Here is a 60,948-nt window from a genome sequence, read left to right as displayed (position 1 = left end):
CCATGATTCAGAAAAAGCTCATTTCCATCACCCATAATCGAATTTTATTAGTGTTAACGGAAAATGGCTGTATAACATATAGGAAATAATAATTTACTGGCTTTTGGTCATTTATGTGCGACTAGTCCAGTTGTCCTGTTGCACACATCCCTAATAATGACCTCGGTAAGGCTTTCTCCTGGCAACCGTTCTAAACAACCCATATGTGTCTTTATCTAACTTTAACCTTTAACATGAGGCAGGTCTGGGTGGCTTTTTCCTTTAATAAATGAAATCATTTAAAAACTGAATTCTTATTTGCTCCGGTTATCTTTGTCTAATATTAAAATTTGAAACACTTAAATGTGACAAATATGCAAAAAACAAACAAACAAAGTAACTAAGAAACCAGGAAGTGGGGAATAAAACGTTTTAATGGCAGTGTAGCTGATTTTGAGTTTGTGGCAGTTCCTCTGAGCATTGCAGCGTCTGAGTTTGAGCTGAATTAGCTGGGATGATACTTTTAGGAAGATTGTGTAACACATTCACAGAGAGGGCAAGTAATGAAGTACAAATACTTTGTTACTGTACTTAGGTAGAATTTTCTGAATTGGTTGAGTTTTTATTCATTTCTAAACTTTTTTTACTTCACTCACTACATTTTTAAACAAACATCTTTCCTTTCTACTCCCCACATTTTCAAAACAAGCTTCTTACTTTAGGTTTAACACATTAGAAGGCCGTTTTTATTTGCCATCACTGGAAGCCTTCAAACATCAAACTGATTTATGACACCATTCTGAGGATTAAAGTGGATCCGGAACCTCGTTTTTGGTGCAGATTTCTAGAATTTCTAGCCAGCGCTACAGATAGGAGAGAGCATAAATGGAGTAAGTGCCAGGTCATTTCAAATGTAACCTTTCTATCTGCTAACAGCAAACACACAAACTGTTTGTGTGCAGTTTGTCACACAATGTGTTACTGCTGTGTTTCACAGGGAAAGAGGAGAAAGAGAGCTAACTTCACTCAGAGATGGAGTCAAGAGAGGGGAAAGACAGGACGGAAGAAGAGAGGTTCGATTTGGTAAGGTAAGGACTGCTCAGTGACATTTGATAAAGTGGAAATTTAAAGCTTACGTGTAATGTCCTGATGTTTTAAATCAGATAACAGATCTGTATATGATGTGAAGTTGTTTTCATATTGTGAACTGTCCTGCAGAAAACAAACTGAGGCCTTACTCAGCAGTCGCATGAAAACGCTCGGCGGTTTCGTGAAGGAGTAACAGGTTAGCTTGGTGTACTGCGTACATTTTCAGTAAAGAACTGTGGTGGGCTGGTGCTCAGTGGCTGTGGTGCTCATGGTTAGAGTTATATTTGAATCTGAATTTAAGCTAATGATATTTATCACATATAAATGATATTCATGTATTTAATTTCACCTTTACACTAACTGTATACCATTAACCTGTTTGACATTTATTTCATGCTTTAAAGGGCTAATGCATGGCCGGTAAATCCCCCTCACAGTGTTTTGTTGCGTGCTTGGCCCTGCATGAATTTCTGCTGACTGAATGACAGAATACCACAGAAATTTAAAACAGAGAAAACAGGCTAACTGGCTCACAGAAAGCAAGTGAAAATAAATAAAACAGAAGTACTGAAAAGAACATCCAGGCAAACAGGTAGAAACAGAATACAAATCTTCCCCTTTGATCTCATGCAAAAGCATCATTTCAATACCAAGAACTAAGATAGCCGGCGGAACAGTTTGTAGGGGTGCAATGTTCTCATTTCCAGTCCCTTTTTAAAAAAATCTATTTTCTATAACATATTAACAAAGCAGAAAAATAAAGTTTTCAGTTGTGTGTGTCTGTGTTTTTATTTCAATATCAACAGAACTTCAACATATGTTGTACTCAGTCTTTTGTCAAGTAAATTTTGGGAATGCATAACAAATGTTTTTTGAAATATTTACATAGATATTAACAAAAAGTAGACTGTAACAACATGCTACTCAGAAGAATATGTTCCATACACAATATAGTAAAAAAACAATGAAGAAAAACACAGATAACCAACAAAACTCAAAGAATATACATTTCCCATAAGTCTAGAAAAAAATACTTTATACTCTGTACTTAAAATGTATTTTAACATTGGCTTAATTACAGCATCTCGAATGTGCAATTTATATTGATACTGCCTTTTAGTACAAATGCAATACCTTTTTGAAATAACCTGTGCCGGCGGCTTTTTTCTACAGTTGTTAATATTTAAACAGCAACCTGCATTCATCAGCAAAAGCAACAGCATAGTTAGGCTCAGAAGTTGTACACTATAAACATGATTAAAAAAGAAATAGCTACATGACTGATGAATAAAACCTTCCTCTTCACATAGATCTGTACGCTTGATACCGTGGGCTCACCCTCAGAGCTCAAGCGATAGCCGAAAGTGCTGTGCTCTCTGGGCCAGCTGCGTTGCAAACTCTTGAGCTTCGCGAAGAGCTTGCTTATCAGGAAAGTGCAGTGCCGCCTTCTTGGTGGCCACAGCTAGCTGCTTCAGGAGAGCGCACAGGTGGTTGCTCTTACACAGCAGACTTTGGTTAGACCCTTTACGATGGGCTTCCCTGTACAAAGTGTCTACCAGTCTCTGGCCCACCATAATCACCAGCTTACTTTGTGAGATGAATTTCTCTGGTGGCTGGCCATCCTGAAGGCTTCCCACAAATCCACCAATGGCCTTTTGGAGAGCACCAAAGTAAAGTCTACAGTGCTCTGACATGGAAGATAATTGCTTTTCTTCGGTGCCAGAGTCGGAGGAGTGTTGCTTGGCCTGGGCAGGGGAGAAACAGAATAAAGGTAAACATGCCTTCTAGACTGGTTTGTCTGCTTCAGACTAAAAATCCTTTTATAAATTAAAAGGTCTGTTGTACAGGACTGTGTCAGCTAATGAGGAGACATACCTTCGTCGTCTCTGTTCTTGGTGTGACATTCTCTTTAGGTTCCTTCTGCACTTCCTGCTGTTTGTTTTCCGCTTTCTTGGTCTGAGGAAAATTCAAAGCCAATATATTAATAAGTATGCAGCATGGGTTTCTTGTGGCTAAAAAGTCATCTTTGTATTATGACAGAGGAGCAGAAGTTGATACCTGCAGCTCCACATAAACGTTGTCATCCTCAGCTAAGTCCCCTTCTTGTTTGGTTTTGTCAGGACATTTTTTTTCTGGAGGGTCCGTGGTGTTTACAGACTCTTGATCTCTCTGAGGAGTTCGGAACAGAAGCTTGCCATTGGCGTTGATGATCGATACTAGGCGCTTTACATCATCTGGAATAGTTCTTGCCACCATAACAAAGCGCTCCAATTGGTCAGGTGTCTGGACCTTCCCCGGTTCCTGACTGAGCTTATTTAGAGGCCATTTGGCCTCATTCAGATTACTCACTGTTTGTTGTAAAATCACACCTGAATCCTCTATGATGGAAAGCTGTTTAAAGAGCCTGGTCTGCAGGTTGGCATCAGTCAAACGACGGGCATTTCCTTTAACATCTAGGGCAAAGTTTAGGAAGCCTGTCAGAGAACAAACAATCAACTCTGCTGCTTCCTTGATCTCCTTGAGATGTTTCTCCAGATGTTCCTTACACCTCCAATGACTGCTGACAAAATGCATGAGTTTGGGCACAGCTTCACAAACAGATTCCTGCAAGTCCAGCAGTTTGCGGCACGCCTCATCCTGACCGAGTGTTACTTCTCGCAGAAGCTCGGGGGAAGAGGAGCTCAGGGCCAGAGAGTCACAGGAGCTGTTGGAAGAGCTGGAGGCCGTGCTGATTCTTTGATTATCTGCTGCAGACAGATGCTTGTTTCGACCTTGCTCATCTTCACGCAATGCAGTTTGCCCGCTTTCTTGAATGCCGTGAAAGGTTGTACAGACCAGAAAGTTCCTCATCCGCTGCAGACGCACTCTTTGGAGTTCAAAATCATTGCTTGAGTTACCCCTGCACTCTATGGGGTTTTGATCATTGGGCTGATCGGTGACACCTTGGATGAGGTGTTCCTCCTTGGCTGGAACCACATATACAGACTCTTCTGTTGGCTTCGGGGTTGGAAGTTTGTTGTAATCTTTTGGTAATACTTTTCTTTTAATCTGGATATCGGGAGATTTTGGTTTGGGTATATCATAAAGCAATATAGGTGGACTTTCTTTTCGATGTGCTGGAAGAGTGTCATACATCGGCCTGGAAATTGATTTGCTGGACAAGGTATCAGAGATGCCACGGGATGGACTTTGTTTCTCAGGTCCCACTGGCACATCATAGATCAACTCAGGTTTGCGAGAACTGGGAAGGGTGTTGTATCCATCTATCGTTTTATTTCGGGATTCTGTGGCTGATGGAATGGGGATGTCATAATTTGGCTCCTGAGAAGGGGGTGGTGGGACCGGATACACCTGTGAACAAGAACAAAGTTGTTCAACACTTAAAGTACAAGTCCTACATCTGTTTTGCGGGAAACCTGACAGTTGAGTTAGTGCCCTGGGACTTTTGTTTCCCAAACCCGATCCAATGAAGCATCTTTTGGATGTTCAGGAACAAACTTGACTCATAAAGGCCCAAATTAGCACTTCATCGACCCCAAAAATTTGCTGGTAACATCCCAGTGCCATAAGTCAGATCTATGTCCTTACCCTGATAATCAGCAGTACTTTGTTAGACAAAGGAGTAACAGGCAGGTTAATTTTGATGTTTTGACTGATTTTCTGTATTTAAAAATAATAACAGACCACATTTATAAAAGGCACCAATCCTTGCTTCATTAACCTCTTAACATCTACCGTGCTAGTTTTGTTTTGGCCAAATGCCAAAGGAAAAAAAAATGTTACAAAATATTAGATTTCAAAAGAAATCTTCATACATTTTTACATCTCAGGCTTCATGTTCCAAACAGGTGAAAACTTTATAGAAAGAATGGACATTAACCAAATCTAAACCATATTAACCTTTGAAAGATATTACGAAATGAATGACTTGGTAGAGAAATTTATGGAAGAGGATTAGGGCCACTGGAAAAAAGTGGGCAGGTCTTTTTTTTCCCTTTTCTAGAATTCTGAGAAAAAAGTCAGAATTCTGACTTTAATCTTGGAATTCTGACCTTTTTCTTTTCAGAATTCTGGAAAAGAAAAAAAAGATGTGCTCACTTTTTTTCTCAGTGGCCCTAACAATCAAAACTGCTCCCAGCATTCATAGATGTTTACATCTGCGCTGTAACTGCAATAATTTAATCAACCGATTCACACTACAACCTGGGTTTGCCTCTTATCTGTAGTTACTTTTATTTAATTTAATAACTGTTTATAGTAACCATTGTCCTTGATGTAAATATGCATGAAATAAATTGTGTATGATTCTGTTCTGTGTCCTGTGTACTGTTTGTTTGTATATGTGTCTTTCTGGCTGCTGTTACAACCAAATTTCCCCTTGTGGGACAATTAAAGGCTTATTCTATTCTATCCTCTTCTGTAGAAATGAATCCTCTAAAACATCTGAAACTTACATAAGAGTCTTCTGGTTTGCTACACATTAAAGTCTCCAGAGAGTTAAGGCCCTTCTCCAGAACTTGCATTCGTGGCATCGGTGTAGGAGGCGTTGTCTTCTGCGAATAGCACATTAGAAAGAAAATGAAGCTGTCGGACTAAAGCCCAATCAAATAGTATCATCTAAAGTTATCTTGACTTTGAGACATTCTTACAGTGTAAAAGGAAGCTTTTTTTGGTTGGTTCGGCACATCGTACATCTTCCCATTTGGACTGGATGCTGTACTGAAGGATGAAGGCTGCAGACAAAACAGTCAGGCTGTAATATTGGAGTTGACTGGCAGCATTTGCTCTGCTTTGATCAAAGCCACTTTTCCCCACTGACACATGCGTTAACACGTTTATGGGGACAGTGTTTGCTCTGAAGCCTGTTGTAAGTGCTATTATTCATACACCTTGCCAATTAATGCAGCTCTGTAATGAAAACCATGCTGTTCAGTGACAATTAGGTAGCTACTGTAGAGAGAAACAGGACTTCCCTGGAGCAGGAGAGGAAATGGTGAACATGCGGGAATATATCCCCCTCCTTCTGCTGCAAAGGCAGCCGCACAGACACTTCTGTTTTTCTGGGGTCCCTGTCAGCATGTGCTGCTGTTTGCAGTTAAAAGTGTCTGAAGTCTGTGTCTGTTTGGCTTTTACAGGCCCATAAAGACCCCAGTGCTGCATGCCTGTCCCCATGGAGAGGCCCCTGGTCTCCATCTGCAAGCTCTTTTGTCAGCAGGGGTTTCATTTCTACAACATTTCTACCTCTCTAATCATGAGCATTAACACTTCCTAAGAAGCATGAATGACTTTGACCTCGGACAAACAGACTGGCTATCAGCTACAACGAGCTCCTTTCCAAAAACTGCAAAATAATAATTTTCTAAATATAGAAAAAAAACGACTTGTACCTTGTGTGCTTCGGGTCCTGGTGCTTCTGGACCTTTTGAAGCCAATAAGTGAGCAGAGGGGACCTTGTAGATCATGTCCATGCGTTCATAAGCAGGACTGCTGGTGGTTCTGGGTGTCTGGTAGATATTTTGCACACTGTCATCAGTTTTACCATGAGTTGACCTGGGCACTTCATGCACTGCTGGTGTCACCATCTGCGGTAAGAGCTTTAGTCTGTTTGCAGGTGCCAGGCCATGTCGTCCATACAGAGAGCACATCCACCACCCACTGGTTCCAGCCACGTTTGGATTTATCACTGTGAGGATGTCGCCCTTTCTAAAGGCCAGTTCATCTGGACACTCTGCTGTGTTGTCATACAGAGCCTTTGCTAATTGGTTCTAAACAACAACAAAAAAAGAGAGACAAATAAAAAAGGGTTAGAAGATTGCATGTGGTACTACCACACAGGAAATAGGCTGTGGTCACGTATAATGGTATTTCCTCTTGCAAAATGTGAGTCGAACTCAGTCGTCAGACTCACAGGGGAAAAAATCATAACCCGATTGAGGGTCTAATTCTTCAATGGCAACAATGCCAAGCCCAGCTGCAAACCCTACGCTAGCCATAGTCCTGTGTTTTAGGAATGAGCAAAAAATACTGTTAACAGCTTCTGATATGCATCACTCATACGTGCGTTTTGTTTCCCGATTATCAATAGTTGGAAAAGAAACTAAGATGACTTATTATGATGGAAGTGGTGAAAGTCAGGATTATTACCTGTAATAACTTAGACTCCAGAGATAAATTAACTTGTTAACTTCTTTCAGTGACATATTTCTTTGCTTTCACTTCCAGATTGCACTTCCTATCGAGAGGAAAATAGAAAAGCTTCCCCTGTGGGCGATACATTTTGCTAAACTTGTTTTGAATCCCAGTTGCAATTTCTAAAAGAAGAGTGGCCGCTGGGTCTTGTGAATGTTTTGTAGCTAAACCACTGCCAAGCATTGGTAAGCATTGTTAGCCATCGTTAGTTCTCGATTCCATAAAAGTACCCAGCTCTTCTATGTGTGACATGTGTATATATAACATGTGGTGTGTGAGAGTTTCTTGCAGCTTAAGCCTTGTTTTCTGTGGTAGCCGTGTTGTGGGGAGACATTCAGTATGAGAACACAGATGTCACACACACACACACACACACACACACACACACACACACACACACACACACACACACACACACACACACCTAAACCAAAAACAATGGGCAGTGTTGAATGCATAGCAAATAGTGGTATGGTGTGCAGCCACCAACTCAAAAGAGGAAAGAGTTCAGGCACTAACGTAGCTCATAACTCTGTTTTCAATTCTTGTGAATATCGTGCATATCAAAGGTTTTTTCATCTATAAATTTAATTCACTTCGACAGTTTTGAAAGGAGCATGGAGAGCCAAACCACTAATTTATTTGCCTGTAAGCAAAGACGTGGACATTGCTACTGACATTATTGGGTTGTGTCTTAAATCATGTTTTTAAGACTCGAAGATTTTAAGTTGAAAGATTTTTTTAAAAAGGCATGTGAAAAGGAGTGTTTTTGGTTAACGACATGTCTCTCACAAGTCATTAACTAATTATCAAACCATAGATAAAGCTTTTTAAAATGTTATCATGCAGAATTTGTGATTTAGCCCATAAACTCAGGAAAGCGTTGATGCAGTTAAGTGTACTGGCCGTATATACAGCAGTGCTTAAAATATTTTAACCATCATATCTGTCACAACGGGACTGAACGGACTCACGCGCAGGCTCTGAGTAGGGAACAATAAAGGTTTTTTATTTACAGAAGCACCAGGTGATCTATTTACACAGTGGGGAAAAGACGGGTTCCAGGAATCCACACACGAACAGGGGGGGGAAAGACACTTGCAGTCCACACACGCTCCAAAGTCCTCACTCCATCCACGCTCCACGCTCCTCTTCACACTCCACAAGAAACACAAAAGCTCGCTCCAATCCTCACACACTTGATCGCTCAGGTAACACAGGGGCAGGTCCAGGGAAATCTATTCACAGAGAAGCAAAAGGTTACTGTAAGAAGATCGCTAGGGAAACACGAGAACGAACTGAGCTGGGGTTAACACTAACGAGAGTCGGCAACGGTCCAGCGACGAGAAACACAGGGCTGCCGTCTTATAAAGGAGCTGGATCACTCGTAATGAGCCACAGGTGCGTGGGCCAAGGGCAGGAGCCCGCAGGTAAGCTCCGCCCAGGCAGAGGGAGGAGGGAAAGAGGGGAAAGGAGAGAGCAGGAAAAGAATAAAGGAATACAAAACATATGTAGCCGTACTGAGCCGACCGGGTAGGCACAGGGACCCTGACAATATCAGTCTCTAGTTAACACTGACTTGAGTGCTAAACAAAAATAGAGAACAACTTTTTTCTGGTGGTCATGCAGGTTGTGCATAAACTTCTGGGTTTCCATGGTAAACTGGTGAGACAGGATGCTGCTGGATCAGCCTTTACTTTGAGATCAGCTGTGATATGAGCTTTGTGTGGAAACACAGCTAGCATTAGCAAGAAGATAAGCTTCAGTGATGTGTAAGAGATGACTTTTCTCTCACTTAACAGCTCGGTCAGCATATGTGATGCAGAGAAGATCAGTTGTTAACTTCTTTAGCATTTCAACAAGGAAAGCTGTCGGTCTAGTGTAATAAACAGGCACGGCTCAGCAGCACCTTCAGATTAGCTGACTGAATGAAACACGTTTAAGCAGCCCACACTTTACCTTCATTTTTCAATAATATTCACTGTAGACATCGACAGTTAAGCATGTCACAAACTGCTCGAGCCTTTTAATTCAGCTGATTTTTTTTTTTATATTTTAATTTACTGTTTTTAAACAGTAAATCAGGCCTGTGTTTCTGTTTATTTTCAGAGACACATGATGCCCACAGGTCAGCCATTACAAACTGATGATTTATTGAATATAATGCTGGACACTAAACAGAATCTAAAGTATTTAAAATGAGCTTATGATCTGAAACATACGCAGCAGTAATATTCATCCTTTTAACACTGATTAGGAACATTTTTCATACCTTCTGTAAAAATCACAAAATACCACTGCCACTGCTGTAACCTCCTTTTAATGCTGTTTAAACATCAGAGTCTATGGGAATCGACTCGCTTTTTGAGAGTCAGATGACCGCTAGAGGAAGCGCAGTTTTGGGGTCTTTCTGGTGGTGTAATTTCTCAGCATCAGACATTTCCCACTAGCTTGTGACTGAAAAGCTTCTGAAAAGCTTCGATGATTACAGATTATGCTATTAAATTGTTTGCTCACACCTACTCCTGTTCTTTAAAGCTAATACGTATGATGACGGATAGCTGGGTTACTCAAACACAGTTGCACAGACGTTGGGATAAACAAATACCGACATGACCTCCCGCTGATAACTCTGTGTGCGGGGAGAGGTTGGGGCAGGGGTACTCTGCTGGCTCTGCCCTCTCTCTGAGGGTGAATCTTCTGAAACAAAGAGCCCATTCAACATCAGAGACCAACACGCTCAGCACCTGTTGGGATGCGGGCCTGTGTTGCACACTGACCACAGCAGACCACGGCCTCCTGTCAACACACACGCGCAGACACATGCAGCAAGCCTCAGCAAACTCCTTAATCCTCGGGGTCATGCTACAGACGTGCAAGTGAAATACACAGGGTCCGATGACAGTCAGGCACCGTGGCACTGCGATCTACTTTCTCCTTATAATAATCATGCACATTATCCTGAGAGGACAACTGCTGAGCTTCATTATAAACTATCCAAACTCTATATTTAACACCCATAACCCATGAATGCACGTAAAAAGACTGACCTAATTGTCGGTGGCCAAATTTCATATATAGCCCTTATTTGAATGACACGCCGTCTGACATTTATAGGTCGCTCGTCCTCGGGTGGCACATGCACTCGTCCGTCCTTGCCTTGTGGCCGTGGTTCTGTGTCTGTGTGTTGATCCCCGAATATAGTGACAAAGTCAGATTCAGCTGTGACTCTTTTGGATTCCTGCACGCGCCTGCTTGTGCAGATCATGCCCGTGGACAGCTGGGCTTCAGCACTTCAGCTGGACAGCTGCCTCTGCCTCTCCCATCTCTTCTCTGTCCTGTTCACAAATTAACATCAGCTCACCAACGCAAGGACTGGCTACTAAAAGTCAGGTGTAGAAGCCAACGAGTTGTAGCGGTTGTACATCGTGCGCTCTAAAGATAAAATGTCTTGTTCCAAACCTCACCTCACGGAGCGACCTGGATTAAAAACAAATCTGACACGTTTCACATGATGTGTTTATTTCTATTATATTAGTTGCATAGATTAATGTGTTGTTAAAAAGGTGAAAGTGAATTGGTAACACTGATGTCATTGTACCTCTTTTAAAAGGTCAACAACAGCAATACCAATGCACAAAAATACCGCATTTATTTTAGTCATTGTCATGCCAGGAAGCATCATGACTAAATGTGAAACAGTGCCACTGTCTCAAAATGGTATCATGTTAGATTTATTTAAGCAAACAGCCTGGTGTCCAGGATTGAAGTAGTTCAAGGAAAGGAAACTTCTTGATGTTACGCCACAGATATATGACACAAATGTTACATGCTCACATCTCTGTGATGGGCCTTAGGATGGACACAGAGCTCGGACAACAACCGGTGTCAGCGGTCAGGGAGGGGACGTTGATCTTAGCTTACGCTATGGACTCTTCTTCAACGATGCCGTTCAAAAGCCCAAAACAGGTGTAGCCTTGCTAATGTAACAAAGACAACTGCAAGTATGGAACAAAAGAGAGAAACTCATAAACCACAAGTCCTCACAAACAGATCAGTTATAGAATTTCACAGTCATTTATTTATAATCGACCAGCTTCTACATGTATACACACACGTATTAAAATATGAGCACATATAAACTGCATAGGTGGTAACAATTCAGTCGTTTCTAACAACGAAAGCACAGACTGCTCGGTCATCATAACGTCATCATTCAGACTCTGCACTCTGCAAAGTCGGTGACGACACTGCTAAAGGTCTTGGCGTACACGGCTCTGTTCTTTCCTTCCCCTTTTTAGCTCCCTTCTTTTTCTGTTTGGCTTGCTAACCATAATTTGTACTACCATTGCACCATTGAAGTACTCTGTAAGACACATGCGGAAAACAACTCGTTGCATAGCTGATGCTACCGGGTTGATTAATCACAAATGACAGACAGCTAGGTCAAAAAGTACAGGTCATATATCTGAACCCAAACCTGTCTTTAATCAGCCGAGTATAAAACAACTGGGTAAAAATTTGGTTCATAGTGAAAATTTGTACTGCACAATAAAGTTAGGCTTAGGTTCACAAAGTAGAACCATGAGTTACACAAATAATGAAGCTCTTATGATGTGTCCAACTTGAACTTAAAGCTGTGCCATGTGGAGGGAGGGGCTTATTTTTGTAGTCATGTTGATTGGGCCTTTGAGTCTTTGGCTGCCAAGCACATGGTGACTGTGGGAAGGACAAACTCTTTTTTAACAGGAAGTGGTCTTTTGCTAAACTAAGTCAAAGAAGGCGGGTCATCTGCAGCAGTGAGGGGATTTCAGAAAGACCGGCCTGTCTCAGAGCTCTCCAATGCCCCATTACTGGACTTCTCGAAACTCACCTCTCTAACAAGGCCAATGTTTTCATGTGATCCATTTACTTTTTGTAAAAGTTTCCTACATATGAAGATACAAATCTTCATTACTATTAGAAACTGTTAGTGAGGTCACGGTGGTCAAAATGCAGTCCGTCACAGGCTGTGAGAGAGTTCACATAGAAACTCGTTGCTTCTTGTGTTTATTCACAATTCTACTGCCAAAGTATTTTGTAACCAGTGACGCACATTCAGCGGGTATTTTGTAACTGTACTACAAACTGGGAAGATAACTGGAACTCTTCTTCCTGTATAGCCAAAGAGCATCGTGCAAGTCGTATTTATGTGGTAGTGTGTACCTTTAGAGCCAGTGGAACATGAACAAGCTTAGGATCAGTTCCTAGTGTGGGAACATCCCCCTTTTGGTTGACCAAGACACGAACTCGGGGTCAGGTCAAAGCCTCATCCATTATACCTTCAATGCACATCTGTCACACAGGACCAGAGATGCACTAGGATTTAAGAAACAAAAATTCTTTTCCCAGGCAGAGTGGTGGGAGTGCAGTGCCGGAGATGAGACATAGCTGAGATCAACTCCTGTCTTTAATGTGTGACGGAAGTCAGCTTGTAAATATGACATATTAGAATTTCCCACAGAAACAAAGACAGTGTTGGTGGGGGCGGTGTGTGTGTTTGTGTGTGTTTGTGTGTGTGTGCGCAGATGGAGACAGAAGGAGGAAAAAGCAAAGTGTAATATCCCCATAAATTATCATTTGACACGTGTGGAATCTGTCTCTGGTCAATCACTTTTTCAATCTTAGATGATCTTCAGATGTGCTTCGTGGAAAATCACTTTTGTCAACCTTCCCCCAACCCAAACAAACCCAAGAGGAGGTCAACACAGACTCTGTGGCAGTGACACCGACTCGCTGCAGCTGCCCTGGTATTTCCTGTACAGGAACTGGTGAGAACTATGTCAAAAACTCAACTAATGAAAACTTCCAAGCAGCTTTTGGTGGACGGATCTATGACTGAACTAAAGAAAAGAGACATTTAAAGTTTCAATACTCTTTTTCTACTGATGGAATAACTATTGGACTCTTTTGTTAAACCTGATCTCAGGATTAAAACTAGTAAGAAACAAAATATTTCCTTTTACAAATTAAAAGCGGATACATAAGAAACAAACGACACCATTTGGAAATTCGATGCTGCTGATGTGGTTTTTCTGCTACACTTCACTTGACAAGCGCAGCGTCTGTGGCTGAAGATTGAAGCCAACTCCAGAGTGCCAAAAACTGCAGTTTCTCTATTGTCTGTATGAGGCTAACTGTTTGTACAGCATAAACCATTAAATGACTCTAAACAAGAATTGGGTGATGAAAGTGTGAATTTATTTTGGACTCCCTTCAAGCGTGATCAGGTGTGAGTCTTCAATAAAGCGGTGACGCATCCGAACAACTTGTATCTGTTTATTTACAGGGAGTGCAGAATTATTAGGCAAGTTGTATTTTTGAGGAATAATTTTATTATTGAACAACAACCATGTTCTCAATGAACCCAAAAAACTCATTAATATCAAAGCTGAATGTTTTTGGAAGTAGTTTTTAGTTAGTTTTTAGTTTTAGCTATTTTAGGGGGATATCTGTGTGTGCAGGTGACTATTACTGTGCATAATTATTAGGCAACTTAACAAAAAACAAATATATACCCATTTCAATTATTTTTTACCAGTGAAACCAATATAACATCTCCACATTCACAAATAAACATTTCTGACATTCAAAAACAAAACAAAAACAAATCAGCGACCAATATAGCCACCTTTCTTTGCAAGGACACTCAAAAACCTGCCATCCATGGATTCTGTCAGTGTTTTGATCTGTTCACCATCAACATTGCGTGCAGCAGCAACCACAGCCTCCCAGACACTGTTCAGAGAGGTGTACCGTTTTCCCTCCTTGTAAATCTCACATTTGATGATGGACCACAGGTTCTCAATGGGGTTCAGATCAGGTGAACAAGGAGGCCATGTCATTAGTTTTTCTTCTTTTATACCCTTTCTTGCCAGCCACGCTGTGGAGTACTTGGACGCGTGTGATGGAGCATTGTCCTGCATGAAAATCATGTTTTTCTTGAAGGATGCAGACTTCTTCCTGTACCACTGCTTGAAGAAGGTGTCTTCCAGAAACTGGCAGTAGGACTGGGAGTTGAGCTTGACTCCATCCTCAACCCGAAAAGGCCCCACAAGCTCATCTTTGATGATACCAGCCCAAACCAGTACTCCACCTCCACCTTGCTGGCGTCTGAGTCGGACTGGAGCTCTCTGCCTTTACCAATCCAGCCACGGGCCCATCCATCTGGCCCATCAAGACTCACTCTCATTTCATCAGTCCATAAAACCTTAGAAAAACCAGTCTTGAGATATTTCTTGGCCCAGTCTTGACGTTTCAGCTTGTGTGTCTTGTTCAGTGGTGGTCGTCTTTCAGCCTTTCTTACCTTGGCCATGTCTCTGAGTATTGCACACCTTGTGCTTTTGGGCACTCCAGTGATGTTGCAGCTCTGAAATATGGCCAAACTGGTGGCAAGTGGCATCTTGGCAGCTGCACGCTTGACTTTTCTCAGTTCATGGGCAGTTATTTTGCGCCTTGGTTTTTCCACACGCTTCTTGCGACCCTGTTGACTATTTTGAATGAAACGCTTGATTGTTCGATGATCACGCTTCAGAAGCTTTGCAATTTTGAGACTGCTGCATCCCTCTGCAAGATATCTCACTATTTTTGACTTTTCTGAGCCTGTCAAGTCCTTCTTTTGACCCATTTTGCCAAAGGAAAGGACGTTGCCTAATAATTATGCACACCTGATATAGGGTGTTGATGTCATTAGACCACACCCCTTCTCATTACAGAGATGCACATCACCTAATATGCTTAATTGGTAGTAGGCTTTCCAGCCTATACAGCTTGGAGTAAGACAACATGCATGAAGAGGATGATGTGGACAAAATACTCATTTGCCTAATAATTCTGCACTCCCTGTAGTTGTTGTTTGTGGACGAGTAAGAACCCAGACGTTGTCTAATTTGGGGCTTGATGCTCTCTGCAGCAACACTCAGTCTTGTCTGTGTTAAGCTGCAGAAAACCGTTTGTCAGTCCATTAGAACAGATAGTTTATCCAGTTTACAAGGTTTAAAAGAGAGGTGCAATTGGATATCATCTGCATGCAAATGATAGGAAATGATTTTAAAACTAATAATAATAAGGCCTAATGGCAGGATATGTAATGAGAATAACAAGGGGCTTAAACATATCCTTGCAGAACACTGCATGAAAATTCAGCTACATCTGACCAAAAGGTTTCCACTGACACCAAAAGTGTTCTATTCGCCAGAATTGAAATGAACCATTTCACGACAGATCTGGAAACCCGGTATCAAAGGCTGAGCTACGGTCTACACAAGAACATGCTGTACAAACAGTAAGCCTCATATGGACAATAGAACAAGGACTGAGCAGTCACCGCTATCTGCGGCCATCGAAAGGTCATTTGTGACTTTAAGGAGAGCCGTTTCTGTGGAGTGCAACTTCCTAAAACGCGATTCAAAGTTATCAAGAATATCATGCTTCTCCAGCAGCGCCTTCCTTACTTGTGACCAAACAGCTTTTCCCGATCTGTGTCTAAAGACGCAGTTTTTAGATGTACCTTGCAAACCAAACGTTCTAATTAGAAAGCTTAAAGTTAAAGACCTGATAACTTAGCAGTTCATGTCTAAACCACTTGTGGATCTGAAAAACCAAAGTGTTAAAATGACCAAAACGCTAAAAGTGGGGCTGTGCTCAAAATCAGCGAGGGCGCGCCTGTGATACAGACTACAAATGGTAAATGGCCTGTATTTGTATAGCGCTTTACAAATGCACTACAGCATCTTTCATCTGCAGAGGTGTAGCATGAACAGTGGTTGACAGACTGGTCAAAGTGAGGAGTATTTCTACAGATAACACTCGGGCTGCAGGCCCACTGTTTCCCTGACAGGAACTTATCTCATTGCTTGCACTCTGGTTTTATTTATAGTCACACTTCCTCATGCTCATCTTCTGCATTTTCTCTCACTACAGATATTCACTACGGGATTGTTCAACATATTTTTTTCTTTGGGATCATTTTGATGCGTTAGTGCAGTTGCAGTAGTGAAGAGCAAGGCGACCGTATCAGCTCATTTTTGCAGTAGCCCTTGGGTGTCAAACATTCACATTTCATGTTATCGACATGTTTTCTTTACTTTTTGCACTCGAGTACGAAAAGGGAAAGACGTGCATGCAAACAGAGGGATTACTTAAATGTGCTTTGGTGGTGAAATTTGCAGAAATGTAGTAAACTTCATATGTAACTTCACTGATAACTGAGGAACTAAAATATTGTTTCCTAAATCAAGAATGAGCTCAAGTATGGCCACTGGGAAGTAAACATAGCTCAGTTTATTTACAAAAATCCCCACCGGGGGACTAAAATGACAGAATATATCTTTAACATGAGCTTTATGCCACAGAAGCCACAGGGTTTAGGGAGCATGTGGGGGGCGCTCACTATGCTACTGACATACTTACCTCAAAGGTTATACAATCTTGAGTTCATGAGACCTTCTATGAAATTAACATTATATTCAGTTCATTAGAACAGCGGTCCCCGACCTTTTTTGTGCCACGGACCGGTTTATGTCTGACAATATTTTCACGGACCGGCCTTTAAGGTGTCGCAGATAAATAAATACAACAACATAAAACCAGTACCGGTACAAAAAAAGAAATTTATTCATAACACACGTGAAAAGACCCAGGGAAACCGAGTTAACGATAAAAACCGATAAAAACCCTGAAAACCATCAATTTCACACCCGAGCCTCAACCCAGTACCAAACCACTAACGGACCGGTACTGGTCCTTGGTCCGGGGGTTGGAGACCCCTGTATTAGATGATAATGTTTCAAAAAGCCAAAACAAACTTTTGAAGAGAAACTCAAAGGTCTGATTTAAAAAATGAAATTGCTGTTTTGTCGGCAGGCTGATATTAGATGTTGGCTGATCTGCTGACATTTATGACAGCAGACATTTATACTCTCTGTGTCTTAAAGATAAATGAAATGTAGGCCAGTATATCTGAATATTGAAATCACCAAATATTGGTATTGGCCTTGGAAATTCTCTATCAGTCAGGCTCTATATAAACAACTATTTGTTGTCCGACTTAGGATGCTTCAGTTACGCTCTTGTGGTATAAATTTCCATTACATGAAAGTACAGCCCAACACTAACACATCTGATATCTGAGCGTCTGCTTTAGCGTCTTTTTCTTCACATTCTTTTGTTTTTCACTTCATTTCGGAAATTTTTAAATTATTTTTTAACATTGCAATTTACAGTACGTGCATCTAGGTAGGGCTGTTGCATTGGCTACTATAATATCTCTTTAGTAGTGGCATAAGCTGTTTTTTGGTCACTTGGGGGAGCTCAGCAAGCTGTGAGAGAAACTTAATTTGGCCTCAAACGACTTCATAAACACATCTAACTCTTTAGCTCATACAGTAACACACTGTGCGCTCAGTGAAGCTTTTATTTATTGCTCCTCACTGATGGGAGTAGAAACCAAAGCAATAAGCTGGAAGACACAATAAAATTCCCTCACATGTGAAAAAAAAAGCCATGTAAGGAATGAGCGAGCGTGAGCATTCTCCTCGTGTTTGTAGCTGATGGGTTCGTTTTTTTGCTTTTTGTTTCACAATTACCTTTTTGCTATTACAAACTTGAACAACTTGATCTGTTAGCTATGGTTTTCAGATAAACCTCCCACTAAATGAGCTGGATCCACTCATTTATCATTACTGTAGTAATTAGTAAGTACTGTAGTCTGTTTGAGGAGGATCCAGTTACCCACTTTATTAATGATTTCCTCAAAAGTCCTCAGGAGTTAAACGCACGACTGAAGATCACAGGAGTTAAATTAGCTCAAGAAACTTAGATCAGCTTCCTTTTGTGGGTGATGTTGTTGCCACTTCTCCACACCAGCCTCCTGCTGTGTAAACCTCTGTGACTGTGCACTGACTACTGCTCTCAGATGATAAAAACAGACACTAAGCAACACACTAGGCGGCCCAAAATAGCTTTCTGCATCCTGATAAAGGCAGGGATCGGGTATAAAACAACCTTCATGTAAGGTTCGATTGCTTAAACAGAGTTAGTCATCAGCCAAGCCAGACAGTATTTTTAAAGGGAAAATGAATAAGATGAGCACAGTCAAACTGGTTGCTTCGCTTGGGGATTGTCAGAGTGATGCATATCCTTTCCCACCACTGGTAACTCCAGATAGGGTTTGGGAAGATTGCGCTCTGCTGTTTCATTCATCATATAGAGGTTTCTAAACTTTTTCTACCACCCGACCTTACACACTGACTGGCCTGAGAACTGTCCAACGCAGCAACTGGAGCAGAATTCTCAGCTCACTTTAATGCTTTCCACATCTGCTGTTGGCCGCAGTGCTCCCCTGATCCGCGACTCTCAGAGTGCTTCAACAAACACTCGTTTCTGGAGGCAGAATGGTGAAAATACACGGTGACAACCGTGATACGGTGGGAAATGGTAGGATTCATTACCCAACTGGTGTGGCCTATATTAATGACTGTGAAGGTTCTCAGTCATCCAGCTCATCGTAGTCTAAGGAGCTTGAAAAGCATCTGGACTTCTTTAAGTTTCCTTGAAGATGTTTCACCTCTCATTCGAGAAGCTTCTTCAGTTCTAAGAGCGATTGGTGGAGAGCCCCAGATTTTAAGCCCTATGGGCGTGTCCCCAAGAGGGTCACTGACCCCCTATTGATCCTCTACCTAATCACATGAGCCAAGGTGTGAAAACGGGTGTGCGTCAGAAAAGGTATTACAGTATTAAAGTGTGCGTAAGCCCTCCACCAAGTTTGATTTCTGTAGACTTTTTCAGCATATTCCCAAATGTCACAGTGACTGCCTTTCACAATAAAGGCACACAAAATAAAGGCTCCAATAAAATGATAATGGAGGACACTGTGTCATAATGCACATGTGATCCTCTCAGGAGATCGTCCGCGTCCCTCTCACCCTATCCCAGCATCCCCTCCTTCACTACATTGTGAACCTCCTCTGTGGTCTTCCTCCTGCCTGACCGCTCCATCCTCACCCATCTCAGCCTTTCCTCTAACTTTGCCTCCAAATTGCTCAACCTGAGCTGTTACAATAATAAATGATTGTGTAATTGTTCTTTTTGTGCGTATGACAGTTCTGGTTACTGACTCATCATTCACTTGTATTTGGAGTTTAATCAGTTTCCAAAAAAGACAACAAACAAATCAACAACTTGACTAACACTTATTTTCTGTAATTTGCTATCGATATTAGGATAATATTATAGGGATTTTCTTTAAAATGAGGATAATCATTAAGTTCTGAAGCTGCAGCAGCCCTATTCGAAACAATCATAGTGTTTGGGCTTGAAAACCACAAACATATCTAGAAACCACTGCATTAGTTGCTGCAGTAACTATTTTTGTAACACGTAGTGGATGAGTGAGCTGAGGTTGCAATGCAATCAAGCCACGAAAGTTGATTTTCCACAGTGCGTAAAGTTTCGGTGATCAGATGATAGTTTGAATATTAAGAGCTTGTGTCTGTTGGTTTTATCATTCTGAAAATATCCAGCTTCACATCCTCAGTTATCTGCGGCTGAGCAACTTCTAAAGGCTTTTGTGTTAACGAGGCTCTTAGAGTTTCCCTCTCAGCTGCGTCAGGATGGACTCAGGTTACAGCCTACAGTAGAGCAGGTCACAGGGGTGTGTGTAGAAATAGGTGGTAGCCGACACCGCGGCTTAAAGCGAAAGCCGAGCAGGTGGTCTACAGGCACATTCCTCTGACGGCAGGACACAACAGGGTGGATGCTGCATTACAAAGTAAAAGCTGAGTAACTGTTGAAGCGCAGAAGCAGCTGCAGCACTCACCATGATCGTTAAGGAAGTAGCTGCATCCACACAGAGAAATAAATCCGTCTGCCGAGGGTCGCAGTTTCAGTGAAGCGCGTGTATGTGGAAAGTCTGCGTGCTGTCCTCTTCCTCCGTGCCTCACAAGCATATTGTCTGAGCTGTCACGGCGAGCCCGGCTGTTTTACACAGGGCGGAGAAACTCAGCTGCTTTCCCGCAGCCCCATTGGTCAGAGAGACACTCCTGCACACACTCACACAAACTTGTGCCCCACCCACTGCTTTTCTTTGTTTTAACCCATCTTCATGGCACTCTGCACTTCTTTTACCCTCAATTTTTCTTGTAAAGCAGAAGTACCCTGCTCACCACTAGTCTGCCCTTCCAACTAACTGAGGGAATTTTTCTCATTGCCTTTTATTGCGTTTCCTCTTTATGTTTAAATATGGATCATTTCTCTATATTTGTGACTGATTGGTTTGGTTGGGTTAGCCAAGAAAACGGTGGCTGTTGAAAGCACAAATTCTTGGGACTTTCCTTATTGTTGTCTGAATGACATACGGCGGGGTCGGGGAATGCAGAGGGGCGATGGGGCAGCCTGACCTTCCAGGCAGAGGTGAAAGGCCACACCAGAGAAGGGAAACCAGGAGCTTTGAGAAGTTTGCTTCTTTTTTCCCTCTTTCCTGTTTTTGAAGATAAGACCAAGAAAGTGTAGAGGGATCTCTTAAGCTTAACTGTGACAGAAAGTGCGAAATGGCTCTGGCTGTTTGCGTGTTGTGTCCATTTGGTGCTCCTGACAGGTTGCTGCTCACTTTTTGCAGCAACAACTGTGTTCTTAAAATATCGACAGGATATCACTGAGACTGTGTTATAAGCTCTGAGGGGGACTTTACGCCATCAAATTCATAGGACAGACATTTTTCCTTTGGGTTGTTTATTAAAAATCAGAATTACAACATAAGGACATACACAAAATATAAAAGTGGAAAACCAATCAAACCTGCAGAATGATATCTACGAAATGTGAGGAGAGTGTTACCACTGAAGTTTCTACACTCTTTAATAGGTCATAAAAAAGAAAACCACATGACTGATTTTTCCTCCTAAGTACTGTCTCTCTGATTCCACTGTCCTCTTTCCATTGAACTGAAAATGATTGAAGAAGACTGAGTGTTTGCTGAGGTCAGGGAAGGCTTCACAAGAGTCAGACATCCTCCTGTGGCTCAGTCTGTGGTTGTGCGGCGGTACCAGAAACGGGCCCTGAAGTCATCACTGCAGGTCATGAAGCCCGGGTTGGTTGGTGAGTGGACGATGCAGCGGACAATGTTATTGTGACCCAGAGACAGCAGGTTTTTCCTCTCGGCTGTGCGGGAGTCCCAGCAGCAGAGGCTGATGGTGCGCTCGTCAGGCAGCAGCACGTAGTCCTCCGTGTGGTTGAACACGCCCTGCGTACGGTGCATCTGACGGCCGCTCAGCCCTGCGCCTGCAACAGATGAGCCCGACGGGTCAGTCTAAGTAACTGAGCATTAAAAAAAATGCTGTAATCATTTTCACTGTACTTTCAAGTAAATATCAGCTGATAAATGCTGTCCTTACTTCCCATGTTTATCAGCTATCATGTGTACTAACAACCGATACCCAAAAACTAAAGTGCTCAAATTATAACAGTGAAGGCCAGATTGTGTGTTAGCGAGTTACTCACATAACAAAAAACTGTCTCATTGGTGAAATGATGTCATGGTGAAACAAAGTGAACTGAGGATAGACAATATTATTACTGCCTAAAATCACAGACACTGATTCCAAACAGGTTTTCCTTTGGGCCTTTAATAATGAGCATCTCTGTGCATGTGTGGTATCTGTGTAACACACTGTAGTATGTATCTTCTTAGATGCACAGCACATCCCTTCCTGAGAGTAGGCAGCTCTCAGAGACATGCGACCATAAAACACGTGTAATTGATAAATTGTATAGCTTATGCCAGTTGAGCTGGATTCCAGCCAGTCTATGCTCACTGCTACTGCCCTCATGCATGTGGCGAGTGTCAAAAGTGATACTGTGAGTGCTGGCGGATGGTGTGTTTTGTTATCATTTTGGTTGGTTGCGAACCGCTAAACTGTTGAGACTGAACAGGTTGGATCCTACAGGTGTTTCTACGATGACTCACTGCAGAAGTGGAGCAATAGAGCTGCAATAGTTAGAGAAAACTTTTCAGCAAGCTTTTTAAATCTTTCACAGGAGAAGAGAGCAGCAAGTCAAGCTTGCCTCAAGTTGTGTAAACTATGATGACAACACAGTTTGCATAATAATAACCAAAAGCGCAGACTATAACCGTAAGCCACTTTGCAACCCACCTCAAACGTAGCTCCTCCTTTCATGATGCCTGCTCTGTTCTGTGCTCACTACTTCACTGTTTTGCTTTCCCACTGTGGACATAGAATAGTGGGTTTTACGGCTCTCTAATAATCACCTCTGACTACGGTGGCCCTGACTGAATTAAGCTTGCACGGATACACCAAAATATCAGCTGTGGCTTGTAAAGTACACATGTTATTTATGTGATCAACACACAGAATGCCATGATTCTGTCACATTGACTGCCATTCACAAAAAAGGCAGTACAGATGAGTTGCAACACCTCTAACATCATCACACTGAGCTGTGTACCCATTCCTCTGCTCTTCACTCAGCTGACTCACAACTGCACAGCAACACATAACACCAACCACATTATCATGTTTGTTGCTAACACGACTGCATTAGCACTGATAAGCAACAACGATGATTCCGCAGATGCCGATGAGCCAGTAGCTGTCAAACTGGTGCACAGACAACGATCTCTCAACGTCAACACAACTAAAGGTCAAAGGAGCTTGCAAAGAAAGGCGTCTGGACTTCTTTAAGTTACTTGAAGACGTTTCACCTCTCATCCGAGAAGCTTCTTCAGTTCTAAGGTCAAATAGTGGAGAGTCCCAGATATAAACCTAGTGGGAGTGACCCCCCACAGAGGGACAAAAGGACCCCCTGATGATCCTCTAATCGCCTGAGCCAAGGTGACTGAGAACCTTCACAGACATAACACAACTAAAGAGCTAATGTTGGATTTCAGGAAGACCTGACCCACTCATCATAAACTGAGATTGTTGGAGGATCAAGTTCGTCTGTGTCCATATAACTGAAGACGTCTCACACAAACAACACCATCTCCTCAACAAAGAAAATTGTTGCAGAAACTACACTTCCTGAGAAGGCTAAAGTTAACAAGCGGCTATGCAACAGCTTTTATCCCAAGGCCGAAAGGCTTCTCAACACCAGGCTGCCTACCAGAATCCTCCTTACTGCCACACCCCTCCAATAACCGACTGATAGAAACACTCACTAATGCACAGACACTATATCCAAACGACAGACTGGCAGTCTTATACTGCTCTTGAAGAACGCACCTGACACCTGTCGTGGTCATATCTCTAAAGGCAAGGCATTATAGTCAGCTTAATCAGCTGTTTCTTCTTTATTGCACTTTTTCTAATGTAATTTATATGTTGCATATTTTATATTTTCCAGTTGGTTTATGGATTACATATTTATTTTGCATTCATATTTGTAAATCTTGGCATCTGAGCATGTTTTGTTATTTGCACTGTGTGTACACTGTGTACATGGCAATAAAGTTTACTTTCACTTAGCTGCTATTTGTCTTTGAGCAGCCGGGAACTTTTCTTCTTCTTGTCTCCAGTGACTGATGGAAGTGGACGTGGAGATGACTTGGTGACTTTAGGAACTATTGGTGTAGTACAGCATTTGATTGTGTGCCTACAGCTGCCTGATGTATGTTAATTTGCCACCATAAGAATGGTGATTGCATAACTCTAAAAATGAACCACACTGCAATCTTGTGCATGCATGAATGCTATTGGTTTGTCCCTGTACCCGTAAGAACATCACAAAGATGGAGAAATCTTCTCCACAGGCTAAATGACAGCGTGTTTATGGGTCAGATTAGAAGTTGCAGGGATGATGTGTGTTGCAGATCTCATTACAGATGCAGACACATCTCCAACCTAGAGCGTTACCAGTAGAAATCAATGTGATCTCTATAACACTAAGATCTCCAGCAGTGATGACTTGTCCAAACTTTGCCTGCAGAGTAATCTCACAAAGAATAACAGTACTTTTCTCTCATACTGAGATACAGGTTACCCAATTTTCTCCTTTTTGTAGACTTAGGACATTCACAGAGAGCAATCACGGCAGTGTTGTTGATTCCCTGCTAATATCAAATGCATAAGTGCTGAATGTTAGCAGGCAGCATTGTAGATAATATACTTGCTATATGACAGCAAAACTATAACTACCAGCATGTGAATGAGCAGCTGTGTAGTTAGGACTGCTTCTTCTTATACAGCATTTGTCTAGTCTAACTGAACTCACCTCATTCACAACTATTCACACAGGCATGTTTTTCTGCACCTAAATCCAGCACTGGATGCATCGGAAAACTACTTGGGGTTATTATCTTGTCCAAGGATCGAACAGAAACCTTCCAATTAGTACTTAGTAGACTAAATTATACAATTAAGCTCTGGTTTCCTGGGTAACCCTTTTTTAAATGTGTAGCCTGTGCATAGGCCACACATTTATCTATAGTTATTAATTACTGTTAAATAAGCAGGGCATTGAAGCCCACAGGTTCCTTAAGAAAAGAATCAAAACCACATTAACAATTTCGAAAAAATCCCCCCAGTCTTTGAGCACAACGCATTACTACATCACTGTGTCTGCACCCACCACCCCCGAATTCTCAAAGCACGCCACAAGGGTTTTCTTATCAGATAAACATTCACAAAAAAATCTGAAACTATGATCATTCTTACAAAGGAGGAAGGAAGTGGCAATGCAACACGTCTGCAGACCCTCCAACATAGCGTCATCAGGCTCTTGATTTGGCAGGAGTTTTTGCAACATTTATCAGAATAGCAGTTGAAGACGGAACAGTCACGATTACTCATAATCTGACTCAGTGTGATGAAGATTGTAGGGAATGAAATCTTTTTTTACTGAGATCCAGCACTGCCAGCTGAAAGCTACTGTATATTTAAAACACAGCGTGGACCTCGATCACACTGATGTCCCAACAGCAGGTAATATGTAGCATCACAGAAAATAAACCAGTGAAGGCACGATGACCTGGTTATTGCAATAAAGTAAAATGTAATCCAATCAGCTGACAACAAGTTCTTCACTGCAGTTAGAAACATTAACTCAGCATTGCTCTGCTAGGGGGCAGTGTAGTCTTCACAAGCCAAAGAGCATCAAACCTAAACAGGCTGTAAGGGAGCAAGTGTGGCATGGACTTTCAAATCATTAACAACGGCAGATTAGGAGAGAAAAAATAAATAACACACACACTTCACATTTCACTGTGTGTTGTACTTGTATAACTATGCACGTGTCAACTAAACAATCTTGAACAGCTCATGCTGCTACACCACCATCCATAGATGACACTTTTATTTCTACATCTCCTCACTGTACTTGTCATTTCTCTCGTGAGTTACTGAGGATTTTGGATTTTTTTTGATTTTCCATCAGTAAGCTCTGCTGTTTTTGCCTCTGTTAGCTCCTTTTCACTGCTTTACTGAAACTATATATTTATTCTCTAAATGATCAATGTGAAATGGCCAAATATTACTTGAAACAGATACTGGTGGTTTTAAAAATGTAAATAAAGCATAACTTATCTCGTGATAAAAACTCCTTGATGACAGCACTGATCATTTCTATGCTACAGAAATGGTTTTCATGACCAACATAAACCACATCCAGGAGCACTTCATGCACTTTTTACTGTGCTTGTAGCACGTTCAACTAAACGCACTTAACCACACAAACTTATCATAAATGTCTCTCTCCTGACTGATGAAAATAATCAGGAGCAGAATGCTTGTAACGTTCCATGATTTTAAAGTGTCCAAATAAAGCTGCATGCAGCCTGTGACTCTATCAGAGGGAGAATGTTACAGCCCACCACAGACGGTGTTATACTGTCACAGCAACAGGATAACACAGCAGAGAGAGCAGCACTAAGCCACGAGGACGCTGACACACTTCCTGTTGAAATGCCGACACTGGTAGCACTTACAAGAAGGCACTTTTTTTTTTTTAAATCTCTTAAAAATGTTTAAAAAATACTTGAAGTTTTAATTGACATTTTTACAAAATGACCATTTTGAGAATAAATATATAGTTTCAGTAACAGCCATGAATAGCAGTGAACAAAGGTAAAATCAGCAGTGCTTACTGATGGAAAATTGAAGATATCCTCAATCAACTTGCCTCAGTATCACTGTCACAGATGTTAGATGGTAATATGTTAATATGATAAACATCAGGTAAATTTGCAGTGACCGTGGTTCAGTTGTTCAGGCAGTGACTGCAGAGGCAGAGTCCAGTGACTCTGTCACCCATGTTGGATCTCGTCCAGTATAACTGTTGATAACATAATGATATAAAGTGTGTGGCATTTGTTTGTTTACTTATAACTGTCATAGTTTATCTCATCTCCATGACGTTTAGTGGGTTTTTTACTCACTTGACATGTTACGCATCTAAAATGGTTGGGAAGTGATAAGGGGTCACATGCCTGCAAAACCTCTATAGATTAGATATTTATAACATCGTGTAGATGGTATCTGCAGAGTGCGTTGAGAGAAATGACAGTAGAGTGAGGAGATGTAGCAATATAAAGGGTCATGTGTGCAGATAGCAGTGTTGCAGCATGAACTGTTGCACATATGGAAGCGTAAACAGAGTTTATGCTTAAGAGTTTCAGACGCCACTTCTAAAAAACTGCCATTTTTATTGATTTGAAAGTCCATGCACACTTGCTCACTTCCACTGACTGTGGATCTACTGTAACATTATATAGTTCCCATGCTACAATACTGCTACCATAAGTGCTTTGTCTCTTTCACAGCATTACACAAGTCATAAAACTGTAGAATAACACGTGAAATTTACAAAGCATTGTGGATCCATGTGACAAAGTGACACCCAGCTTAAGTCCATTCAGCTCATGTTTGTATCATCTTAGTGTCTCTCCTGTAACTGCAGCTCATTCCTCTGGTTTTTACAGTGTTGAGCGCCACGTCTCTTTTTTCCTGTATTATTTCCTTCTGATTTGTTTAATTAAACACTATTAAATGTTTCAATATTATAAAAAAATTAAAAGGCGGATAAAATGGCATCATAAGTGATTTTTTTAAACTAAGGCGACCTCTAGTGCTGACTGACAAATAGGATCCTTATTACCACTGCATTATGATCATGCTTGATGGAGACGTTACAGAACAGTGCCTAAAAGCTGATAAATAGGAGTAAAAACCCTTTTTACTCAAGCATGGCACGCTAACACTTATCAAGATGAAACACTGCATATATCCATTTAGGAATTTTAAGGGACAAATGCAAAACATAACACTCTTGGATTTTCTCACACACACACACACACACACACACACAATGTGGGAGAAAGCGCATTTTAATTACGTTGACGTCAGCTAAGCTCCTTACTTTAAGTACTATCCAACCTCTGTCATTTAAATCCTAATAAGAATTTTTAATCAAACCACCTGTTCAGCAGCTGGAGAACAGTAAGCTTTGCCACTGCTTCCATCCACAGCACGGTTATGAAACTAAGAATTAAAAATCATTACAAAAAAACAACACAGGGACGGCAAACACATGATCCATGTGAAATTCTGTTCAATAGTGCCAATATGATACACAATCGTGTGTGAAATATAGAAATATAGATGCTGAGTAACATAGCAAAGTGTTAACAGCTGGGCTTCAGTCAGAAGCTGTGTGGATGCTTTCAGTTCTTTTTTTAAAGTTTTATTTCTGTGCTGGACTAAAAACAGAAATGACATCCATGCTGAATGTTGTATAGATGTACAACAGGCACGTGCCAAATAAACTTTTGTTAAAACAGCCAGAGAGCTGACTTTTTTAGTTGGTTAGTTTGTGTTGTTTTACTTTATTTCTTGCATTTTTTTCTCTTTTCATAGTCTATACACTCGTGACAGAAACAATACATTTATATAAACTATATTTCTGGTCATATGTCTCAGCATGAACAGCTAATATGCACACTAGATAAATGTAATTCTTGAGTGTTAGAATTTTAAATATGAATTTGCCATAAACTTGTTATAATATTTATTTTTTATAGGTTTTAAATGTTGCAAGTAGCTCACTATAGGTAAGTTATGCATCAGCAAACCTGTGACTGTGAATGCTTCAACTGCCATAGTTTAGAATAACAGCAAATCCTCCCTACCTGTGTACTTGACCAGAGTCCTGCCTGTTGAGATCTCCCAAAGTTTGACCACCGAGTCTTTCCCACTGGACAGGATGTACTTGGAGTTCTTGGAAAAGATGGCGGAGCACACCTCCGCTCCATCATGTGCCTTCTCAAAGGTCGTCACGCAGCGGTTAGAGATACCGTCCCACAGCTTGATGCTGCCGTCCTTGCTGCAGGTGACATAGCTATTAGCTGTGGGGTTGTAGCTGACCCCGCTGATGGTGTCTGTGTGCTGGTCCAGTGGGTTGCAAGACACGAAGCACTGGAAAGTGTTGACATCATAGAGGCGCAGGGTGGGGTGCTGCGTCCCCACTAGCAGGAAGTCACCAGAGGGGTGGAAGGAGATTGAACGCAGCATTTCTGCTTCCTGTGGGTAAATCGAAAGGCGACAACTGGATTACAAAGATTTGCATTTATATACATCAGCTTTGGCACTTTGGATTTGAATATGTCCGACCTGTATATATTTAAAGGCTCTTTTTGCAGAGGGCTTGGAGTAGTCAAACAGTTTGAGGGTGTAATCTCTGGAGCCAGATGCCAGAATCTGTTCGGTGGGATGGAAGGCAAGGCAGGTGACTTCATCGACGTGGTCGTACAGCGTCCGAATCACAGGGTGATTCTCCATGTTTTGCTGCGCCGTCTCATTCATCATCACCTGATGTATGTAGAAATGAAAAAATGTCAGTGCACTGGCTTAAAAACATCCAGCATGCCTGTGCTGTCTGAGCTGCCTCACCTCAATGGGCATGGCACTCTTCGCCAGCATGCGCTCAGTATCCAGGATCTTGATGGAGGCGTCAGCAGAGCCTGTAGCGATCAGCTGACCATCTCGACTGTATGTAGCAACGCGGCAAGGGCCCTTGTGAGATGTGACGTAGCAGGTCTCATACTCTGACGCCTCTGGAGACATGGTCTGGACGTCTGCGTCAAATTCCAGATCGATGCCAACACCCGGGGCTACAGTATCGGAGCGACCGATCGCATACTGAACAGCACTATCGTCATTTTCCATCCCTGTAATGGATTATAGGTTGTAGTTAGGATCTGAAGACATACAGTACAAAAACCAAGATGTGGATGAAACAACTGCTACAAAGGCCTGAGAATCTGAGATTATAACCCCAGATAGAGGAGATTAGATAACTAGATAGACAGAATAAATAAAGCCAGTAAAAGTAGCACCAGTAGAAGACTTGAAAAATCTGCCCTAAAAGAAAGTCAGTCACTCTATAATCAGTCATGTTTTTCTTTTTCAAGCTGTTTTAGTGTGTTCGGTCTGAGCTTCATAGTCCTGAATCTTTGTCCTAAGGGCAGAGGGGAAAAGACAGTGTCCAGGGTGAGCTGCATCCATTACGACACAGCTGACTTTTTAGCACATGTTTCGTGTATATGTCAGTCAGAGGTGGCAGACTGGAGCTAACCTAGCAGAAAAATTAGGAGGACGCTAAAAGCAAAGGGTCAGCAGTTTGGAGGCATTTCACACTGCTATGTCTACTACGTCAGCCTCTTTTCATATCTTTGCAAAAGTTTTAACTTAACTGGAAACTGTGGTTATGCCACATGAGTGTTTCGGAGGATGCAAAAGGGAAAAGTCCTGCAACTGTAAATGGTGCTGCAGTATGGCACACACTAATGACTCTCACTTTCAATCAAATCAATCAAAAAGAGACCAGTGCAAACAAGCAACGCATGCAGAGCAGAGAAGAGTGTGACTGATAGATGATCCCAAAGGTCTTACTGAAGTGGAAGAGTGCATTCTTCAAGCAAGTCAGAATTAGCATTATTTGTTTCACTTCAAAAACAGCTCGTCTTATAATTAAGCAAAAGCTATGACGTCGGTGTCGGCTGTTTCTTTTAATTGCACAAAATACTTTTAGGTATCCCCCACCCTCCACCCCAAGATGCTGTTTTCAAGATCAGAACATGGTCTCAACTCTTACCTATCTTTGCCAGCTGCATGAGCTGCTCAGAGGGAGACACAACGCTCTGTGGCTTCACCTCATTGATGAGACTGTTGGCGATGCTAGTGTATCCATCGTAGAGCAGCTGGCTGATGATAAGCTTGTACAGGTGCTGTCGGTCCTTCAGAGTCGGTTTGGGACGAAACATGTTGGGCCACTGTCACCTAAACCGGGTCGTGACAACTGTGTGAACTAAAGTCGAAAACAAAATGTTAACAACCTGCCCCAGGTCTATATTAGCGGATTGGGTTAATGTCAAATCACAATATTAGCGAACACCGTTAGCTGTAGGTATGCTAACAGTGTGGCAGTTATAAGGAATGAATGGATGTGTTAGCCTTGCAGCTAACAACGTTAGCTTTGTTGCTACAGCGATGACAGAACTAAAAAAGAACAATGTGTCCATTGTGAACCATGAGCCTGTGCATTGTCCAAAAGAAGCGGCACATGCTACTTAACAACATAACTGTAAAAAATTATCTGTTTTTAACATTGAAACACATAAAACATACCAACCCTCTTAAAAGTTCCAAGTGCGCTTCTTGATCCGAACGTCCGTTACGTAATACGTATTATGCGCACTACGTCACCGCACAGAAAAGCGTCATATCCGCGCGACGCGTTTCTGGAGCCGCCATCTTGCTCAGGGGCTCTGGCTAAGGTTTTGGCCTATTCCGATACAAAATACCACGCTTTATGCTGCTTTTTGTTGTTCAAATGAAAATGATAATAGAATAACGTTCAGCTAGTGAAAGCCGTTTAATTTGATACATCATAGTTAGAAATCCTTTTAAGCTAATGGTTTATTGACCCCTGAAACCAAATGAAGGTAATGCTGATTAGAATACGTTAAATAAAAAAGAACATATAAAGTAATGTATTGAAAAGATGTTGAAAATTAAGTTTGTCAGTTCACTATATCTGACATTGTGCCCTGCAAATTATTGAAATGAATTATGAATTATTAAAATGAGCACATTGTAAAATATTTCTCATTTCACTAATGCCTTATACATTAACAGTTATATATACCCCAAACTCCGTTTTTAATAGACAAAGATCCCGTTGGGGTTGCATCAGAAAGTTATGGTATAGGCTTTAGATGGACTTGTGTGAGGATTCTCAAAGAAGACATTTGTGGATAGAAGCCAATGAAAAAAAAGAGTTTATATTGGGCTTGAGGATTGAAAGTCAGTAGGAACAAGACAGAATACATGTGTATGAATGAGGGGGAGACAGATAGAAAGATGAGCATACAAAGGGTAGAGGTAGTGAAATTAGATGAGTTTAAATACCTGGTTTCTACCATTCAAAGCAACAGACAGTACACAAGAGAGGTGAAGAAGAGAGTGTAGGCAGAGACGAGTCAGTAGAGACGAGTTCCAGAGGTGATTTGGGACAGAGGAATAACAGCAAGACTGAAAGGAAATATGCACAAGATTAGCTGCTGTTATGTGTGGTTTGGAGACAGTTACACTAACAGCAGGGCAGGAGGTGTAGCTGGAGGTGGCAGAGTTGGGTATATCAGCTCAGGTTCAGGTTGAGCAGTCTGGGGGCAAAGTTAGAGAAGCAAGACGGAGACGGTTTGGACATATGCAGAGTCAGGAAGACCTGAGAAGAGTTTAATGGATGTAATGAAGGAAGACATTCAGAGACTTGGTATGAGAAAGGGAGCAACCAGAGGAGAAAATATCACTACTACCAATAGTAACATTGGTAAGTAAAAAGAAATATTGCAAAAAAAAAAACAAAGCAAAATTTTAAAAGCCAATCAAAAGTTATAGTTAGTACTTTTATTGCTTCTGAAGGTGCAAGTGAAGACCAGAGAGAGATGGTGAGCACGTTCATAACATGTCTGTTTCTATTCTGGGACAGGATGTTGATGTGATGCAAGTACCTGATGATCCACTCAGGCACCAGGCTGAACTGGAACACCAACACGTTTTATACAACAAGACGGGTGAGCAAGCTGTATTTCATAAGGAAGGTGAGATTCTTCCAAATTTGCAGTGAAATGAGATTTTCTGTCTCTAATTTGTGCTGGTGTGCTGGAGAGCAACATCAAAGGTGGCGACACGAGGAAACTGGATAAACTGATTAGAAAAGCAGGCTCTGTGATTGGCTGGACACTTTGAAACTGTGGTGGAGAAGAGGTCATCCATCATGGCTAATCCTGACCGCCCTCTGCATAACAACAAAAACAACAACAATAATATTATTAACACAATTCTAACACTTTTAATGCAAATACGTTCTATTTATGGGTTCAAGACTTTTTGTCAGCCATGATCCAGGAGAGGGCGCAAAAGAGCACCATCTCAGACACAAAGGGAAAGAAAAGTGTCAGTGATGGCAGCTGGTTGTGGACAAGAGTGGGACATGAGGCTGCTGTGCTTAAGCTACTGGGAAGATGAACACGTAAGTGGTTATAGGCCTGCAGCAAATCCCACCCACGTACAGATGCACACACATTAATGCTCAGTTACCACTTCCTGTAATGTGGTTCATCACTGCTAGTGCTGGCCAAAAACAAAGAGACAAAATGCACTGTAATACATTCAGATTACAGGGATGATGGTGGAAACCTGCTATGGAAAAGGTAGACTTTTTTGAATGATCCCCATCAAACACCGATGAAATAGGCAGAATACCTTGCAGTCCTTGCAGTGCGGGTACATTTTGAAGGAAGCTGATTGTTTTCTGTCATTTCTTATACCGCTCCAGTGGTGGATGCTCATATTTAACATGGCAAGAGCTTGAAATAATGAAATCGGTGCATGTATAACAAAGCTCAGAGTGAAGTCTGAGCTTCACACTGATCGAAACACTTTCTGATGGTTTTTTACTCTCTCTGTATGCTGTGAGAGGAGGTATCCCTGATATTGTCAACTCAGGCACAAAGGTCATGCTGTGAGCACAAAAGCCCCACCTACCTGCTGTTCAGATCTGCTGTTTACAACCACTAAGACATGGGGCTGAAAATGTCTATTTAACGTTTTGCTGCATAAGAACATTTTTTGTTACTGATGTTGTTTCTAGAAGTATTTAGTACTACTGTGGTTATGCCAACATCCACAGTGTGACTCAGCATGTGTCAGACACTCCCAAGAGCAGCTGGACGCACATGGATAAAAGTCTACATTGTACCAAACAACCATCTCTCTTAAACTATGTTGTGCGTCGGCAGCTGAGAGGCCAGCAGGAGCAGAAGGAACATGTTGTTTGTCTCTTGTCGCTGCTGACCATCAGCTGTAAAACTCGACTCAACCTTGTATCCTAGTAACCTGAGCAACACAGCCAAATAACAATTTATCAACATCATCAGACCTCTGCTGACTTTTTTTCAGCAGACTCCTGCACACATCCACACACTGTGATTTTGTTTCATCTGACTGGGGCTTTAAAACCATGCACTAAAACTGTGCTTCCGCCCTACAGGGCAGTGTGCAGACTGTAGAAAACATGCGTGGTAGGAGGTGTCTTGTTGCCATGTCGACACAAACCATGCTCTTAGCAGACTGGCCTCTAGTTGCCTTGGAGACCAGCTAGAGTCTGTGGCGGTGGAATGATAGAAAAACACTTTGTTTTTTAACAGCAGATGTCATCTGATAATTACACGGCTGATCCCACGTGATGACATCATGTTCAGAATAACAGCAGTAAGGATTTGACAGCAAAATTAAAGCATTTAAAGAAAGATTTTCATTAAAGGGGACATATTCTGCTAATTTCCAACTCCATCTTTCTATTCTTGGAGTCTATAAGATTCCCATTTAAAAAAAAAGTGTCTGTCTTATAGCAGGCCTTAATGTAGTTTATATTATGTTATATATTATGAAACATGCCATTTTCGTTTCCCTCCCACTTTGTTAAGGCCAACTTTGTTCTGTTTGGCTGCTTCTTGCAAACAGAATGTTTGAGTAGCTGGTGGGCGGGGCCCAAACTGGCAACATTAGAGATGTTTTTGGTTGCTTAAATATATATTAAGATACAAATAGAGAAACTGAATATATGTGTAGTTAATAGTTTTGTGTTAACAGTGGATCGATTTGCTTGTGTGTATTCATCGTCATAGTAACAAATTCATGAAAGGCCCAACACGGCCTGTAATTAAATACATGGGCTGCATCGTCACTTTTTGTGAAACTGGCCAGTAGACTCATAAAAATCTGACGCCTGAGAACAACTTAAACATATAAAACAACATTAGTTTGCATTTTTATACTGAATTGTTTTAACTAAACCTAACCAAAGATACAGAACTGTAAAGTGAAGACAGAATGAAACAAAAGAGGACAAGTGAACAATCTTTAATAAAGGACAGGTTTGACTTATCCGATCACAGCATCCAATAGTGTTTAAACAATATAAAACCATGAATTCAAATCACATGTATTAGTCTGATCAGCTGCATCTTATTATTTAGTGGGAAGTGAATTCAGATGTTTGTGCTGTCAGCATTCACAATACAAAAAAAGGTTGTTGATATCTGGATGTTAAAAATACTACACATTACTCTGTTTTTGTTCTCACCTGTCCACATTTAGTTTGTTTTTACCCACAATTGCAAATTTCCTAGCATCTCTCTTTTACCTATGTTTTTTGTGGTTAGCCCAGTTGCAGAGCACTGGCAGAACTAGTAAATGCTTGCATGCACAGTGTGAACACATAAGCTTGCCATTAACATTTTAAGGCAATATATATATGTAAATAAATACTAATGTTAAAAAGTATAAATCATTTATTGTTAGGTCAAATGTTTGATTGGATCCAAATGATGACTGGTCCGTAGTCTGCCACTGTCATATCAGCTTTGTTAGGGAGTGTGGGCATACTGAAGGCTGTGTTAACATCTTGTTGGACTGCTCCTTTAAAATGCAGTACGTGTCCATCTCCATCATCTGGTGCCGTAGCTATGGTAACGACATTTTCTTGCTGTTAGCATAGGTACAGTAGTGTGAAGCCACCTGCATTTTGCATTTTGTCACCAACCCTGAAATTAATTATTCGAAATGCAGAAATAAATATAAATAAATAAATGTATAAAAGTGATGCATCTCAAATGAAAAATAATAGAAATTAAGGATGCATGCGTTGAGTCATACTTTTGGCAGGGAATTTGAAGGGTAGGTGTGTAGCCACAGGAAAAGAGCTATGATCTAATGTGTTGCTTGTTGTCTGAGTCTTTAACGATGGTAGAAATTTCACCATTAGATATTTCTCCTTGTTTTCCACTGCATTGTTTGAGAACAAACTCACCACATTCTATCTTTGCCAGTGTACTCTGGTTCAAGCTAAGGAGAGCTACTGCCAAAAATAACTCCTTGTCCTCACTATTTTCTGTCTGAAACAGATCAATACAGTCAACAATCTGTCTCTTAATATGCAGTCAGTCTCAGCAAACCAGTAACAATATATGGAGCAAACCTATGTGAGTCCAAATGGGATAAACGAACATTGCTTTACAAGCACATGCATGTGAACTCATGTACTTCTGCACAATAATACATGCTGTCTGACGGGGGCTGTTGTTGGAGGAGGGAAATTCACTCCAACCTCTCACAACTCATCCATTTGTTCTATGCTTGAGAGAGTGAGAGCAGCACATGTGCAGCCAAGCAGCCACATCAACATTAGCTTTGCTGCACCCTTGTGTATGTGGGTGTATGAAATACGATGTGTGGGAGGAAGTAGGTGGGGGGCAGCGATCATATAAGTGAACCAGGAGTCAGGTACTGCCTCAAACTGTTGACGGTAAAGTCAGCCGCTGAAGGTAAGCTTGCCTTTGTCACTGCACTTCCTCTGTCCTAGCCCGTTGCTTTCACTTTTTTTTTTCTGTCCAACTGTGTTAGCCTCGTATCCTTCCATCTGTGCTTAGGGCCTCACCGCTCATTCACTCCCGCTGATCTCTTTCTGTATAATCTATGTTTTCAACTTGTCCTCCGGAAGTCTTTGTTTGACAGTCACACACACACACACCCAGCCAGCCCTTCTCCTTCCCTCACTCCCCTCCTCTCTGCCTCACCACTTTCAGAGTGCATCTTCTCTCTCATTTGCATTTCTTCCGCTTCCTCGTGACAAGAAACAGTTCATGTCAAAGAGCCGTGAGAGAAGATCAGATTGGAGAGGTGCTAGATGGCAGAGCAACACGAAAGGAGCAGGTACACAGAGGATGGGCCGGTTCACTGTGAACGGCTGTTTAGACTGGATAACTATCAGTGACTGGAGTGCAAAGCGAGACGGTAAGTGACTTCTGCTTTATTGTCTTCTGCTGTTTTTTCTTCTCTCAATTGTTGCGCCTGAGTTTTGACCTAGTTAAACACACTAAGTTCTGGTTTCTGGCAGTGCTGTTCTTACCTAAACACTGTGATGGCTGGCAGCACTGTCAGATATTTCCTCTTTTCAAACTTTCATTTTATAAAGTCACATCCATAACTGGAAATGACATTTTCACTTTCCACAGAAACATTTAATACGTCTTCTTTATGTCCCCATGTCGAGAGATTTTTGTGATGTTTTGTTCTTAGTGCAAGCACAGGCTGGTGTTTCAGCACAGCGCAACTTCTTCTTAAAACTAACTCGCACATCTTTAACCTCTTAACAACCATTTGGTCAGTAACAACCCATCCAGGGTTAGGGCTGGAATTTAATTTTTTTTTGACACATCATAATAAATACGGAAATATCCAAAAATTACAAGTTGTTACTCTTCAAGTTTTAAGTCGGCTGTTGCAAGCTTTTCCACTTGGTGTTCCAGATATGAGAAAGGTGGATGCTCACTAAACCCTAACCTTTATCTCTCACTTAGACTAAGCGTGCTTATAGGATGAAAGCTCCCTTCATTTCTCTTCCTACATGAAGTTGCAGCATGTGCACCATATGACATATTTACATAACGGTAAGGAAGTGAAAGCACATTACAGCAGGAGGGTCGAGCTCCATGAATAATGAAGTAAGACACACTCACAAGGGGCTCTTCGCTCACTCAGCCGAATGTGAGCAGAGACCAACTTTCCTCAGTTCACAGCACCAGAAAAAGTCTCTGACGTGGGCGTGCTCATGCTGTACAACCAACAAAAGAACGTGTCGAGTGCCAACTGTACTTCTGTGGGTGAATTATGCAAAATCACCATCACAGCAACAGGAAATGAAATTTTCTCACTCTAATGCACAGCTCCCCTTTGATTTGATTTGATCTGATTATTGCACCAATATGACAGTCAGTCAGGACCGAACGCTGCCACATGATACTCTGAACATCAAAGGTTTGCTTTATAATTGATGCAGACTGGTGACAGAGGTAACAGCTAATGCCAGCAGACATACTTGATTTGGCGAGATAAAAGCCCGCCCCAACACACAGACACACACACACACCACTGTGACACTTCATGCGCGTATGTGCACATTTCTCTCCACGGTTTCGACTAACATTTCCACACGCAGTGCACATCTTAACCTGCCACTGAAATGAAAAAGGAGAGCTTGAAATGCCTTTGCTCCCACTGTGGATATTATTGCTCATTATCACAATGATATTACTCAGAACCAAGTGTGTTTTCATTTTTCTTTTATATTGCAAAACACATCTCCCTGGATTTTTATCAGGCAAAATCCAGACTGGATTAATTGCTTTATTAGCCATCTGTCCTGGAGAATATTGCATATCTGTCATCAGTACTGTGCTCATTTCTTGGGGCTGGTCACCAGTTAAAGAACAAAACATACTCCAAGAGTAATCACATTTTCCTCTTTAAGTGAGCTGTAGCAAAATTCCTGCCCCCTTTTAATCTAACGCAAACTGAGGTCTAATGCAAACTGTTCTTATCTTACAGGTAATTAGAGACCTGCCACTGGTACATCACGACAGCAGCAGTGTTACCATGGAGACTGGCAAGCCAGGATTGGTGAGTGCTCCAGTGCACATCAGCTCCGTCACAGCGCAGGCAGAGAAAAGGATGGATGTCCAGGCTCCCCTGACGGCTGTTTACATCCACACAGTACCTGCGCTGCCCGCGCAGCCTTACCCTCAGCCGCCTGCAGCTGCTCCAGAAGCAGCCACACTCCATCTGGGCATGCCGCCGCTCTACACCAAGGAGACATTTCCCATCCTCACGCTCCATATTGCTGGTGGGTTGCAGTCTCAGCCGGGATTGAGCCTGGCAGCTGCTGCTCCCGCAGCCAAACCCAAGTCTGCAGGAAAGCACGTGTGTCCTCACTGCGGACGGGACTGCATGAAGCCCAGCGTGCTGGAGAAGCATCTGCGCTGCCACACGGGGGAGCGGCCCTACCCCTGCACCACTTGTGGAGTTTCATTTAAGACTCAGAGCAACCTCTACAAACACAGACGTACCCAGGCACATGCACGCCTTTCACTGGAGTCAGAGCAGAGCAGCTTAGACAGCATGTCTGGCTCAAGAGAGACTTGCACTTCCAGTTTGTCTCTGGAGGAATGCGTCGAAGAGCCAGGCAGCACAGAGAAGGACTCCTCACTATCTGCTGCTGAAAGCACCGGTCCAGCCAGTACTCCAAAGGTCTGCTCTGTGAAGACACAGCGCTGTGTGCAGGAAGACAACGAGCTGAGCCTCACAGTTCAAAACTCAAAACCAAATGGAAGCGAAACGGTAATAAAGGAAAGTGAAAAGCTTCCACCGAGTGTTAGTAGACACCTTCCCCTTCAGAGACAAGAGGCCACGCTGTTTTCCAAACAGTGGGAAAGCTCAGTGTCAAGAGGGAAATCGCAGAGTCACGAGAGCACAGACTCTGGCTTCAGCGAGACTAGTGACCACTATCCAAGCCCTGGCAGTGTTTTGCTCGATCACAGTATGGATTCAGTCGCAGAATCCACCAAAGAGCATCTTGAAGAACCCGCCACCAGGCGCACACCTACAGAATCAGATCACGGCAGACAGGAGTCCAAAGACTCTGCCAGGGAGCAGGAGCAGAAGGCCCTAGAGGAGCGCATATCTAAGCTGATATCAGACAATACAGCTGTTGTGGAGGACAAACAGCTGGAGAATGTGAGGCCACGCAAGACCGTTTTATCAAAGCAGGGAAGCATCGACCTTCCCATGCCATACACGTACAAGGATTCGTTTCACTTTGACATGAAATTAGGTCAGACTCAGAATGTTTTGTCACAAAGAAACAAGAAGCCAGGGATTTACAGCTCTGTGCCCACTCAGCGCTCCTCCACCATGGACCATGCCCCCTTGACTCGCAGCAATTCCCTCCCCTTCAGTGTCACCCTCCTGCAGCCCGAGAGAAGCAGCCCAACCTCCTCCAATCAGAGGGATTATGTAACGCTAGTCCGAAGGGGAAGCTCTGGCCAGATCAACCCAACAGGTTTCACGATCAAGCCTGCGAACCAGCAATCATCCACCCACCGCCCACTGGTCCGGCAGACAGCCGTAGACTGCAACCACGCAACAGACGGTCTCATCAGGAATTCATCTGTGGAGGAGGCGTGGAGCAGCAGCCTCAGTTGTGACGGGGATGGCGGTGACATTTGTGGAGAACCGAGCAACAGAAAGTTCCGGAGGAAGAAAGCGCAGAAGTTCGCCTACAACAAGTGGTACATGTACGGGGGTGGAACATTTAAAAAGCTATACAATGCTGAGAAAAGTAGCGATAACAGTGTTATCAAAGGCAGGAAATGTTCAGCAAACCCTGAGCATGAGCCTGTTCAGGGTCTGCAGAAAAGGGCACCGCTGGCAGTAACGACAACAGGTTCGACAAGCAACGGTACCACAGTTGGCCCTCCTGCCAATCTCTCCTTTGTCCCTGCTGTGGATTTTAATCTACAAACTAACTCGCTTAATTCATCATGCCTCGCTCTCAAAGCTCCACTCAGGAGGAATCTGTCTTTGTCAGTACTGCCATTACCTTCTATCGGCTCACTGGTTAGTCACAAAACAGACTGTGTGAACAGACCAGAAGCTGGGAGACTGATGAACGAAGACAAAAAACATAGTGTTTCCACATCGCAGCTGTGCGGAGCCCATATTCCTTCAGACAGGAAAAAGCTGAGAACTGATGACAAAATAATTTGCCCTCTGCAGATGGAGACTGACCCAAACACAATGCTTGCTCATCCCACACCCTCTGTCACTCAGCAGGAAGCGAACCTCTCTTACATCAATCTTAAAAACAATCCACAACATACTCCGCTCAAAGGGCCTCTATTCAAGTCGGGCATAATCAATGCAAACACAACCTCTGTTAGCACCTCAGCAACTGCTTCTAGTCCCCCTGCTGCAAAGAACAGCTTCCTGCCCAAGTACCAACTCAAGTTACCCAATGTTGCTGAACCTGATTTAACTTTTTCACCACAAGTTGTGGATAAACCACCAGGAACTGAAGCCCACACTTTCACCTCAGTTCTGTCATCTCCTCACATCGAGCGCAGCGTGACCTCGGTCACAACGAGTGTAAAGAACTGCAAAGACCCCACAGCTTCACAGCTGGGGCTAACTTGTGATCTTAAGAAGACGAATGCTTTCAGCTCCGCGCAGGACCAGCTTGTCTCAACAGTTTGTCATGCTGCAACATCACGACTCAGTCAGAATTTGCCAGGCAGCGTAGCTGTAGTGCACAAACAATTTGCAGCAACCACAATAACCACAAGCTGCCTGCAAGATTATCAGGCAGGATTATGCAGCACTTTGATCCAGCCTTCGAAATGTACGACGTCTGCACAGCAACCCAGACCTGTTGCACCTGCTGTTTCTACACTTACCGTAACCACAGCGAGCAGTCAGACATCTGCCACTGCCGTTAAAGCTGCGTCATATGATCAGTCTAACCCTCCACTCTCTCACATACAACTCTCAGCACAATCAAACCTGCTGAATCCTGTTAGCGTACCACACGTTAGCACAAACACCCCCGTGGTGCCTTGTCACATTGTACCGTTTGACCAGGTACAGCCAGCTGCTCAGAACGTGTTCCATGTGCACACAGCAGACCTCCAGATCTGCCTCCAGATCATATCTGATGAGCAGTTAGCCCTCATCGAACCCCAGATAGAGCGTCTATCGGGTACCAGTGTCTCCCAGAGACAGGACGCTGAAGGTGGGACCTTAGAAGGTGTCCAAAGCAAAACTCTGGGCTCTTTTGCTGCTGAAAGCAACAGTGAGGCAAAAGAGAGTGCACAACCCAGACAACAAATGGACAAAAATGAGTCTTTCCCTGCACTTACCACTGAGAGAATAATGACTTCTGTGCCTTTGCAATTTGGGAAAGCAGAGCCAAGTTCCCACCTGGCTCAGCAAAGCACTTCCACTCAGGCTGCAGCATCAGCTGAATCTCTCCCTCCGCCACTACACCCACACAAAAACAGTCATGTAAACATGGTCACAGAGACTCAGAGCACTGCGGGTGATGTAATGTCAACTTCTGCTCTGCTTGGAGGTGTAAAGTCAGGAAGACGACAAACTTCAGTGGAGGAACAAACTCTCTCTCTGAACCGCTGTGCTGAGGAGCAGGTTTTGCTGGACCGGAGGGTCAGCCAAGGTGCAACCGTCTTGCAAGCTCTCTCTGGCCAACACAAGCTCAGCAGGAGCTCTCCCTGTTCCAGCACAGAAAATCACAATAACTTGAAAAGTGAACTGCTGTGCAAAGAAGGCCAACATAAGCTTAATAATCAGGGCGACTCATGTAATGTCAGCATAATGAAAACTAAGGGCAAGGCCTCCGAATACAAAGGAAGCAGGTTAGAAAGTGGAGAGCACTGCAGCCATTCTCCCTCTCCTGCATGCTCTGATAAACATTCTGGGTCGGTCTCTTCACTTTCTGTCAATAAAAGCAAAGCTGTGGGACAGCCAAACCCACAAGCATCCATCTACTGCAGTAATCAAGTGGAGCCCACAATATCTGAGACTTTGAATCCATCCAAAGATACAAACATGGGATGTGACAGAGTCGGATCTGTAGGTGATTCCAAAACTTTATTGGAAATCACCCCTCATGGATCACAGGATGTAATCAGCTCACGCCACTCAGAAAAAAGACCGACTCACTTTGCTTCAGCGTCCTCGAACATCCAGGTGGACAGATGCAAAGACAACACATCTGTGTGTGCAAGTATTCAGAGCCAGACAGCAGGTACAATTCACTATTTAAATGTATTACGTAACATATATGTTATTATTGCTTCCTACAGTGCAGTTTAAGAATATGACATCATTTTTGGCTCCGTACTGCAGTACAGTGGATTTAAATACAACATGGAATGAGAAAGGAGTGCCTGCTGTCCCCAAACTGCACCTGTCCCTATCTCTTTAAAGTCAACTTAAAGTAATGTGCTGACACTGACATGTCAGTCAATATTAAATTCAAAATATAGGTTAGCTGACAGACATACACTCAGCAAATGATAAACATCTGGCATTAGGATACAGTATAACTAGTATCTTTTATTTGACAGTCATATTTAATTAAGATTCTGTTAAAATATTCCACTTCCTTCTGTTATGTATCGTCATACATAGTCTTAAACTGACAAATTGTTTTAAAACAAGGTGAACTGATACGGTGAAATACAAATACTAGAACATACGCATGCTTTATTGCAGTTTTTGCATTTTTTCTCTTTCAACACTAGGTGGCACTAAAGATTCACAGATTTGCAATATGGAGCTCTGGTCTGTGCTCGCACAATTACCCAAACCTACAACTTACTGGGAATCAAATGTTTAGGCGAGCAGGGATTTGAATTGTAGGGAAAACAATCCAGTGGAGTTTCATCTGGAAATGTTTCTGTAGCAGAACTCGATATGGCTTCAGTTTTTGATCATCTTTGTCCTTTTCCGCTGTGACGTGTGGGCTGTTCTCAGGCTTTCATGCAGAACTCGTGTGTGTCCCACAGTGTTTGAAAGTGTCATTTGATCACCATCGCAGCATTGATCACATACTTTCACGCTTTTTAAATGAAAGGACTGAGGGATTTCAGACAGCTACAGGGTTAAAGGTCACCCCAGAGAGCAGAGGATAAACAAAATGCCTGCCACTCATTGACCTCCAGCTACTGCCTCCTGGGTAAAGGGGTTTGTACCTGTCCTGTATCGCTGACACAGAGGTTCAGACACATGGTAGCTGTCTGCATCTGTTTACTGCTAATAGGATTTTCTTGTAGTTTGTTATCATCTCTACCAGGCTAGTGGCACTGATAAAAAAGGTAGCTGTGGACCACAGAGCTTGCCAGGTTAAAAACATTTTCATTTCAATTGTAGTCATATCCTCAAATGCATATAACAGATGTGCACATTTATCTGTGTGTGGCATAAGAATGGGCACGCCCACTGGAAAAATATCTTTTTATCGCCCAGTGAATTCTTGTTTTATTGCTTTTACTTAGCTGGAATAAAGAGCTTTGGTTTCCACATTTATGCTTCTTCTCACATCGTAAAATCTCAGGTGCCCTTATGAACCAGCTTTCACTTCCTGTAACCCTTCCTCTCCCCCTTCATGTTGAACAGGGACCTCTTTATGTTCACCTGGTTTTATATAAAAGTTGTTTTTTAATAAAAAATCTGTTAAGGTGGCTGATTCGCATGCAGCCAGAACAGTATCTGCAAATTAGGTTCCTTCTGACGTGTCGAAGAAGAATGTTTGAGAATGTTTTGTTGTGCATTTCTTGTGTAGTATAAGTAAAAGGGAACAAATCGTTCCAAGCAGTATCCCATTCAAAGTTTATCCTGATGTAACTCAGGCTGTAGCAGACTCATGTTGTTATCCTCCAAAATTCTTGCCTCTTTAGTATAAAATCCCACTGTTGTTTACTGCCTCACCACTGTAGATACCTACTTTGTCTAACCGACCCATCTGAAGCCTCATGTGTGCTCCAGATAAACTTAAATACCTACCAGAAGGAAGATCAGAGTAAAAGCTTCTTTCAACAACCAGCATGAATAATATGAAGAATTACAGTGAACGCAATCCGCTTCAGTGTTCATGTGTGGCTGACTACTGCTTGAAAAAAATGCAGAATGACTGATAAGCAGTAAAACTGTGGATTCAGTTCCTAAAGAAAACAACTGCTTTTTCATTTGTTTTTCTTCCTGGAGGGCTTATGGAGGGAGCCTCCCTGGCGAGGTGTGCAGCCCAGAAGGAGCTGCAGATGCAGGAACATGTAAGGACTCCCGGGCAGCCAGACAGCACAGACTGGAGGCAGAAGCAGAGCCGAGGGGCTGAAGAGAAAAACCACCAATGCCTGGGAGAGCGAGGTGACAGTGGGGTGACGGGAGAGGAGGAGGAGAACAGAGGAATCAAAGCAGACAAAGCTCCAGGACTGTGGGCCGAGTCAGACTGCAGATCCACAGTTTTATCAAAGGCAGAGGTGAGAGAGAGTGCATCTAATCAGGATCCGTGTTTACTATACAGTTCTTTTTTTCATGTGGTCTTAGTGTTTACAACACACATGCTGATTTACAAGAACAATTACAACACAACAAAAGCAAAGCCTCAGAGCCGCTTAACCCCCAACATCCAAGTTTTATATAAAATTTACAGTTTTCCGAAAATGAAACGCTAATAAATAATAAATAATAACCTCTCACGCTAATAAATGCATGAGAGGTTATTGAAATGTACCGTACTCTTGCTTCTAAAAAGCGTACCTGATGACCTGCATTTTGGGAACTGAATGTTTAAGAGTTTACATATAAAAGACTTGTATCTGCAAAGGAAATAAAAACTATCAAACTCAAACTCAGGAGAATTTGAATGTTTAGACTTCTAAAGTTGAGTCAGTTTTATTGGATTAGTTAATTAATTCAAGCTCTTAGTAAAAAAGCCAAGCTGGAAAATAGAAAAATGAAAAACATAAAAGTATAAAACCACGTAACACAAGACAGAGAGAGGAAGCAGGAAGTTACAGTTAGAGATGGTAAACAGCACAACTATCACTAACCTTTCTCTCCAGCCGTCACCAGCATGCACAATGAGTTAGGAAAATAAGATGACAAGGATCAAATCAGAATTTAACAGTCCTGGAGTTGACCCCACTGTATTCTCTCTAATTTGCACTTTGCTGCAAGGTTATTAAGCTTTTAACATCTCTCATTTCAAATGTAGAGTCAGGATTAGGATTTAGTTTTAGAGACCCTCAGTCTGTTTGGAACACCCGGCTGAAAAATCTGGAATTGCAGAAATTCCAAAACAAATCATCAGACTTTATTTAAATACAGAGTCTTATTCTTCAAACATGTCCTGTTTAACACGTGGCTAAAACAAAAGCCTAATGCTAGAACCGTTGAGGTAAGAGGTTAACTAAACGTATCCCCAGGAGCTCATCTCTCTGGCTTTAGCTACACTGGTTTTAGTCCCTTTAGACAGAATAATGAAAACACCATGACTTGGATTATTAGTCTCATTACATTAGTCTATGCAAAACTCTTATAGGGTAGGTACAATATTGATAAATCATAGCACTGATAATGATATAATCAGTTTATCATACCTGTTCTATCGCCTCCTCAGCCACTGTAGAGCTGGTTCTAAATCCATCAGCTGCTGAGGCTGCACTTCTGCAGTAGCCTTGTTACTTCCTCAGACAGGGGCAGTGGTTAAAGGCTCATGGAGCTGGCTTCTCTAATATTTCAAGATGGGCTGTTTTAAAATTTGTTGTTGTATCACTGCTTTTCTTTGTGAGGATAAATGATGAAGAAGACCATGTAAGGAATGTTGTCACTGACATAATAGAAATGGGATGTTTTTAGTTTATAAGATTTACATACACACATGTGCAGTAACGCGTTACTGTAATGTTTTTCAAGTAACAAGTAAAGTAAGGGGTTACTATTGCAAAAAAAAGTAATTAGATTACTGTTACTTTCCCATAAGCACGCTACGTTACTAAACCGTGATTTTTTTGGCAAGAGTGTCTCATGACAATGACGTACGAGCGTGCGACGTCCGTGGCAGCAACAGACGTGTGCAGATCAACGATGGATAATATGGTGTGCAGGAGAGAGTACGACCATGCAGCGTTTAAAGCTTGGAAGTACTCACATTACTTTAAGTTTGAGTCTGTAAAAAGTGCCAAAAACATTAGTGTCTGCTGTTCACTCTGCGTGGGAAGAAAACTTCTTTCTACAGTGAAAACTTAAACTTCAAGTCTGAGCGAGCACCGAGCACGCTGCCACGGGAATGTGACATTCACTGAGAAACCCCCGGATCCTCCCACTGACATGAACGCTGTGGCACCGGGCAAACCTCCACCCGCCCCACTCTTGCTAAACAGGTGAAAATAGATTTAAGAGCGACAGGACTCAGTGCTGCTCAATCTTTTATTTATTTTTTGCTGTGTTTTACTTGCATCTATTTGAAAGAGTGTAAACACAGAACTTTATTTTATTTTATAAGCTGGAATCTGCAGGAAATAGGTTTAAATGTTAAAGAATTTCTTCTTGCATATAATTAAATTTTTTGTTGATGCAATGCGCATGAAGTTAAAAGATTAAAACTAATAAAACAAGTTTTAAAAACAGACTTTTTCATTTGATTCAGTTTTATATGATGGATTATGCAGAAAAATTGAATTGGGCTGAAAGATCTGCTGCTTTATTACTTATTCAGTTTGTGTATCAAGTTTTAAAAAAGTAACTAAGTAATTACTTGCTAAGTAAGTAAGGTAATTAGATTACGTTACTTTCCCGTAGGAACGCTGCGTTACTGCGTTACTAAAACCGTGATTTTTTTTTGCAAGAATGTCTCATGACAGTGACGTAAGCGAGTGCGCCGTTCGTGACAACAGCTGTGTGCAGATCAACAGTGGATCACATATCGATTGTGGGAGAGAGTATGAGCGTGCAGCGTTTAAAGCGTGGAAGTACTGACCTTACTTTGAGTTTGATTCCATAAAAAGTGACAAAAACATTAGCGTCCATCGTGCGTGGGAAGAAAACTTCTTTTTACAGCGAAAAAAACCCCTAAACTTCCGAGCAAGCACCGAGTGCGCAACGACATGTTGGGAAACTCACAGAGAAACTCGCGGATTCTTCCACTGACCGCGGCACACCTGCACCAGGGTAAACCTCCGCCTACCCAACTCCTGCTTTACAGGTGAAAATAGAGCAACAGGACCGCTGAGTCTTTGACTTTATTTATGTTCTGCTGTGTTTTACTTGCATCTATTTGAAAGAGTGAGTGTAAACACAAAAAATATTTTATTTTATGTGCTGGAATGTGCAGAAAATAGGTTTAAATGTTAAACTAATTTCTTCCAGTCAGTGAATATTGCATATAATTAAAATTTTGCTTGATGCATAAAGTTAAAAGATTAAAACTGATAAAACAAGTTTAAAAAAAGAGATTTTTCCATCTGATTACATTTTGTATGATGGATTATGCAGAAAAAGTAGAATTGGGCTGAAAGATCTATCGCTTTATCACCTCTTCAGGTTGTAAATCGTGTTTTTAAAAAGTAACTAAGTAACTAAGTAATTAATTACTCTTGAAAATAAGTAATCAGTAAAGTAACGGGATTACTTTTGGGGGGAGTAATCGGTAATTAGTTACTGATTACTTTTTTCAAGTAACTTGACCAACACTGGTTATATATATGTGGGTAATCTGCAAAGGCAAACAGCCTTTCCCACATTGACTCAGACACATGAACAAAGCTTGTTCTTGTTCTGTACCAAACATTATTTTGGATACTTATTTATTTACTTATTATTGCTGTATTCTTATTTTACCAAAGAGCGTGAGGTAGGTGATTCTTCCTCTGCTGTTTGAATATAAACCCTCTCAAAACAAAGTCACCACCCAAATCTACACACTAAAAACACTCACACTGTGCACAATCCTTTCCAATCCAGCAGTCTTTTGCAATACTTTTTACCATTTTAATTTATTCTTTATCTACTAAAGTTTGCCACAAATCCCTGGTGCAATAAGGCCGTCCTTATTTGGGGATCATATAAAAGCAGGTTTGAGGCACACTGGGTTGTTACATCACATGATTGTTTTTCATTTTTTAACACATTTACCAAACAAAGCACAACAGCCAAGCCAGAATTTGTGTTCTTTCATTCTTATGAAATATTTGCAGCACCACAAATATAAAACCTCCCAAGATGTGTCACAACACAGAAGAGAGTGGTGCAAGAAAAAAAAGATTTATAAATATACTGAACAAAAAAGTGTATACTACCAAGCCACACACAGGGGCAAATATTTTGTGAGAATTTATGGGGCATTTGCACTTGAAGCAACAGCAATAAATTCAATTCCGCAGTATGTTAATACTAGAATTAGGCAGCTGACAGCAATTACAAGAGATTTTTATGGCAGTAATACTTCTTCTGGATTTCGAACTTCAAGTCTTATTATAAAGAAGAGTCTTTGTCACAGCAGGTCTCTATCAAATTCAATAGTATTTAGAAGTGGGTCACATCAACCTTTATGCAAAATGTCAACAAGATCCACCATTTTCATTCAATTAAGTTTCAGTTCAAATGTATTTGTACAGGGTCGAATCACAACGACAGTCATCTCACTTCACATTCCTTGTCTATGTAAAAAGCAATGCTCGGTATTCTTTAGCAATTAGGTTGTTCACTCCTCATTTGTATTAAGTTGGCTCCAGGCAATACAATTACAAATCAAAGTGTGTTGGTATCAGTGAATGTTGAGTGCAGTAATGTTGATACAGATGTTCCAGAAAGTGTTACAGCTGCATGTCCAGCATGTGGTGCAAAGGGTGTTGGGGATTTATGAATTATCAGTGTCGTCTTTTGGCTAGCTTATTATTCCAGCTAGATATCTGATGACCAGGAGGGTGTATGCATTGATGGCTTCTCAGCATCTCCCTTGCCTTCTGGAGGAATTTGGCTGTGGCTGCCCTTTTTGCATGTTTGCCATGGTCTAAGGAGCTTGGAAAGAAAAGCATCTGGAATTCTTTAAGCTTCCTTCAAGACATTTCACCTTGAATCCGAAAAGCTTCTTCCCTATGGGAGTGTCCCCAAGTGAACCCATTGTGAAACCTAGCCCAACATGTGACTTACTGAGGTCAAATAGCCCAGGATGTGAGTGGGTGCTAAGGCGGCTGGTGTAAATCTGGGACTCTCCACCAATTGCTCTTAGAACTGAAGAAGCTTCTCGGATGAGACGTGAAACGTCTTCAAGGAAACTTGAAGAAGTCCAGGCACTTCTCTTTCCAAGCTCCTTAGACTATGATGACCTGGATGACTGAGAACCTTCACAGACACGTTTGCCATGATTCTTATTGGTCTGTGGAATACCCAGGTACTTGTAGCTTTCCTGTATCTTGGCTATTCTACCTTCTGACATTCAGTCTAGATCTTTCCTCTTTTTGCAACCCTTTGGCCACACTTATCCAATCACAATGACATGTCTATGTCCTTGCTGTAAATCTTGGTGAGGTGGATCAGTCAGTTGATGTGTTGCTTGTGCCTGGCATACAGCTTGATATCCAGCAGGGACAGGATGTGGCTGATGGTCGGTCCACTCCTGAATCTATATCTGTATCCACTGGTAGTGAGGAACTGGTTCAGGGGGTCGATCCATATCCTGAACAGCAGTACAGACTCTCCATCGCGTGGGTATATTCTGCACTTGGTGATGACTTGTGCGACTGTCTTGGAGCTGGCCTCTCTAGTGTTCCACAATCCCACTGAGTTCCCAATGAATGTTTTCAGTGCACTATTAGCCACGTCCAGTATCCATGTTCGGAGCATTGAGTTAAAGACTTTCTTCTAGTCAGTCCATGTGGTGCTCAGGTTGGTCTGCTGGTCTTAAAGTTCTGGTGTGCAGCTCTATCCACCGGTAGTTGGTGCTTTGACTCTCTGGTGTTATTTCCAATGCCCTTCTGAGCTATGCTTATGCACTCACCCATGTGCGCACTCCGGTTGGTTGTTATGATGCCTGAGAGGAGCTTCCATGTTGTGCAGAGGAAGTTAATCTGTCCGTAGTTTGATGGTGTCTTGTGTTGATCCTATGTGATCAGAATTGTTCTGTCCCATGTTAGCCAGTCTGGATGAGTACTTGCTGTTATCAGCCCATTTATTTGTGCTGCCAGGTAATCATAGAGTGCTGTTAGCGTGTTCAGCCAGAATGGATCGTGTCAGATCCTAGCGCTGTCCACCTCTTCATTGTATGTCTGCCTTTGTGATGTTAACTGGTTCTTGGCATTGCCATCTTGGCCTTTGTTTGTCCAGTTATGGCCATCATGTTGTACTTATTCATCCAGGACCTCTCACTCACAACACCCTACTGCACCTCAGTTGGGTGGAGCGTTCTCTATATGCATTCTTTATTTTTATACCCAAGTGTTCCTGGGATTACTGCGGCAGTACCACTACAAGCTCAGTGGTTTGAGTGATAATGGTAATGGGGGTGGTATATCCAGAGAAGATCAATATCCAAACACTGCTGGGTCATAAAAATTGAAACTAAAAATTGCTGTAAATACTTAATACACTGGCAGGATACTAGACTAGCCCATGTCGACAACTGGATTTTCCTGTAAGATCATTTTACAACAGTTGTGTGTGTGCATGACCATGGTAGTTGTTTATGTACATGCTTCTCTGTCCAAGTTTGAATAAATTTTGAAGTTTGAATAAATGTTATGAGCTACAGAATCAAAATTAATTGAAGTTATATTCCTGTATTTTATTAAATAATTTAAAAAAAATCATGTGTATATAGACATGTTTTTAAATTTCTGAATGTGTTATAAGTTGTGGTCAGTTGACTGAAGTGGTTAAAATGAATAAATACATTTGGGTAGGCTGTGCTGAACAAAAGAACTCTTGGAATTGAACCAGCACTTATATTGTGCTTTTGTAGTCTGACTGATGACTCAAACTGCTGTCTTTGAGGGGTGAGTATGCATGAGGTCTATGCAGTATTTGGGCAATCCAGAAAGATAATGAGAGGGTTCAGTGGCTATAAAATGATTCCATTGTTTTGATGGTATAGTGGTAATAACACTCCTCATATTTTTCTCTCATTAAAAGGAAGAAGATCAAAAGGTCAAGAATGATTCTTTTAAAAACCCTTGGCCACCCGAGGAACACCTTCAGCATGTTTCCCAGATGCACTCAGGAATGTCTGAATACCCCCAACTGAGCTGTCAGCAAGCGTTGAATACATCGAGTAATCTCAACATACCTGCGTGCAGCATTCAGACGACCCTTTTCACTTCTCCAAAACTCCCTCTGGAAATTAACCACTCGTATCACTCGCAACACAACTGGCAAAGCGGTGTCACTCATAACCAACCAACACAGGTCTTACCTGAATTCAATTCAAGTCGACATATCAGTGCAGGAGCTCAGTTATCACAAACACAACATATTTTTTCAAGAACTGAGCCCACTATTCAACAAACTTTCTCAGTCCCAGACCAAAAGCAAACCAGCGTCAGTCTGACCATTCAACAAGGAAATAGCACTGCAGGTAACAGCAGCACAACAATAAGCAGCTGTAAGAAGTTCAACTTAACAGGTCACCAAAACTCTAATGTTGGGACATTACCCTCCACACATGCCGATCAAGTTTCTCAAGCCTGTAGAGTTGTTACTGGAGCTAGAGGAGACATCCAACCATCAAAGATGTATCACGATACTGGGTCTCCATGCAAGCCATTTCTATACGCTGACGAGAAGCATGACACTACAGCCAGTGACTCTGGAAGAGCTGACATTACCAGCAAATATCATTCTTTTTACTTGGCTGGCCCACTTCATGGCTACCAGTCTGCTGAGTGTCTGAACAGTGGAGTGAGGCCTGTGCAGAGCTGCCAGGAGTATACAGAAGACACGAGCAGCAGTGACGATGAAGGAAAGCTTATCATTGAACTTTAACAGACAGTAAAGCATACATAGAGTCTATTATTTTAATTTTATTTGCTGTAGATATTTGTTCAGAGGTTAAGTTGCTCAGGAGGCAGAAGTAATGTCAGTGACTGGGTTAACTCAGTGGCAGAGCTTTGTTTAATTAAAAGTCACGATATTTCAATATGGGGCCATACATCAAGGTAAAGTAATGCTACAGTCCTGTAATTTTGTACCACTCTCTTAATTTGACTGAACAGGAAGTTCAATCACAGTATCTAACATATGTGTTTGTGTTTAGCTTTGTTGTCACTTTATTAATACAGAGTAACAACTGAGATAGTCATCGTTGATTCATGTGAAAACACTGACAGTCTAGAATAACTGGAGTTCTTCCTCCTCTTTCCCACTCTGCCAACAGCAGAACACATGTAGCGACATGCTTGCAAGCCTGCAATGCCATTAACAGGCCTCCAGGCTTGCTTGGAAATCTTACAGTTGATATAAAAGTAGGGGAGTGTTCAAACGCAACAAACAAGACGAAGCTTCAAACTCTCTTCTTCACAGTAAGGCTTTCTTTTTGCACAGAGAGTGAACTCTGAGCTTCTGGCTTTTCCAGCACTCAAACAAACCTGAGGTGCAGGTCATACTATAAGAGGTTATTCATTAGACTTGCATGAATTGGTCCTTAATGTGTTTTGTTGCCTCAGCTTCAAACCCTCCACATAGGAATCCCCAAAGTGTCCATTGCACTCATGTTCACTCGTATGACAATTATTTTCCTCACCTCAGACAGGTGAGCTATTAGAAACACTTTTTACAGTTAAATCAGCTCTTTTGTAGCATCTGCCCTCAGTTTGAGCTCCTGAGCTCTGTCATAGCTACTGGAACATTTTTTCAAGCTCAGTGAAAGTCTGACCTGTTTAAAGTCCAAAAATATTTCCATAGTATTTGGAACTGCCAATACACAACCTTGCATTTTCTTAACCACTTATCTGGTTCCTGATGGTGGGAAACTGGAGTCTGTGTGAGTTGTGATAGGCCAAGAGGTAGGGTAATCCGTGGAAAGGTCATCAGGCTATCACAGGAATAACACACAGAGACCAGCATTCACATCCACACCTACAGCCAATTCAGAATTACCAGTTAACCTAAGATGCACGTCTTTGGCCTGTCAGAGGAAGCCAGAGTAACCATGAAAGCAAACTCCACATAGAAAGGCACCAGCTGGCCAGTGGATTTAATCCAGGACCTTCTTGTTGTGAGGCAACATTGTTAACCACTGCACCATTGTGTGACAATTATGACAATTGTTACATCATTGTTGTGCACGTGATGTTTTTTACAGAAAGACAAATTAGTAGCAATAACAAGACATTTTCTGATACAAGAAGTTGCTGTAGGTGGATACATTAATAACTAAACATGCTTTTGCAAACAACATTAATCATTTATTAAGTTGCAAGACTTCAAACCCAGGCTTAAGTACACCAAAACACCAAAGCTAATTAAAATGACCAAAACCATTTTGTCTGCCTCTCGGGGGTACACTGTACCAGTACAGTCGAACCTAGCGCTGTGAAAGTTCTCAACTATCACTCAGTTTGCTTAACCCAGCCACTGAGTTTTCTTCTGCCTCTGAGAAATGTTGTGCGACTTCCATTCTGCTCTCTCACACATGCACATATACACAGACACACAAACAAACTTTGCCATAATTAGTGTCTACCTCCCCACAATGACTCTCCCTGATAAATTGCACTTTGTAACTTTCCCAGACAACACCTGCTTGTGTGAATCATGTACACATGCTGCCAAGTATCTATTAAGTTGATCTCTGCTGTCAATCAGCTCACCCAGGTAAAACAGACACTGGCTGCAGGGCCGTGACCCTTTTCCTAGTCTGGGTTTTGTAATGAATCAGCATCTACAATAAGGCACCTGGGACAGACAGGAAGTGTGCATGTGTGTAACATTTTTGTAGATAAATCTGCACTCGGCTGCACGCTGACTCGCTTGTCACTCGTCAGCCCGTTAATAATAAAAACCCCCTTTTGCACCTGACGGAGGGAACCTTGTGTTCAGTTGTGTTTCCTGTTTGGTTTGACACAAAGGAAAGCTATCCTTGTTCGTGTTTCAAGCAGATTTCTCAATGTGTTTTCATTTTCTAATTTTATATTCTTGTTTCATCTCCAATTATTTGCATATTGTTTGATGATTTCAATTATTTGAAAAAAGTAAATGAAACTTTACCCCAAATACTTCTCCTGTTTTCACTGCGTGCTCTCTCTAGCCTGAGCTGCATCAGGCCAGTCATTTTTTTCTTTGTAATTATATCGAGCATATAACTGTCACACTCAGACACACGTGTTAGCACATTATTATCAAATTAAATCTTCATGTATTAGCTTGTTAATTCATGTTAACAGTTGCTAGTTTATGCATCCAGCATATCAGCAGTCTTCTTTCTTGGAAACTTCTAGTTCCAGAGGTAATAATGTAATGTCACTCACTTTTATTTTTTCCCAATAAATCATGATTGTCCTATAATTCAAGTGTTGCAGACAGCTGTAAACACTTCGGTTCTTGGCAACTATCGCAGTCAGAAAAATGTGAAACAGCATGGTAGCAAATTAAACAAAAACTGTGATTCAAAACTGATCCACCATCCAAAGACGAACTGATTTAAAGATGCTGTGTTGTGCTTTTTGCATCTTCCCCGTCCCTCAGTCATGCAGCTATTTTGTTCATGTAAATGGTCCCCCTTATGAAAGATTGGTCAGGCTTCTTTTTTAATGCACAATCGGCACCAGCCATTTCAACACTAATGCTGATCCAGTAACGGCACAGATAGCACATAGGACACTTTACCGATGGAGCTGCACAAGTAAACCTGTGTAAGAAGCAGGGCAACGAGCATGAAACATATTCTAACAAAACATTAACAGAAGCTGAAGCTTGCTTAAAGCAGTATGATCTCAGGGTGCATGAGGTGAGAAAGTTAACCTCGTGAATTATTTCTTAATTTTTAGTTATTGTTTAGTTACAGTCAACAAAGACACAGTGAATATTACACTGAACCACAATCAGTCGTTTTCAGCTCCTCACTAATGTGAGTTGTCACACACCATCACAATCTCACCATAAATCATTTGTTAGAGCTGCTGCTTGTCAGTTGAGTCCTGAAGTCTACCATGGACGTTCCTGCTTATCTACGACATCATTCAACACCTTAACCAGAAGGGCATTCTCAGATCTCTACTTTGAATTTCTTTGAGTACAATAAGAAATGGGAACTTCTGCAGTGGAAGATTGAAAAACAATTTAGCTAACTGTTAAGATGGCTGTTGACAGTTAAACTGTACAAATAAACAATAAATAAATATGATACATTTCAATTAATAATTTTAAAAAATTGTTTAGCTTGTTCATCAGAGTGTCTTTAACTAAAATAATAGACTGGCTACACATCTGGAAGGTGTGCTAATCATGCATTAACATTGCTGCTTTTGAAATGTGACATTTCATACTGCAGCAATAATAATAATAGCAATTAAAAATACGAGCAGTAATTATAGGGGCCTTGCACCTTTCAATCCGTTGAGATGTGCTGCATGCTGCAGCTGAGGGACTAATCAGACTGTTGGACATATACAGGGAGTGCAGAATTATTAGGCAAAGGAGTATTTTGTCCACATCATCCTCTTCATGCATGTTGTCTTACTCCAAGCTGTATAGGCTCGAAAGCCTACTACCAATTAAGCATATTAGGTGATGTGCATCTCTGTAATGAGAAGGGGTGTGGTCTAATGACATCAACACCCTATATCAGGTGTGCATAATTATTAGGCAACGTCCTTTCCTTTGGCAAAATGGGTCAAAAGAAGGACTTGACAGGCTCAGAAAAGTCAAAAATAGTGAGATATCTTGCAGAGGGATGCAGCAGTCTCAAAATTGCAAAGCTTCTGAAGCGTGATCATCGAACAATCAAGCGTTTCATTCAAAATAGTCAACAGGGTCGCAAGAAGCGTGTGGAAAAACCAAGGCGCCAAATAACTGCCCATGAACTGAGAAAAGTCAAGCGTGCAGCTGCCAAGATGCCACTTGCCACCAGTTTGGCCATATTTCAGAGCTGCAACATCACTGGAGTGCCCAAAAGCACAAGGTGTGCAATACTCAGAGACATGGCCAAGGTAAGAAAGGCTGAAAGACGACCACCACTGAACAAGACACACAAGCTGAAACGTCAAGACTGGGCCAAGAAATATCTCAAGACTGGTTTTTCTAAGGTTTTATGGACTGATGAAATGAGAGTGAGTCTTGATGGGCCAGATGGATGGGCCCGTGGCTGGATTGGTAAAGGCAGAGAGCTCCAGTCCGACTCAGACGCCAGCAAGGTGGAGGTGGAGTACTGGTTTGGGCTGGTATCATCAAAGATGAGCTTGTGGGGCCTTTTCGGGTTGAGGATGGAGTCAAGCTCAACTCCCAGTCCTACTGCCAGTTTCTGGAAGACACCTTCTTCAAGCAGTGGTACAGGAAGAAGTCTGCATCCTTCAAGAAAAACATGATTTCCATGCAGGACAATGCTCCATCACACGCGTCCAAGTACTCCACAGCGTGGCTGGCAAGAAAGGGTATAAAAGAAGAAAAACTAATGACATGGTCACCTTGTTCACCTGATCTGAACCCCATTGAGAACCTGTGGTCCATCATCAAATGTGAGATTTACAAGGAGGGAAAACAGTACACCTCTCTGAACAGTGTCTGGGAGGCTGTGGTTGCTGCTGCACGCAATGTTGATGGTGAACAGATCAAAACACTGACAGAATCCATGGATGGCAGGCTTTTGAGTGTCCTTGCAAAGAAAGGTGGCTATATTGGTCGCTGATTTGTTTTTGTTTTGTTTTTGAATGTCAGAAATGTATATTTGTGAATGTGGAGATGTTATATTGGTTTCACTGGTAAAAATAAATAATTGAAATGGGTATATATTTGTTTTTTGTTAAGTTGCCTAATAATTATGCACAGTAATAGTCACCTGCACACACAGGTATCCCCCTAAAATAGCTACAACTAAAAACAAACTAAAAACTACTTCCAAAAACATTCAGCTTTGATATTAATGAGTTTTTTGGGTTCATTGAGAACATGGTTGTTGTTCAATAATAACATTATTCCTCAAAAATACAACTTGCCTAATAATTCTGCACTCCCTGTATAGTATATATAGTATAATAGTTCCTTATTACTTCCTCTAGGCTGCGTCAAAGAAGACACAGTACTTATATCAGAATCAGAATCAGAATACTTTATTGATCCCTGGGGGAAATTATTTTTTGTTACAGTGCTCCATTTTAAACCAACATTAAGACAAGACAGACAATACGCTAACTAAGAATAGTACAATATATACATATATATACATACATACATACATAAGTCACTCATAAATAAATAGTTGGAAAAGAAACATGTGTAGCTGTAGCAGCAAACAGTGTGTTAAGTGGATGCGTTGTACAGGGAGATGGCCACAGGCAGGAATGATTTCCTGTGTCGTTCAGTGGTGCTTTTCGGTAATCTCAGTCTCTCACTGAACGTGCTCCTGTGACTGACCAACATGTCATGGAGTGGGTGGGAGGTGTTATCCAACATTGTCTTTATCTTGGACAGCATCCGCCTCTCCGACGCCACCTTGAGGGAGTCCAGCTCCATCCCCACAACATTGCTGGCCTTACGGATCAGTTTATTAAGTCTGTTGGCATCTGTGACCCTCAGCCTGCTCCCCCAGCATGCAACAGCATAGAGGATCGCACTGGCCACCACAGACTCATAGAAAATTATATGTCAAATGAAATGTCATGTACATCAAATGTGTATCGCCAAGTCACTACGTGGCGCTGTGAGTGTGACCTTATACTGACACACAGATGTTTCCAGACTTGGACGCTAATCATGTGATGTTTGGCACAGATTACGGTTATGACAGCTTCTGTCAGCAGGTCTGTAAATAAAAAACAGAACAACAGAAGGGTTGAGTCTAATTAAACTAAATCATCATCTGCGTAGGTTGATTACTGATATTAACATTAAATTTTGTATTGATTTATGGGTTTCATAATAACTGCAAACTGATGACAGCTGTAATGCTTAAAAATGAACTTGTAAACAAAACAACACCGTAGATAACTGTGTAATTGTCCTTTTTGTGCGCTTTTATACAGTTAAAATAACATGTTAGTCTCACCACCTGCAGGTACTTGTGTTTTAATTTTAATTTGTTAAAAATGTAAATGAACATTGTGATAACATCATTTTTACTTGAAGCTATCTTCCATAAAAGTATTTGGGTCACACTCCAAGGGTGTGGACTAAGAACTCATTGTCACCACCACACTGATCTGTAACTCATCTTTGAACTTGGCATAGTTGTGCTGACACTGTGTTTACATTGTTGTGCTGATAAAAAAATAAACCCAGATGGTGTCACGGTGGTGGAACGGACTCAGGCGCAGACTGAGAAAGCACGGTTCAACAATACTTTATTAATCACACTGGTGCGCTATGTACACGTGAAGGGGGGGAAACACCAGGGTCCCGGGGATCAATAGGCTGGGGAAACACACTTCTTCGCACTTGCTCCGCTCCTTGTCCAAACAATCTCCACACAAGCAGCCCACTCACACTCACGGGGTCCAGGGGTCACAAAAGGGCTGATCCAGGTAAACCTATTTACACAGACGAGGGTAAGTCAAAGGCAAGCACGGGAACAACAGAATCGCAATGAAGCCAGGCAACGCTAACGAGAGTTACTCAATATTCCAGCGACGAGTAGCTCAGAGCCCCTGCCTTAAGAAGAGCTGCAAATCACCGGACATCAGCTGCAGGTGCATGGGCCAAGGGCGGGAGCCCAATCAGAGCTCCGCCCAGGCAGACAGGTAGGAGAGAGAGAGCAAGGCGAGGGGAGCAGACAGAGAGTAAAACAACAAACACTTGTGGCCACACTGGGCTGGCCGGGGAGGCACAGGGAGCATGACAGATAGCAAACGATAGCTGAAACTATTTTAGGACAAAGATGTTGTCAATCAACATGAACTCTAACGTTAATCACTTTTGCACTCTTGGTTATTAACCAGTCCCAGGTTTCATCAGTTTGTTAACACTGATCCAACATTTATTTCACGTTGACCGTAATGATGATTGTTCAGTGTCTTCTCATATGGAAAAGAAATAGTAAAAACTTATATGATTTACTCATGAAAGTGGCCACTTTCTCATTACTTTCATATATTGTTTTAGGAAGTATCCAAAACATACAAGTTTCATTATATAATTTTTCAGGGGATCTTATATCTGTTTTCACTCTTATATGCTTTTCATACAAGTTTCACACAAGACAGATACAAACTTTATAAGATTTATATTTATCTTTTCCATATGGGTTCTCTCTGCGATCTGTCTACAGACAGACCTTTCTTCAAACTTAAGCTGCTTTTTGATCTCATCTGAATGTTGAAAGTTTGGTGACCTTGTGTTGTTATGTTGCTGATAAAAATCTGTCCACAGACATAACTGATAAACTTCCCCACACAGTATTTGTGCTTAGTTTATTTCAAATTAGCATATTTGTCCATTAGAGAGCCTATACAGATACCAACACAGAGGGCTGTGCAAGGTGAAAATAATGCCAGTGTGCAAGCTGTGTCATGCCATGCTTCTTATTAAGAGGCAAAATATCCAAACCTACATGGTCCTGTGTGAAAAAGCGATCGCCTCCTAAAACCTAATAACTGTTTGGCGAGCCTTTGCAGCAACAACTCTACTCAAGTGTTTGCAATAACCTGCAGTGCACCTCTACAGTCTTTTACAGCACTGTGGAGGTGCTGTAAAAGACCTTATACTTTCCCCTTTACACAAAGGGGAAAGTATAAGGTAAGTTTTATGTCTATACAGTCAGGAGAGAGTCGAGTGAGGAGTTTAGGGTGATGAAAGGCCCAAATGAATCAGTGTTTTTTTCTTTTTTCTAACTATCTCATCACAGGTCTTCCAACTGATCCCAGACTCTGATCTTTCTAAACCTAACCAGCTTTGTTATGTGGCTGAACGACACCAGGAGGCAAAGCCACTATCTACGATGTTCTGTTTATTTCCATAAGGATTCGACTTGTTGATATTTTAGAAATGGGTTTTTTGTTTGTGCTGTAGTTATGTTGATTCCTTGTGTTTATTTTATTGTGAAAACCTTTTCTTTCTCATAATTGTTACTCTATGTAAGTTATTTCCATGTTATGTGACTTACTGTTTTGTTTTAGGAGGCCTTTGTCTCTTGTATCTGTTTTCAGTTTGACTTCCTTCATCTTATTTCCATTGATTCGTCTGTACCTTGTTTTTCCCAGCTGTGTCTCAACCCCCTTATTAGCCCTCAGTGTATTTAAAGTTTTGTCTCTCCTTTGCTTTTTGTTGGTGTGCCTGTTTACCTGATTTGTGTGTTTCTGTTTTTATTGTTTCATGCTCTTCGCGTACTTCTTAGTTAATGTTTAGTTTGTTGCGTTTAACTTCAAGCCCATCTGTGAGTCACACATTTGGTTCCTGTGTCTTGCTAGAGTTATGAGAGAGTGTCCAATCCACAAGGTCCAGTGCGGTCTGTGAAGCCTGAGCCAACATGTCCCGTGTTACCAAAGTCTCCAGTGTAGCCCTGAACTGTTCCTCAGTTTTGCTCTGGCCTCGG

At 41.8% G+C, this 60,948-nt stretch overlaps 3 protein-coding genes across 7 annotated transcripts; 1 reads left to right on the top strand and 2 right to left on the bottom strand.

The window, feature by feature from the left end:
- Positions 1 to 1,260: 1,260 nt before the first annotated feature.
- Positions 1,261 to 20,233, bottom strand: cass4 (Cas scaffold protein family member 4). Of its 2 annotated transcripts, XM_085455638.1 has the most exons (7): positions 20,114 to 20,233; positions 6,456 to 6,833; positions 5,718 to 5,801; positions 5,523 to 5,621; positions 3,127 to 4,419; positions 2,944 to 3,024; positions 1,261 to 2,813 (listed from the first exon to the last, which is right to left on the bottom strand). In XM_085455638.1, the coding sequence occupies exons 1-7, from the start codon at positions 20,114 to 20,116 to the stop codon at positions 2,409 to 2,411; spliced, it is 2,343 nt and encodes a 780-aa protein (XP_085311764.1). In that variant the 5' UTR covers positions 20,117 to 20,233; the 3' UTR covers positions 1,261 to 2,408. The 2 variants fall into 2 exon arrangements, with proteins under 2 accessions (XP_085311764.1, XP_085311765.1); XM_085455639.1 differs by lacking the exons at positions 5,523 to 5,621; positions 5,718 to 5,801.
- A 787-nt stretch (positions 20,234 to 21,020) lies between these two features.
- cstf1 (cleavage stimulation factor, 3' pre-RNA, subunit 1) lies at positions 21,021 to 31,470 on the bottom strand. Of its 3 annotated transcripts, none has more exons than XM_085455636.1 (6): positions 30,930 to 31,470; positions 30,397 to 30,609; positions 29,193 to 29,470; positions 28,914 to 29,111; positions 28,433 to 28,823; positions 21,021 to 21,573 (listed from the first exon to the last, which is right to left on the bottom strand). In XM_085455636.1, the coding sequence occupies exons 2-6, from the start codon at positions 30,563 to 30,565 to the stop codon at positions 21,314 to 21,316; spliced, it is 1,296 nt and encodes a 431-aa protein (XP_085311762.1). In that variant the 5' UTR covers positions 30,566 to 30,609; positions 30,930 to 31,470; the 3' UTR covers positions 21,021 to 21,313. The 3 variants fall into 3 exon arrangements, with proteins under 3 accessions (XP_085311762.1, XP_085311763.1, XP_085311761.1); XM_085455637.1 differs by having other exon boundaries at positions 30,397 to 30,581; positions 30,934 to 31,470; XM_085455635.1 differs by having other exon boundaries at positions 30,934 to 31,469.
- A 4,542-nt stretch (positions 31,471 to 36,012) lies between these two features.
- Positions 36,013 to 54,482, top strand: znf831 (zinc finger protein 831). 2 transcript variants are annotated; one of them, XM_085455634.1, is made up of 4 exons: positions 36,013 to 36,659; positions 38,253 to 42,522; positions 44,484 to 44,755; positions 51,405 to 54,482. In XM_085455634.1, exons 2-4 carry the CDS (start codon positions 38,301 to 38,303, stop codon positions 52,251 to 52,253), a joined length of 5,343 nt encoding a protein of 1,780 aa, XP_085311760.1. In that variant the 5' UTR covers positions 36,013 to 36,659; positions 38,253 to 38,300; the 3' UTR covers positions 52,254 to 54,482. The 2 variants fall into 2 exon arrangements, with proteins under 2 accessions (XP_085311760.1, XP_085311759.1); XM_085455633.1 differs by having other exon boundaries at positions 36,013 to 42,522.
- The last annotated feature ends 6,466 nt before the right edge of the window (positions 54,483 to 60,948 follow it).

Source organism: Copadichromis virginalis, linkage group LG5, assembly GCF_057382275.1.
Source record: "Copadichromis virginalis isolate Kocher_CV1m ecotype Utaka linkage group LG5, C_Virginalis_male_GT1.1, whole genome shotgun sequence".
Lineage (NCBI taxonomy): Eukaryota > Metazoa > Chordata > Actinopteri > Cichliformes > Cichlidae > Copadichromis > Copadichromis virginalis.
Note: the sequence above shows the minus strand (reverse complement) of the source record. Positions and strands in the feature narration are given on the sequence as shown.

Bases quoted from the DNA above. Each gene is read 5' to 3' on its own strand.
- cass4 (XM_085455638.1), bottom strand. The intron at 3,025-3,126 runs GTATCAACTTCT...AATTTTCCTCAG, and splicing joins ACGTTTATGTGGAGCTGCAG to ACCAAGAAAGCGGAAAACAA. The intron at 2,814-2,943 runs GTATGTCTCCTC...TCCCCTGCCCAG, and splicing joins CAAGAACAGAGACGACGAAG to GCCAAGCAACACTCCTCCGA.
- znf831 (XM_085455633.1), top strand. From the start codon at position 38,229: ATGCAAACTGTTCTTATCTTACAGGTAATTAGAGACCTGCCACTGGTA. The intron at 42,523-44,483 runs GTACAATTCACT...TTCTTCCTGGAG, and splicing joins TATTCAGAGCCAGACAGCAG to GGCTTATGGAGGGAGCCTCC. The intron at 44,756-51,404 runs GTGAGAGAGAGT...TCTCATTAAAAG, and splicing joins CAGTTTTATCAAAGGCAGAG to GAAGAAGATCAAAAGGTCAA.
- cstf1 (XM_085455636.1), bottom strand. From the start codon at position 30,565: ATGTTTCGTCCCAAACCGACTCTGAAGGACCGACAGCACCTGTACAAG. The intron at 29,471-30,396 runs GTAAGAGTTGAG...AATCCATTACAG, and splicing joins CATGCAGCTGGCAAAGATAG to GGATGGAAAATGACGATAGT. The intron at 28,824-28,913 runs GTCGGACATATT...ATTTACCCACAG, and splicing joins GAGCCTTTAAATATATACAG to GAAGCAGAAATGCTGCGTTC.